Consider the following 68,305-nt stretch of genomic DNA (forward strand, 5'->3'; position numbering starts at 1 on the left):
GCTAATTTGGCTGTATGTGTCTGAATCACATAGCAGTTCTCAGAAAATGATGTACGAGGTCACATATAAGAGCACTCATCAAAATAGTAATGTAGTCTTGTCACACTCAGTTAGAGAAAATAACAAAAGCATCAAAAATATATCAGTATATACAATATAATTGCATGGATTCACTTTTTATGCAATTATTTGAGGTGTATGCATCATTTCATAATTTTCAATCTAGTGGTAAAATATAAAACAACGGCCAGTATTCAGTGCAGCTTTTTTTTAAACTATTTTTATGTAGCATGATGTCCAATGATGCACGTTTTAAGTCTAGATTTATGCAAAACTTGAATAAATTATGTGAAACCGACATTTAGATGTGTAGAAAATGTGTGTCTCTCTTTTTTTTTTTGTCGGAAAAATCTACACATACTGAGCATGTTGTGTGTTAGTTTATAACATGGAGCGTACCTTCCACAATCTGTGTTTCTATTCCCCTGGTTGATACCAGCAACTGGCCTCAAGGTGATAGGCCAAACACAGATAAACCTCCAACATGTTCATGGTTGTTTCAGAAAACGTCTCTTAGGTTTTACAAGTCTGAGAGAAGAAGTTGGGTGAGGCCACTGGGAGATATGTGGACTGTGTGCTAAGGTGTGTGTGTGTGTGTGTGTGTGCGCCTGTGTTTGTAAAGGAAAGGGTGCTGAGAGGTGCACAGCGCAGGGAGCTGGCTGATGGGCAAATGCTTGCTGCCTGCAGGTTCAATCTGCCTGCAAGTCAAGCATCAAACTTTCACGTACACACATCAATTATTCAGCGCCCCGCATTGTCAGAGCGTTAGCATGCCACAGTGGCAGACGACAAGACTATAGGTGAAGGAGGAGAGAGGTAGAGGGAAAGGACTGGAGATCTGAGAAAATGGAGGGATAAACCAAAGGGGACATGAGATTAGTCTGAAGACCAAAAAAAAAGATTTTATTATTTTGAAAGCCTGTTTTTTGTGTGTGGAAGAAGTACTGTTTGTATGATTGGATTAATTTATGGGCTTTGTTTAATACAAAATTCAACATTCTTCAAGAACATTTTATTGGTTAAAAAAAGCCAGAGTCATAACCACAGAAATCTTTGCAGAAATCTTAGCAAACTATAGTTCGAATCGATTTGTTTCATTTAAATCCAAATGAGTCAGTGATAAAATCAAAAAGAAAAAAAGCTGCTTACACTGATGACACAGCGATCTACTGATTTAAAGACTCACTCAGATGAAAATTGTCTTTTTGGTGTTTTAAAAGGGCTCTTGTGGCATTTATCTCATGATAGACGGTATATAAAACAAAATTAAGCTTCCTTCGAATTCCATTTCTGAAAATCTCTTTACTTAAATCATGTGAATCAGGAGCAGATGAAAAAATGTTATAGAAAAAGATTGTCGTTGTAACTTTGAAAATACACTGGGCAGGCCACAAGCTCCCTGCCTGCATGTTCTCCACTTGTAGATGACTAGATTCATGTGCGTCTTTGTTTTCCTCGTCCGAGCTGGCATCTGGTTCAGAACTGTACGGCTGGATGTCTCTCCTATATTGCGCTCCATTTTTGTTGCACTGGTAATGTTAGGTTGGGGGTAAAGACGGGCTGTTTCTGCTCTGAAGAAACTATGTCCAAGAAAACGGCACAGGTTTTTTTCAGTTTGGCCAAAAACGGCACAATCATAACTAAAAGACCACTGGGAACGCTTTTAAAATAAATAAGCATGGGAAGTGCACTTTCACAAATCTTGTTACAATGTTTGTTTAAGAGGATGAGATTTTTTTCTTCTGGTTTTGGCTTTAAATTCCATTGTTTGTTTTCTTTAGTAACATATTGATCCTTTCCTTAGTTCTTTTCCATACCAGGTTTCAGGAAACAACCAATTCGAAGCTGTTTAAGGCATTTTCATTTTTAGAGTATGTCAATTTTAGCTGATTTTTGTTAATAATTACCTTAGTTCTAAAATTGGACATTACTGTTTTCAAGAATTAGAATTTCTTTTATTTAAATATTTTTGCTGTTTGATCTCCGGCCACCAAACTCTTGGAAAATGGTTTATCATCCGTAAGCTAATATTCTCATTATCCTCTGATGGTCCTCATACTCAGAGCTGATGTGTGTTCCTCTTAAAATTAAGAAGTTCTCCATAAAGAAATAACTTTTATGAGACTTTCTTCTTCAACTGTCCCATCATGCCTGTTGTTTGTCATAAACAATCCTTTTGCAAACACCTTTTGGGGGTGGGTTAAGACATATCCGCTGACTGAGCCACAAATCTCAGATGCCACATTATTACATGTTTCATCATTTCCCAAACCATGATTCTCTATCACTTCCACCCTTGTTTTGACCTTTACATTTGGAAATATCGAGAAATGTTTTCTCTTGTAAATTTTACTTTACAAAGTATTCTAATTCAATATCACAGCAAATTGTTTGTAATTCCTGCTTTAATGAAGATGCATTTCAAAATTAAGATATTAAAACTCCCTTTAGTTGTTCGTATTGAGTGTTAGCAGTACAAGTGGCAGTAAATGAAAAAAAAAGAAAATTCAGGTAAAATCAGTTTTTTTCCTAGAAACTTAAAACGTTTCACACGAACGGCAGAAATTAGCTTTTTTGTGGCACCTAATTATGTGGCATTTAATGTGTGAAAGTAAGTGTCATGAACACAAAGAGTGGCAAGTTTTAGAAAAAAGCTTTGCTCAGGTTACATTTGTCATCCAGCCCGACTGGTGTTTGAGGTTGAGTCAGTCTAGCACTGGATTTTCTATATCATCACTCCTTTTGCATTTAAAAGTGGATTCATGTTCTCAGTTAAAATAACGTAAAAACTGTGTTTGATATAACCTATGACAATTTGTTATTGCAGCTCAATTCAAGCTTTATGACTTAAATGAGGGTACAACAAAGTTAAAATTCTCATGTGTGGCAGGGTGAACTTGGCATGTAGTGTAAGAGAAATACTTTGACTTGTCAACAATCCAACGCATTAGAGAAACACACACAAACAAGGTCTATGTCAAATTTACATAAGCATTTCAAGATATTTACTTCTTCACGCTATAGTAACCTACTGAGGATCTTAAAGCACAAGGGAATTTATCCAAGTCATCATTTTATATCAGTTTTACAAAGTTTTCAACTGAAATCTATGATTTTTCGCTGTTTTTACCAGCAGAAAATCTTCTGATCTTCAAGGCCTGTATTGTTATCACATCAGTCTCTGGTTTTTTTATTCTGAAAACATATTTTTTAAAGATCAGAAAATTTGTGTCAATATCAGTTATGTTTCACTTGAGTACTCACATGAATCGAAAAAATATATCATTTTAACTTTTGAACCTTACTTTACAAAATTCAGGACTAATTGCTCATGTTAAAAGAAAATATATTATTTATTTATTTTTTTTAACTTGTCCTGTCCAACAGCTGAGCAAGCAGATCAGAGCTGAGTGCCTCTTGTATTGGACAGATTTCATTGTTACAATTGGGGTTTATGGATCTTCAGGCAGACTGAGATTATACTTGTATAAACCCCATTTGTATTTGAGGCCAAGCTTTATTTATGAAAGTTATATTTGTATGCATTCCTTGTTGGACCGGACGGAAAAAAGAAACAAAAGAGGAGAGAAATTATATTAAAATTATATTAAAATTTCAAAACATTTTAAATGATAAGAACTTTATTTTTAAAATTTTGGGAGAAGTTATTTTAGTTTGAACAACAATGAAGTGCTTTCTAGACTGTTTTTTTTTTTTAAAGCACAGACCGATGGTTTAAACAGCTAGGTATTTGTGAGAAGAGGATGGCGTTTTGGCTAAAGATTATTGTTACTTTTCAAATTTTGCTCATGTAGGATTAAAAATTAAAAACCAGTAATATGTTTTAGTCACAAATACCACTCAAGCACTATGGAAAAAAGAAAAACCTTCCAATTCCTAAATTCCAAATTCCATCTGAATCCCTTTTTGTGAAATTTCTCAGATGTCAAAATAAAATTACTGGGGGGGAAAAAGTCTATGTTTAAACTAAATAAACGGAACCAATAAAAGATGACAAATAGTGGTTTCCAAAAGGTAACAATTATTTGAAACTTAGTTTTTGTTTTGTTTTTTAGTTACCTGTGGTCCAATAAGTGGTGCCGAGTAGCCTAAATCTTTGGTGGTGGGTGGAGTGAAAGTGTTGTTAAGGTAAAAATACAATTCCGCTTTCTTCAAGTCTGTAATCATAATGCCTTTATTTAAGACAGTTTTACAAATAAAATGGTAGATTACAGTTTGTATTAGTCAATAGAAATCTGAGTTTTAAAAAAATTGTATTTAAAAAGAAATGTACCTGCTCTCACTAAGACAGGCAGTAAGTGCAGAGACTGTAAACTCCTCTACACGCACCTCAAAAAATAAGAATGCATGACTGATTCGGACTCTCTGTGACATTTAGTAGAAAATGCAATCCAAATGCAGATGAGGGATATAATAAGATTTAAAGGGGCTTTACAAGACTGGAGTGGTCCAGAATGACTTTCCAGACTGCTGCAATTGATTGCTGCTGACCTCAATGTCAGTTTTTGTCACTTATCATCTGTAAAGGTTAAAACTGAGCAGAAGGAGGTAAGATCTTTTGTTCCGAAGAAAGTTCGCTCCTTATTTGAGCTCATTTTTATTTTTAATATTATTTTGAGTTTAAATGTTTTTAGGTCTAATGTGTCCAGAAATGCACTTTTTCAGCTGATGATGCTTGTAGACGTGTGCTCTCCAACAGTCAGGATTTCAGCATACAAATGCAGACAAATGCACAGGGCACTCGCACAAAAGCTTGATTTCCCACTTGTTTGTGAAGCAGCCATAGCGGAGCGCACAGAGACGACTGACAGCCCAGGCAAAGTGCTGATGCTAAGCAAACTTCTATAGGTATTCCCAAAAGTCAGGACAGGGGCTTGTGTGCTTTTAGGTGCTTGGAAATAAACTATTTTAATAAATGCCTGGCACTTTTTTAATTTTACCTTAAGAAATAAATTGATCTTATTTTGAAAATAATAAATCAAGTTTCTTCTTCCATGAAAATTGAACAGAAATCATTTGTGTTTAATAATAACTGCCGAGCTCTGGAAGCTTTGAAGAAGTGATGAATATTTGCAATGAAATATACATGAAGTTATAAAAAACTAAAATGTATTTGGAGGTTTATTAATCCGTTCTGCTAAAAACATTTTTTTGTAATTAAAATTGAGTGTTTGGTCTGTTAAAAAGCCAGTAAATCCATGTGCTTGACAGTCTGCTTTTAGCTTCGGTTCTGCAGCTCCAGGGTGTGTTGGTGACCTCTCATCCTTGGACTTCACCCATGACCCTGAACTTATGATTGTAAGGCCTTGCTTGGAGGTATGTTTCCCTAGACATCTGAATCCTTACAAGTTCTCTGAAGCTATCAGCGATGCAATATGCCGCCTTGCTCCGCAAAAGGTCATTATAAGGACTGTCTTGTACTTCTGACCTTGACTGGATGGTGGACACCAGATGTGCCTTCTAACCATTTCAAGTCCGAAAAACCACCAAAGTTCCTACCAAGGACTTAACTTGAATTGTGGCCACAAGTGGGAGCTACACTTGATGCTGAGTTCAAGTAAACAGACCATCAAGGCTCTAAAAGTTATTGAAATGTGAAACGATTTTAACCTGGATGATCTTAAAGCTAATGAGGAAGTGAAGAAATTAAACTAAAGGTAGCATACTCAACACTTCACTGACTCCTATCAGAATTGTATGAGCTCAGAATACTAACAGAAAAATATAAAGTATGCTATGTTAGTTCCATATTGCTGATTCTTGCATTCACATCCATACACTCTTGCCTCCTTCAGTTCCTCCGTTTTACATACTGACCCAACAGGCTGAGGGATCATGGTCATTAGAGCATCTCTGATATACCTTGTGTGCAGTGGGGCATGCATGTACTCACACGGTGTCTGCATGCAATCTTGATCTTGATTCCTCAAATAAGCAGACAGAGGATGTGAGAAACAGTGAAGCACAGAGGGTGAGGTCAATTGAGGAAAAGCTGAGGCAGAGATAATCTATATTTTATAGACCTCTCAATTAGTGTCAGCGGTCACGGGTGGGAGGTTGGGGGAGGCAGTCCCTCTGCTTTCTCCGCTCGTCTGCTCATGCTTGCCCTGTAGCATTGATGTCCTGTGTTTCCCTTCCCCTCCGCCTCTGTACACAATAGGATGGCTGATTAAGGTTCATCCCAGGGCTTCTTAAAACCCAATGAATTTTCAAACAACATTTTTTCTTCTGCTCCTGATTCACAACAATTTGAATAAAGACATACTCAGAAATGCCTTTTTAAGTTTCCTTTTCTTCAAACAGTGGGGCAAAAAAGTATGTGGTCAGTCACTAAATGTGCAAATTCTCCCACTTAAAAAGATGAGAGAGGCCTGTAATTTTCATCATAGGTATACCTCAACTGCGAGACGAGATGAGAAAAGAAAAGTCCAGAAAATCACATTTTCTGATTTTGAAAGAATTTATTTGTAAAATTTGGTGCAAGATAAGTATTTGGTCAACAACAAAGGTTCACCTAAATACTTTGTTACATTCCATTTGTTGGCAATGACAGCAATCAAACATTTTCTGTAAGTCTTCACAAGGTTTTTACAAACTGTTGGTGGTATTTTGGCTAATTCCTCCATGCAGGTCTCCTCTAGAGCAGTGCTGTTTTGGGGCTGTTGCTGGGCAACACGGACTTTCAACTAAATCCAAAGATTTTATATGGATTTGAGATCTGGAGACTGGCTAGGACCGGCTAGATCCTGAGACTGACCTGAAAATGCTTCTTACGAAGCCACTGCTTTGTTACCCAGGCAGTGTGTTTGGGATCACTGAAAGACCCAGCCACGTTTCATCTTTAATGCTCTTGCTAATGGAAGGTGGTTTTCACTTAAAATCTGACAATACATGGACCCATTTGTTCTTTCCTTAACACGGATCAGTCGTCTCTGTCCCTTTGTTGAAAAACAGCCCCAAAGCACCCCCCCCATGCTTTACAGTAGGAATGGTGTTCTTTGGATGCAACTCAGCATTCTTTCTCCTCCAAACACAATGGAGTTCTTACCAAAAAAAGTTCTATTTTGGTGTCATCTGACCATAGGACATTCTCCCAAACCTCTTCTGGATCATCCATATTCTCTCTAATAGACCTTAAACAGGTCTGCATACTGGCTTCAGCATGGGGACACGTCTGGCACTGCAGGATTTGAGTCCGTGGAAGACGCCGTCATTCAGACATAGCATTGGAAGAGAAACTCACTGAACGGGGAGAAGCTGAATTATTCCCAAACATGGAGACGTGATTACCGTTTTTTGTAGTTTTTTTTTTGTAGAGCTCTTCAAAATAAATAAACCTGATCTCTCAACATCATCTGTGTTTTCCATGCATTGCTAATGAGAGAACTACAGACACCTCTCCATGTAGCATTTAGGCTTAAAATATTAGCTGGCAGCTCCTTCCACACGCGGCGGTGAGCTTATAAACACATTTTTGGTCAGACCCCGAGCACAGAATTCGCCGCCCAGTGTAGGAGAGGCAGTGCATTTGCCGCGCAAATCGTGTGCCGTGTTAACGCAACTTTACAGAAGAAGTTACACTTTTCTGAGAGCCAGAAATCTTGCTTGTTTGTAGGTGACCAAATACTTATTTTCCAACATAATTTGCAAATGAATCCCTTCAAAATCAGACAATGTGATTTTACGGATTATTTTTTTCTCATTTTGTTTCTTGTAGTTGAGGCATACCTATGATGAAAATTTCAGGCCAGACTCGTCTTTTTAAGTGGGACAACTTGCACAATTGGTTGCTGACTAAATACTTTTTCGCCCCTGTATCTGTCCTCCGTCATGAGGAAAATGCCATAAGAACATGTTAAAAACACCATGGACATGATTTTCATTGGAGTGGTTCTTTAAATACCAGATTCTGTAGAGAATAACGTGACTTTGCCTCAAACCTTGAACAGAAAGCACAGACGACTGTAGTAGCATATGCTCAACTTTGACTTATTTAACCCTTAAAAAGGCAAGAGTGCAAGCCATCAAGGTTGAAATGTCAATTCTCTAGATTAAAAAAAAAGCTTTAATGGAAAAAAGCAAACTGAATGAACAATTTCAGTCATAATTTGTATTCAGGCTCAATGCAAAAACTTGTAGCTTTTTTTCTTGGGTTGTTCCACAAATGTTCTGGTCAACAGCTCTGTTACATGTGTACACACAAAGTAATTGTAAACATTTCACTGTCTTTTTCTTTTTCTGTCATGCGAGTTAAAAAATACAAATTTCTCTTTACACATTTAAAGTAATCAGCCCACAGAAAGAAGCTGAGAACATCCATAAAACTTAAACCTGCTTGCTGACAGGTAGAGGCCAAGTGGTTTCTGAAGGGACAGATAAGCCCAGAAGTGCAGAGCACCAAATAGGATTTCCTTCATGGCCACTTGATGCCAATGGAAGTCAAAGGTCAACTGAAAGGCCAACAGTTATTAGCTCTCCTGGGAATGTCACAATGCACATGGGACCTCATGCTCATCCGTGCATCTTCCCCCACCCCACTGTGACCTTGAAAAACTCCTTTGTTGTTTTATTTGTTGTTGTTCTCTTGTATTTTCAGTTCTGAGGTCTTCCTCAAACTTACAAAACAATTAGTATAAAAAAAGGCATAAAATTATTCTACCAGGGGAAGACGAATGTGTGCTCAGAGGTTCAACTTTGTGTGTGAGAGTGTGGGTGGATGGCAGGAACGTTTAGGTCAGAGTCCTCGCTCTTTTCTTGATGCAATATAAAGCTGGTAGAAATGGGCTCTTTGGGACATTCCTTAGGCTAGGATTACAATGGGTTGAGAATTAAGGAGGAAGGCAAAGGTGGAAGGGCTAAATGTGGCCAGAGGTGAGCAGAAGTTTGTGCTTAGCTGGAGCAGTAAACAAACTCTGTCTTGAAAATGGGACCAGTACATAGAATTTTTTAAATAAATTTAATTTAATTTTCAATTTATTTTTTTTCCTAAATTGGAGCTGCTTATGTCACATCCCATTGAAGCAGACCCTTGTTGTTTTTAATTGTTTATTTTTTCTAAGAATAATATACTAAATTATTTTTAATATTTTCAATGCAGAGCTGCTGAAACCTTTTCTGGTTATTTTAACCCATTATAGAATTTGTTGTTTGAAGTATTCATGTCAACAACAGAAATATTGTGTACATTAAATAGGTAACTAAAAGGCTTAGGCCATTTTTTCCCTTTATAATTTTGGCTAGTTTAGGATAACTGGCAAATTAAAAAGATGAGTATCCATGAGCGCTGTATCCTACAGAGACATATGGATTCATGTGTCACATTTCTCTGTCCAGCTTTTAGAAAGCTGACCACGTCATTCCAGTCATTTTAAAATATTAAGTAGCATTAAACAGTAGCAATTTTTAATTTGACATCTATATATTTTCTAATCTCCTGCAAGCTATTTAGTTTTTTTTTTTTAATTCTCAGTAATACAGTTATTGACTTTTAGAGATGAAGTAAGTAGAACGTTGTGTCTTTTTATTTATATGTTGGTCTATTATGAACTAAACTCATATTTCTCCTGTTTTGAATTTCGCTTTAATCACAAACAGAAATCAAAATATTCAAATACCCTCCGGAAGTTGTCAAAAATCACAGAGCAACAATTTTTCCTCCGTCTTAACTTTTGTAGAAAATTCTGAATATGATTCTCATTCAGGGCTTATAAAAAACCATCTTTCATTTTCAAATTGCAATTGCCTGTGGATCTTCCATTTTTCACATCATTTTTATTTGTTTGTTTTTGTCTGAAAGAATAACTTTTAGAGGTGGATTCATTTTCATAAATATTCAACTTGCTGACATCAGGATAGGACTGCAAGTTGCTAGAGCTGTCCTCTAACACTTCAAATCCTTAGTTCCTTTGAAATTCGAATAAATGCGTGTGTTCGGTGTTTGACTTTGTCACACACGAAAGAAAGAACATCAGCTGTAAAAGCAGAAGCTGATGGCTTAATAGCTTGTGCAATTGAAACTGATATGAGCGCAGGTCTGTTGCTTGTGGCAATGTCACACTGTAGGTCTACTTTCACTGATTTGGAGTGTGGAGAATTCCGAATGTAAATATGAGCTGCTGCAGCTGTGAGGCAGTGACAGTGCTGATCTGAGAGCAGTCTCTCAGGCCAACAGTGGAAAGCTGCAGCTCTGGGCTTTGGTGAGTAGTGAGAAATTAATTAAGAGTGAAACAGCAGCAGGAGGGATGATAGAAAGAGAAGAGGGGGGGCAGTGGGACCAAATAAGAGAATGAGCATCAGACAGTGAAAGTGAAAGAGAAGAGGCCTCCAGGATTAGGTCTCTTGGTAGATCAAGACTATTATTGCTATTATCATTGTCTAATTTGCCTCTCTTATTCTTTTGTGTAACTCGCTCTTTGTTCCATCTGTTGCTCCTTTTTTCCCCCAGACTTTTTTTCCTCATCTCCCACTCTTCTCCCAACTGTCCTCACCTACATCGCATCTCTCAATCTTTCTCCTCTTCTCTCTGTTGCAGCCTTCAGAGCGAGGACAGGCTGATAGCCAGCGGCTGCTGTAGAGGAGGGAGAGCAAGAAAGAGCCTAATGAGATGTCTATCGCCTCCATCTAGGCTGGACCTGCTCCTCTCGGCAAAGAACCACAACCACCACACTGCTTTGCACCATGAGCTGCATCCTGTTCGCCTGCCTACATGTAGCTGCTGCTCCGGGGACACCGAAAGGAAAGGCTGTTGGAAATTATATGACTAAAGGGTGTGCATGTGTCTACAGGAGGTGTGAAGATGGTATGTAAATGCAGTGGCATGCATTTTCCTAAGCAGCTGCCGCATTTTGTGTGATTTTGTCTCATTTGTGTTTATTGTGCACCTTTTCTGAGTCGCAATTTTTGTAATTCCAGTCTGTGGGGAGCTGGCTCTTGGGAAGGCAAAATTATGATAGATGCCCTCTCACACACCCTCCTCCACTGAGATTGCCTGTTAGACCTCTACGCCTCACAGACTGAGAAAAAAAAAATTATCCCTCCAAATCCACAATCACACACAGCATGCTTGCAGATGCCCCTCTTGTGTTTCCTGATGGACAGACCCATGGCGGAGCTCCACTGTAGGGGTCCCTGTCGGTGTGGGGAGACCTCTCCACCAGCAAAGTCACCAGACACACACAATTACACGTCTTTGTACCATTAAACTTCACTGAAGCCCACCAGCCTGGTTCAGTATTGCCCAGGAGAAAAGAATACCACAAATAAATCCATCAAGGTTGCATCTGTCTTTTTTGCTTTTGCAGCAAATATTTTTAAACTGTTATGATTTATGTTGTATTGATTTTTTTATCCAATTAATTAGTGCCAAAAACCATGACAAAAGAGAAATCGATTCTGAAAAAAAAAAAAATCATCCTTTGAAAATTATCCAACAGAGCCAAACTTGATTACACATCTTTGCCTTTTAATTTGTTGTTTGCATGGATGTATTTGGGTTCTATCCTTGATTATTTCAAAGTCTGAGCAAGACACCAAGATGTAAATGTTTATGGGTCACACCTGAGAGAAGACATGATGACTTTGTGATGACTTTGATCAGCTAACAAGATAGCTATCTCATAAATGTGTGCATCAAAATGATATGATAACAATGGTTTTATAGGATTAATCATGTGCTTAATGAAGGTTTTTCATTGTGAATTCCTACAGAAATCAAGCATCATTTCTTCATTTCAAATAACTAGGAATTTTTATATTTCGGCAGTTCCAACAAAAGTGAGTTGTCATTTCCTTGCATCTGAGGGGTTTTGGCTCATCGCTGGCAACTTGCTGTCCCACACAGCTAAATCTACTTCATTCAGTTTTATGTCTTTTGGGCTGTTTATTGCAAACCCTTTTCATACAGTCCTGAAGATCTCAATGATCAGCTCCAAAAGCAGTGCCTGTTGACGCCCTGTTGTCATTACCAGAAGAAATCATGGTTTATGTCTTCGCAGGTCAGTTTTTTAGAGACGTCATTTCTTCACATTACTAAACAGATCACAATAAATGCAAGCTGTTCAGGCATTAATAAAATACAAATTTCTTTTTTTCTTAAATGTATAATCTTGTTGTAATTGGTAGGTAAATAGACCTGCACCAGATGTTATTTGGTCTTGATATTTTCAGAATCAAGTGCTGCTTTCATGAACAAACATATACGGTAAATGTAATCATCTTTATTTCACCTCCAGGAGAGGTTTTTCTTTTTTTCTGCTGTGTAATAATCTTTTAGATGTCTATAAAAAAAAAGGTCTATTGGGGAGTCGGGAGGGGGCAGCTAGTAGCAGGTAGCATGGTACTATGAAGGCAATGGACTTCTGTCGTCTGTCAGCTTAGCTCCTGTGGGAGTGAGCTGTGAAAAGCAGGAGCTTATCTACTTTTTTTTTACATGCTTTTCATAATAAGAAGCTCTTGTGTAGCATCTCTTATGGTAACCTGGCCACTGAATGCATACACTCTGTTCATTAAAGTGCCACTTTGGAAAGGGCAGAGAAACGAAGGGGTAACGAGTATGAGAGAAAGACGCTGAAAGGAGGAAGAAGGTGAGGAAGACTGTGAGGGACAGACAGGGAGCTTGTTAGCAGCCATGCTGAAAGTCTGTTGCAGTTATTCAGCTGAGTGAGAGGCGCCGCCTTTAAAAAAAAAAAAAAAAAAAAAAAACAAGGAAAAAACTCTGCCTGTGCTTCTGTTTTATCCTTCCATCCTCCTTCCCGCTCCCTTTTTCTCTGAGGCCTGTTGGTTCCAGGTGACAGACTGACTCAGGGTCAAGCAAGACTGCACACTGGTAACTTATCTTAACATACACACTTACAGGCTGTCCCCTTTCCTGAGATACACACACACGCACGCACACGCACTTGCACACACACACACACAAAATGCTCACTCACTAGGCTTTGGACTGCAGGCCTCATTAACTGCACTACAGCTGCCCCTGTTTTAGAGACACTCCTCAGCACGCTGTCTCTCGGTCTATCCCTCACCCACAGCCACACACACACACACACACATTTCATCTCCCCTTACTTTTTGTCCTCTGTAAGCAAACACACATAGTCACAAGCAGACTTTGAGTTAGTTTGTGTTTTTATTTGCCAAGACTTCAATCTCTTAGCCTCACATGTATTTTTTTCATTCTGTCATACAGGTACCAACAGCTTTTTTAACAGTCTTGTTTTGCACTTTTTATGACATCTTGCAAAAATGAAATACGTTTAGAGCCAAAATGAAACAGGAAAGTAATCCCTCCAGTTTACAGTGTCAAATTTAAAAGAAAACCCAGAAAGAGGTAAAAAAAAAAAAAAGTTCTGAATCCTGTAGTTATTTGAGCAGATTTAGAGTACTCTAATATTTTTTAATCAATGAATGCAAATAAAGAGCTACGGTACTAGAATAAGGTACTTTTTTTTTTTTTTTTTTTTCTTTAACATATTGTTGTGGTAATTCTCTCATCATGAGGACATGTACAAAGAAAATTAAGCTTAAAATTTCTTTAGTGTTTCTTTATTTAAGTCATTGTGAAACGAGCAGATAAAAAAGGCTTTTGGAAAAAGCTTGTATTTGTGACAAACAAGTCACTGTGACAGGTCACAAGCTCCCTGTTCTGCTCCATTCCAATCCAGCCACCTGCAGACAAATATATCTCTTAACATCTAAATTTTCTTTATCCGAGCTGGCATCTGGCTCAAAACTGTACGGCTGAATAGCTCCAATATTTGTGTTGCACCAGTAATGTTAGGTTGGGTTGTGAGTGGCTACAAGCTAGTGGGAGAGAGTGTAAGAGATGATAGGGATGTTAGGGAGGGTTTACTCAACGCCAACAGTCCTCCCACAATTCAAGGGCGATTTTCCAGTGAACTACTGCTACTTTGCAGAAACTCTCAGAAAATGACTTTTGATTTGTTTTTTCTTAAGAAATAATTTAAAGACCACTAGGAAGGCTTTTACAATAGATGAAAAGATAATCTGAGAGGAACTTACGGCATTTGTCAGTGCATTTTAGTTTTATTATTACTCTTTGGTTTTTTAAATGATAAATGTTGTGAAGGATTTGCCATCCATCTGTTTTCGCACCAGAACCAAATAAACCGCAGTCTGTTACCTAGGTAAATAAATGACAACTCCATCCAAAGCATGTTTAATTAAGTGACCTTACACTAAAAACATCCAGGTAGCTAATGTGGCTTTACTCATCATGACTTTATATGAGCAGTGGGAAATGTTAGCAATCAGCTCCAGATGTCTTGTTTGACACATGCCTCTTTTTTAGGGTGAGGCATTAAAAAAAAAGGTTCCTTTCTAAGTAAAACATAGCAAAAAAATGCGTTTCTGTCTCCTCAAGTAGAAAGTAAAAGATAACTTGATGTTTCACTTTGGGTTTAATAGGAATTTTTCTAAAATCAGCACTGGGAAAAAATGGTGGGGGTTCAAGAAAAAAAACATCTTGGACCTAATACTTGTTTACAAGTTGAACCTTTGACAAGATGCCTGTAGACAGTATGTAGCAGAATTCTGGTGGATATTGATTTCATCTTCTGGTAGAACTGGGATTTTTCTCCTGTTCATGCCTACTTCATTAGACGGTCACGATGTATTTCCAGCTCAAAAAAAGAAAAAGAAAAAAGATTTACTTTGCAAAATGTGTGTAATGACATTTTTAGGCTATGCATTACTTCGGTTGTGTCTTTTTGTAGAGTCTGTTTTGAGTTTTACATTAATTCTCGTCTTTTTAAGTGACTTGTTTGGGGGGGGGGGGGGGATCATCAGATGCAGCAGTGGAAGTTATGAGTGTGTGTGTGTGTGTTGAACGTGTGTGTGTTTGTGTGTGGATGCCTGAGTGCCTGTATGCATGCTTGTCCCTCGGGATCTTGCACAGCCTCTGCAGAAACAGCTCTTATCTCCTGCAATCAAGTCTGGCGCTCCAAAGCTGCTACCATCAGCCAAAGACTCATTAATTACTCTTTAGTATCAAGCCGTAATTAGAGGCAGCAATCAGGCCCCTGCCCCGATACCCCTCACCAACACCCCCTACCCCCCATTAGCACTCCACGTTGCATTGTGTGCAAGAGAGAGCGAAGTTAGCTGTTGCCGAGAACAGCTCCCCACGTGTGAGATTAGGCCACATGTGGCTAGATATGGAGGGGGGGAGGGGGTGGTGGAGCAGGCTGGATGTGTTTTGGAGGGGGGAAAAAAGATAGGGAAGCAAAAAAAAAAACACAAGAGGGAGATGAGGTGATGTTGACGCTCAGGTGGAGCATTAATTTGCCATTAATTATGTCATCACCTCTGTTATCCCCCCCCTCCCTTCTTCTCCACGCCCCTGTTCCCTTCTTTGCACCCACTTCTCATCTCCCACTCCTGATGAGTGGATCATAACGGAGGGGAAGAGAAATATCTGATTAGATCTGCCTTGTCTGTCTGCGCTGGATAAAGGTGAAATGGGGTAAAGTGAGGGAAGAGGGGAGGAGGGGTTTGGAGTCATTAAGGACAGTGATTGGTTTAATAACACGCAAAGGAGAGGAACATCAAGGGGATTTCATCGCAGGTCATTTACTTTCTGTAATCAGGAAAACATCTGCAGCTTTGGACACCCAGGGGAAGGTGGCCATGTTATGTCCACTGTTTTATCATTAGGAAGGGGAAATAGGGAGACAAAAATGGGGGGCAGTGTTGAAGATAACATTTTTAAGGACATGATGACACCACAGGTTCTCTAAAAGTACAGCAGAAAAGTCATTCACCCTGAAGGCTGTGACCATTTCACAGAAAAATAAAATTTAATTTATGACATTAACAACTTAGTAGCCCTTCGGAGTTAAGGAACACTGTCTGGGTGCTTTTGTGCATGAATAAAAAAAAAGACAAAAAACATCTTAAAGAGAATTGTTTCCAAAACTTTTACAGTCACAACATTTGTTTAAAACGGCCTTTCAGAATGAAAACAAATGAGTTTCTTTTTTTGTCAGAAAACTTAATTTGGTGGAGACCAAGCTTGGCAGCAGAAACATAACATTTAAAAATAAACCTCAACTTGACAAAAACCCACAGAGAAACAAGACAGTGACAACCAGATGACCTAGAACAGAAGAGCTGACAAACCAGACCCTTAAAGACACCAAAGGTCATTAAGGGAAATTAAGACAGCTGTGGATGATTGGCAACCTGAACCTGGTGTGACTGACAGGATGGAAAACAACATACAGAACATGACCAAAACCAAGAACCCAACTGAAAAACCAAACTAAACAACTCAATCATCACAATTTCAATTGTATTACACTGCAAACTATTTGATCCTAGCAAACATTTCAATGTTTTCACAGGTTTTTGTCTCATTTGGAAACTAAAATCTAGAAATAAGAAAATGAACATTGAAATGGGTCAAAATCACTTTCCTCCATACTCTTGTCAAAAGAAAAACATGATTTAAGACTTTAAAAACCTCAAATTGCACTGTTACTTTTGGTTCAATTTCAGGGATGTTATTTCAAAGTTCAATAAAGGTTGACTAGTTCCTTGATTAATGTCTTGTACACAAAAATGTAGACTTACGTACTAAGATTAAGTGCTAGTTTTGGATTTTATGAAAACGTATCACGATGAACAAACTTGTACCTGTGTTGTCAATTTGTTCACAATTTCTTCTGAAGTTTTTTTGACACTGTAATCAAATTGAAATAAAATTAGGTTAATAATAACTCAAGAAATAAAAAGCATTTGTTTAGTACTAGTACTAGTATTATTGGACTGTATAACGTTCCATTTTAATTAATTATGTCAAACGGTTAGCTTTTTATCTTATTTCCCCCTATATGAATTGAAATCATGTTACGAGACTTCTTTTTAAGTAAAAATGTCTTGCTAATTTTACAACTTTCTTGTGATTTTCTTCATAATATTAGTGTTCAACACCTATTTTATACTAAGAGAACACATTTTGCTTCAGTCCCCAAACATACAAAGAAACAAGAACAAACATCTAACGGTGATAGAAAGCAATACCATCATTCTTTAATATTTACTCATTAACAAACCAACGATAAATTACTATGAACCTGAACAAGAAAAGACATTAGGCTAATAAGCATCTTAACAAGGAAAAACAGAAGGCACTCAATAAAAATTAACTGTAAAAGCATGATTTAAGTACAAATTAAATTCGACTAGGAACAAATGACAAAACACAGACAAGAAAAATGCTGTAATTTGTTTCAGAGTTATACAGATAATATGAGCTTAAATATATTACATTTCTGTTTGTGATTTGTATTACTACCAATTACTTATATGTTTAGATTGGATGATACTGCAGAGTTGTACTATTTGTTCAAATGTAATTTTTTTATAGTTTCTTAATATGTGATGTCAAGATTAAAATAAAATAATGAGATTTTCTGTATCTTAATAAATCCATATTTTACGAATGACAAAAAAATATGTATGCACAAAAACCTTTGTTCTATTGATTAGCTGGTTCAATCCAGTTGTAATGACTTCTATTACATCTAGACAAAATTTGCTTTCAGTTTTTTTTCTTTAATTTAATATATTTTATTTTTAAACACAAAGGTGCTTCACCATTCAAACCAGTGGATTAGCAATGCAGGGGTTCTTTAGGACATGCTCAGGACTAAGTAGCCTGTAGAGATTCACGGTCTTATTCAGGGACACTCAAAATAAAAATGCCTGCAATTTTCCAACATGAGCCTTTTGTTAAACCAAGGTTCTCAGTTATTGAGGCTGCAAATCCATTTTACTGTTCTATTCTGCTCATTTTCCTACCTTCTACTTGTAGAGCCTCATGTGCATTAGAGCTGGATTAAATCCAAACTGCTAGCTCTGTTATAAGCCACCAAGTAACTATTTTTATTCACTGAAATGTTATGAAGTGGATAATGATTTTTTTTTCATCAGCATATTCTAATTCAATAGATTCTTCTGTTTGTACTTAGGGATTCATGTTGAGAAGCACTTAAATAATCAGATTATGTCTCTCATCCTGGGTTTGTTTTTAAGAAATCTAAATTTGAAATTTGTGATTTCACTTATATCTATAACAGTTGTCTTAAACTATATTCAAATGGTAAATGGCTTATACTTATATAGCGCTCTTCTACCTTCTTCGAAGGCCCAAGGCGCTCACAGTCACCCATTCACACACACACATTCACACACTAATGACGGCTTTGCTGCGGAACACTGACGCCAACCTTCCACCAGAGGCAAGGTGGGGTTAATATCGGCATGCAAGACGGAAACTGAACCTGCAATCTTCCAATCAGAGGTTGACCACCCTACCATTGCACCATGGCTGCCCAGTGTAATGCGATCCAAGATCAGTGTTTGCGCAAGCTACCTCCAGACTGAAGACTGACAGGGAGGTTGAGTTATTGTTTACAAATGTTTGTTCTGTTTTGGGTGAGGAAGTGTAAAGACATCCGAAACAAGCGTTCATAAAGTTTATTAGTTAAAGAATTTTTTTATTATCTATTTGACAGCTGGAATCGATTATTTTAGAGACACAAGTTACCTTTTCTCCGGTTTTATTTAAGCTTTATAATTTCGTTCAGGAACAACTGCAATTTATTGAGCAAACACAAAGGTTTCCATCCGTCCATCATCTCTGTTATAGCACAATATTGTCCTGGTGCGGTGCAGTCCCACAGCTTTCAACAATGCTTTCAGCAGATAACTCTCAGAGGCCATTCTGACAACCTCCTCTATCACTGACCCTGCGCCTTGGATCGGTTCCAAGGAAGCATGTGAGATCAACTGATTTTTTTTTCCAAACAATATTCCAACAACCACAGTATACAAAACCTTTCAAACGTAAATCATTTCATTAGTAACTGATATATTCAAAGTTAAAATGTATTTCAATGCTTGAGAAAACAAAATAATTTTCTTGATGTTAAATTTTCTTCACTGATGCTCCACCCCTGTTTTCTCGCTGTGAACGGCTGTTATTCCATGAGGACTGTTCCTTCCAAAGCCACCAGTTGATCTTCTTTCAGGGAGGAAAACAGAGGCTGCAAAGCAGAAGCAGTTTAAAGCATTTGAGATGGAGTCTTTCCACCAATCTCCTTTAAAGTCCCACTGCTATCATTTTTTGATAAATCAAATAACCTGTAGTTTTTTAGGACATAGTTTCTGCAGAGCAGCAAGAGTTCGTTAGACATTGTAGATTTTCCAAACAGCTTTTTTTTTTTCGCTTGCTCCTGATTCACCACAATTTATTTTAAAAAATACTAAGACAAACGGTTTAAATCTTAATTTTATTTATTTTCGTGTTGGTGTTAAAAACACCAAAAACACAATTTTCATTAACGAGGGTCTTTAAAGAAACATTTCATCTGTGAAGTACAATGGTATGGAAACCCCACCTTGAGGCACACGGCTACAATAATGGCAAAAAATGAGTCCTATAATTGTTCTACTTCTGTTATGTTAAATTTAACACTTTTTGTAAATTGTTTCCTATTGTGTGTGTTATTACTCAAGAAAATAGCTTGATTTTACAGCTTTTTTCAAATCCAATATGAAATCAGTCTAACACAGCTAAGCAAGCTTTAGTCCTATTTCTGGTTCCTGTGGTGGCCACTCTAAGGTCTCACAAAATAAAAGTTCATTTTAGGAAAGTTGTCTAAAACCTCTGGGACAGCAAGATATGGTTACAGAGATAGAGACAGAGATAGTCTTCTTCAATGTGTGTCTCCATCCTCATGTTGCCTTTTTCACTTAGTGTTTTTAGATAGGCCACTTTTGAATGTATCATATTGATCTTAAAAAAGGTGTAATCTATTCAAATTTTTTTAATGCAACATCTTGGGCAAACTTCATAACTTTTATTGAAAAAATAATAAAGTTTAGGGCTCTGGCTTTTTCAGAAATAAAAATTCTGATTTTGGGGGAACTTAACTGCATTGTTGCAGCTCAGCTGGAAACTAGGAAATGCTGAATCCTCATAAGCACTCAAGGACACCTGCACCCTGGAGTCTTGTCTGGGTGGGTCTGTCTATAAGCAGTTAACAGTGTCCCCAGTCAGCCTTTAGCTGCAAGGGCAGTCTCTACAACTGTATCACGACACAGAGTAAGGAAAAACCCGCTCCCAGATGCTTGAGTGGATGAATAATGACACTGTAACACAGCTTCTCTCTGCCTGTCTGATAATGAGGAACAGAAGAGCAGAACCTCCCCGAGGCACCGCACCTGGACCAAACTGCCTTCCTGTCTGCCCCAACCGCCATGTCTCTCTGGAGATAGACAGAGAAGAGTTAGACTCTGGCCTCATGCCAGGATCACAGTCTCAGTTACACTCAATCACACTCAGTTTGGTCTCATTTCAAAATTATAAAGCATCTTATAAAGTCACTTAACCATGTCTGAGCACATCGCACGCCCTAACATAAGTGAAAAAATAACTTGTATAGCTGTAAATATAAGTTGCCTGGCCCTCGCCATCCACACCTTTGTTGTTCTCTTTCTCTCTTTTTCTCACTTTTTCCCTACAGAGCTGTTTTGCAAAGAGGAGTCAATTAAAACTGTACATCTAAGTGAGAAATATCTGTTTGAGTGTGTGCGCCTGTGTAGTTTCATAACTGGGCTGTGCACTTTTTTGTGTGAATGTGTGAATTTGTGGTATTTTCAAATGTGCGCGCACAAACATTTGGTATGGTGTCTGCCTTTGTGTATGTGTGTGTGAAAGAGAGAGAGAGGAGGCGAGGGCTCCCCTGGGGCCTGGCAGTATGGCGGTGCAGTACTGCACAGTACTCCTGTGAAAACGCCTCCAATGGGACCAGGACAGCTGTGGCCAACCTATACTGATTCTTGTGCCATAACAAGCCTGGTTACACACTTTCATGCACAAACACACACATCACTTCAATCTAGGCAAATGTGTCTGGCTCTGTGGCCTCATTTTGTCCCGCCAACAAGAATTCTTTTAAAATGCAAATATTTAAGTTTACTTTTTTTTTGCATTCTCCAAAACAGGCGATGCTTCCCTATTTGTGCGTCAGATACTATCCCTTTTATTCTCCTATGTTGCTCATGACGCGCATTCTCCTGCGACACGGTGACCCAATAAATATGACAGCAAGCTGAGGTTGTCACCTCTGCGCGAAAAGAGACATGTCTTAAAAACGAACAAAAGAAATGAATTAACAAGAAAAAAAACTACACTTGTTCATTGTGTCAAGCTTTGTACGCAAGCAGCTGAAGGAAACCTTACACGACAAACGCAAATAGCTCCTGAAAATCCACTTAAGACTTACAAGATTTGTATGGAAAAGGTCACTTTGCTGTGCTTTTCTTGATATAAAAACATTGTTTATGGAAGTACTTAATAAAAAGTAGCAAAGACAATTTTTTTTCTTTAAATCTGATTTATTTAACAGTCACCAGATGATGAGATACATTCTCTTAAAAAAAAGAAATAGACAACAAAACTGATATTCCTTTTGAGATTTTTAAAAACTATTGTACATTTTTATATATAGATTTTGTACAAAAGAAAAGTAAGTTAAACAGGCAAAAGAAGAATGACATCTTAGAAAGCGAAGAAAGAAAATAGGAAGGAACTGGAGTGGACTCAAACGACTATCACATTTAGGGAGGACAAATACCAGTTTCTTTTATAAATAAATATGAGAAAATTAGACATCATATATAGCTCTCTTTCCAGGGGATTGCTAAATGTCTGTAGCATAGAATTTAAGACAGTGGCTTTGTGTAGCTTTTAAAGTCCCAACATATTCCACGCTGAAATTAACAGGACTCAGCGCGGCTAAAGCCCCTGAAATAAAATTATTTACCTCAATGATGGGTCTGATAGTCTGTGCCATGCTTGACCTTTGGCTGCAAGAATAACCCCCACTCCACCCTTAACCGCCTTCATACGAATACGTTTTTTTTTTTTTGTGCAGTATAGATCCGAGAGTCTCCTTGAGGGAACTAGAGACTGGGGGGGGGGGTCCTCTTTTTTTTTTTTCTTTTATTCTTTTTTATTTTATCTCAAGGCCAGTGAAAATCAAGCAGCAGACTCCCCCACTCACAAACACAGAAACAACTGGGCAGAGCACAAATAAAAGACGTGCTCACTATTGGAGCTCAGGAAGGTCATACTGCACTATACCAGCATCGTTTCACCAATGAATGCAATCCTTACATTATGGATATTTCAGTTATGTCCTCATCGGTCCTTGTAACTTCAACAACACAACATCAACTACAAGACAACAGAATAAATACACTAAATGTGGATGCAGATGGCTTTGTGGTGAAACAACCTCTGGATGATGTGGACTCGTGCTGCTCAAACCTGCTGTTAGATGTCCCCTTTGCTGCTGTTGAAGTGCTTAAAGCTCAGGTTATAGCAAACAGAACACAGATAATGGAGATGATTTACAATATTACTTCCTGTTTTAGACACACATATTCAAGAAGCATGGAAACCTAAAAAAATGATCTTACTAACACAACAGACTTTTGTACTATCATTGTCTCCAGCTTTCTTTTGTTTTCCGTTTCTGAGGAGGCTTCGAACAGTGAGATTGGCTCTTCGCAGTGCAGGACAGCAGGCAGATTGACTTGGCATTAATCACCATTTTGTCTGACTGCTTTTTGGCGCAATGTGTTTGGAGAGGCAAGCAGTGGCCTGGACAAGCAGGGGTGATAGAAGAGAGGACAGCGTGTTGGATTCTCAATGATGACACATTGCTGCCGCATCACTTTGCAGATTAAAAGCAAGATGCTGAATTTCAATCAGGTCACATTGATGGCTTGGTGTGAAGAATGGTCGCTTTGTCTCCACTTATGGACAGGGGGAGAGAGCGACAAACCACCATGCAAAGCCCAGGTGAGACAAAGTGATACAACATTTTAATTCACCAAATTGCATGCCAGCCACTAATGATGGCATCCATTTAATGACTGATTATATTCTCCGACCAATATCAATGGGGTGTAAATAAAAAATTGCACCTATAAGAAAAGTCAAAGCACCAAGGACTTTGTGCAGAAAGCTGTAAATCATTGAGCAACTAAAAATAAATAATTTTAAACTATAAATATGTAAATAGATACTTTTTTGTCAGTTGGTAAACTGCTAAACTGGACTCTAGTTAATTAAAATGTATAAAATTGAGTTAATTGTAGATTATAGGTTGTACAAATTTGGAAAAACTGTATGAAATTAAATTTATGAAGCTTATGGATTTTTTTTTCTGGTTCTGTCAAATTTTGTAGCCACCTTACAAAACATGCCAAGCTCTGCCTGAGCTGCTCTGTGAAGGCATTGCACCGTGAGATGTGACCCACTTACAATAAAGTGCATTCAAAGTTCAGTTCTCATGGCAGATGAGAAGCAACGTTGGGCAAGCACAGCTGAGAGATTGTCATCACAGTACGACTGATATGAAAAAAACCTAATCTGACATGAACCATATCTCTCTATGAATGGGAGATTTAAATAAAATACAAATGCAAAGACAACAAAAGGACAAGGGACTGTTAGTCCTGTATTCTGTGTCAAGTCAGGAATGTTACACATGAACACAGTGCTTGATGGGTGGGGTAGTCAGTTAAAAAGATGTCTGATGTGTCACCTTTGACTTTAGCCAGGCACCCAGCTCTGGTTGCTATGGGCTTGTTGTGAACCAGATAGACTGCCCATTCCCATCCCCATGCCCACAGTCACACCCATTCCCATGCCCATGCCAATGCCAACTCCCTGGGCGAGGGAGCAGTCAAAATTAAAGTCCATCTCTTCTCCAGAGTCCATAATGTCATGGAGGAGTACAGACTCTACATCACAATCCAAGCTACCTTGGAACATGTCAATGTCCAGATCAGCTGGTAGTCTCTCGTGGTAAGGTTGATGATAGCTGTGGTAGTTTGTACCAACACTACCGTTTCCCATCCCCTGAGCATGGTGGTATAGTCCGTTAGTCATGCCCTGGTGTTGTGAGTCTGGGTAATGATTGTGACGAGGGTGTGGGGTTGTGGCCACATGGCAGGAGTCCTGGGGCATGCCAAGCATACCTGCAGGGTTCGGTGGAAGAGTAGTCGAAGCAGGGAGGTGGGCGTGCGATGGGGGACTGTACAGGTAGGGGGATTTGTGATTATAAGTCTGTAACTGATTGCTGTTTCCGCGTGGGGTCAGGGGTGCCACTTGGGGTGGGGTGTGGTTATGGCTCCGGCTGAGACTGTGACTATTGTGAGCGAGGCTGTGAGGTGAGTTGTGGCTGGTTACATTGTTGCAGTTATGATTAGGAGTATGGCTGTGAGTTCTGTTATGGCTGTGAGCTCCAGTGTGGCTGTGGTCATTATGATGGACAGGGTTGTGGCTATTATGGTTGGATCCTGTTCCATTTGTTGCTTGACCCATCATCGGATGCCCTTTCCTCTCCTGTCCCATCATCATGTCCTTGGAACAGTATTGTTGCCCAGCTGAACCACCTGTTAATAGACTTTGCAACGCATTTGTGCTGGAGTATGCTAGCATAGTTCCAGAGAAACTGGCTGGCTTGTTCTCCTGAATGGTCTGCATGGGTGAATGATGATGAAGCATACTCATGCCTGTCACACCATATCCTGCACCATAAGAGGCCTGCCCCTTCAATCCAGAGTTGTAGTGGTACACAGAGGTTTGGTGCTTATGCCTCCCAACAGCTGAATGCTGCTGGTGTTGCTGCTGTGAACGATGATGATGATATCCATCTTCCATCATTGGCTCATCCAAACTGATGGCACCTGTGAGATTAGCCAGCTGAGGCAGCTGCTCAAGAGGAGGACAATGATTCCCTGCTGCCATGGATGGAGACCGGGCACTGGTTGGTGAGGGGTAGAGATGAGGGGAGGTAGAACAGGACAGGCCTCCCTCTTCTGGTTCTTCTGGTTCTCCTTCAGCAAGAATAGGTGACAAACGCCCACTTAGAGTGGAAGCTGATGAGCTGGCCCTGGAATGTAGGTCTGTCCAAGCATCAAACTCTCCATCTGTTCCAGATGTGCCTCCAGCTCCTGAAAGGCTTTTCAGTGATGGGCTGCCATGGTCTGGGGAACTTTGGAGCCCCACAACAGAATTTCCTGCACCAACCCCAGGGCGACCTACTCTTTTGCCTCTGATGCGACCTTTGCTTTTTAGGTATTTAGTGCTGTTATCCATAGAGACTGCTCGTCTCCTTGGGGCCTTGCCCATCTTCCCTCCATCCGGGTTCAGCATCCACCATGAACTTTTTCCTGTTCCTTCATTCTGTACCCGGATAAAACGGGTGTGAAGGGAGAGGTTGTGCCGAATGGAGTTCTGCAGAAAGATAAAAGAGAGAAATGTGAGATACATCACAATAAATGGATAACAACACAGAAATATGTGTTTCTTTTTTAAATCTGAATTTCTGAAAAATAGGCATAGTTAATGTCTAAAACTCTACCAATTATTTACTTTTAAAGAAAGCAACAGAAAACCTTTCAGAATTTTTTGGTGTCAGTTTCAAGGTTCTTGGTAGGAACTGCTGGTGCAAATCACTCTCAAAACTGAGCTCTCATTCAATTGTCATAAAACAAGATCCAGTCAACTTGATGCAACCTGAATTGACCTAAGACATCACTCTTGAGAGATTCCCTTTCTGCATGTCAGTCCTCCCACTTTCTTTTCCATCTAACCACTGCTTCTCTCTTTAGCTGGCGGATGTAAGCCGCTGAGCTTGAGTGTACTGTATGTTTGAAGTTGGTGCCAGTCTGGCTTATTTCCAGCCTTGTCTCTTTCACTATTTTAGCCTGTATGATGGGGGTGGGGGTTGGTTGTATTGCAACACTGAGCCAGGAGCAAGGAAGGCTAATGGATGTATCCCACCCTCTGACATCTACCTTCACAGCCTATCTCCATCCCCCTCCCTTGCACTGTCTTTATCACATCCTCGTCCTCTTTTGTCACTGAGAGCTACATATTTCAACTTTTCTACTTATTCTCTTTTCTTGGTTTACACAATTCTTTGAGCAGAAGTCATTTTTCACCTCTGCGCTCAATCTCTCCCCCTCCTCTTATAAAGTGTGCCACCAATTACATTCCTATTATCCTGTATGCCTGAAGGTTCAGTCAATGGCTCAGTAATTCATAAGATCAAGAATTCTTTCTGTCATTATCATTTACATCTTGAAGGGTTGCTAAATGTTGCTGTTGCATTTCTGCTCTTTGTTGTGCATGCTGTTATTTGATGCTAACGCAGGAAAATATCAACTCAAAAGCGTCTCCTATGTTGTGGTAATATGTGGATTATTTGTATTCAGACAGAACTGCATGGCAGGGAAACAAATAAATCAAATTGCAGCAGGGAAAACACATAAATGGGAGGCGAGCTGAATTCAGGTGATCTGTGAATGCCTCCTTGGGTTATCTTGCTGTGACACCTCAGGCATTGGGTAACTATGGCAACCGGGTAAACGTGCAACAGCAGAACTATATCATATTGTGGTGAGAGTCAAGAGTCAGAGAGAGAAATGGAGGGAGAGTGGGGGATGGGGGAAAGGATGCAAGAGGAGGTGGCTGTTTGATGCTGCCGCTCCAACACTAAGCACCCTTTCATCTTGGCAGTGCAGGTCCGCAGGGGATGCCCACTCCCTGCTTCTGACGACTTCTCTACATGCCGCGCCAACTCCCTGTCTCACTGTGGCGGGATCATCCACCAATCACACCACTCCAAATCATCCCGCCACAAAATCCTGTGCATGACTGAATTAAAACATATGTAAGCTTTCACGGTGTTCCACCAGTGTCGGTTGTAAATGGGACATCTTTCAGAGAGATGAACCACTTTGCACTGCCACTCTGTGTGACCTGTTGGATTCAAATCTCGATTTATCCCCATCTATGAGGGAAGAGCAGTCCCACTGAACTTGGAGGGATTTGTCATCATCCCAAACCCTCTTTATCTGATGAATCCACCTGCTAGAGAGATTTGAGAGATTTCAGATGGTAGCCAGACATGGCATCATCTCCACCATCATCATCGCTGGCTGCTTGCGTTCTGACATGCAATTTTCAGCACATGTTTTTGTCATTCTGTTTGTGTGCATTCTGTTTGTGTGTGTGTGCTTTACAACCTAAGAATAGCTCAGGTTACAGGTGGTTCCACCGTGGGTGTGGTTATGTCAGCCTCCTGTACTCTGAGTCAGGGGCAATTTGGCCTGCCCATGCCCCTAACGCCCCCGAAACAGGCAGTCAGTGCTAATCCCCCTCCATCCCCAAGTAATCCCAGACAATCCTGGGCTAATCCCAAGTTGATTCAGGGGCACTCCCAGCTGGGTGTCTCACACAGAGCTATGCCAGGTCACCACAGACACAACGAGCAGCTTCGATATGATATGATCCTACAGCAAAGCAGCATCAGGAGACTGTGTAAAGGGGGGAAAAATGCGATATGGAACTTTCAAAGCTGAAGAGCTAAAGCACTCTTAAAGTGTGTTTAATACAATAGATAATGAGGCAGTGGGTTGACATTAACCATACTTTGACATCTCAAAAAAACTACCTTTATTCTGTGCTGTGTCCTTGAGAGTTAGCTTTACCACATTTCGCCCCTTTGGCTTGAACAGAATAAAATTGAAAACTTTATTATGTATTAAATATTCATAAAATGGAAATTCTCTTTCAGCCCCCTGGCTTGCAGAGGCAGACGGATGAGGCCCACTGAAACATACAATGACAGAGGAACACACACATCATGTGCTCGGGCCCGGGAAGCTACTTCCTATTCAAATAATACCCCTTTAATACAATGGGGCTGGGAGAGAAGGCTCTAAATAATGAATGGAACCTCAGCTCAGCCTATGCAGAAAGATCCAGTTTGGTTCCATAAAGAACCAATAGAGCAAAAGGTGGAGCTGTAACTCTGTTACCAGAGCGGTCAACCATCATCAGATTTCAATCGCAGCTAAGAAATTTTGATCAAAAAGCAAAAGAGGTCAAGGGGCAGTGATGGCTTAGTTTGTGATTTGTTCATCTCTCAATCTGAAGAGTAGTGGTTTGATGCCCAGTGATACCACGTGTAGAAAGGTTTTTAAGCAAAATACGAATGACCAAAGTGACCGAAATGAAGCCTGCATCCAGACGAGATGTTGCTTTTGTAATTAAGGTGTATTTACATAAGAAGTGCTTTAAAAGTGAAATGCTGTAAAATGCTATGTAGGATGTGATTAAGGTTAGAGAGGACCTACAAAGTTGTGGAAAATGTAAGGTTACTAGCTTACAGACCAGTCAAAGCCAATTAGCGTGAACAAGGCTTTCAAGGATGTAGCAGAATCAGCTTGGGTTCAGCTCCAATTAAGTCCTTAAAATCCTGATATCTGATTTAGATATTTAGACAATAGACACCACAGCACAGGATGGGATTCTTTGTCCTCAGATTAAAAGCTTAAGCTTTTTAAAAAACAAATCTGACATGCAGACACTTTTTCCACAACATACAGGTGGAATTAACTGTGGGTAGTGGCGAGGGTGGGGGGTTATAAACTTACTAAAGGAGAATTGTATTAAATCCAAGGAAACACATAAATGCATGAATTCAATCAGCCAGATGACAAATACTTGTTGAGGAGCTGAAACGGGATTCTAGTATTCACCCTAATAGGTTATTTTAGAGCCATTCATTTAGCTCTTGTATATCTCAGAACACTAGTCAACGGCTGTACTGTTCTCCTTCCATAGATGCAAACTCTGTTTACTTCAGGAACCAAAGAGGCTTCATCAAAGCTATGAATCAATGAAGTTTAAAGACTATTTGTTTTGGGGCTTTGTACACATCAAGGTCTGACTGAGCTACACAATCCACCAACATTAAAAGAAAAAGGTGAGTAGGGCCGCTCTATAAACCATGTCCTCAGTTCTCACAACAATGTGTAACCGCCAAAGGTTTATGTGCAAAGAGACCATGCCCACTTGCCCGCCTTGGCCTAATGCCCAACACACCCCTTCATTCACCCCTCCCAAAAGAGACTGAAACATAAAGAAGGCTGTTATTAGATGGGGGCAGGGTTGGCTGTACCTCAACCGGCAACTAGCGAGATACGATGACTGACTGGTGAGTTTTAGTAATGCTGGTGGGTACAGGATGAAAAGGGTGGGAATAAGAGGTACCACAAGGGGCCCCTCCAAACTAGACAAAAGAGTGCCCTGAAATGCCCCTTACTCACTCCCTCGCCTTTTTTTTTCTTCATAGGCCCCCCCGTCAGAATCCACTTAGGGTTTTCCCGCTCACACACAGAGGGGCGAGGAAACAGGTCAAATGGTCTGTAAGACCCAACTTGTGGCAAATGTGTTCTCATTCAAACAGAACTTAGTGAGAAACCAAGGCTGGTGAATAGGGTCTGAGAACCGGGAAAAAGAAACCACTCACCCGATTCAAACTACCTCAAGGGTAAAGCAGTGTGGTGCACTCGCCCAGCTAAGAACACAGCAGCTGTTCTTGTAGTGGCACCGGGTAAAGCCGTTTGCCACACTCGACTGGTATTACCAAACCATTTCATGCAGAATGGATCCATTATGTATTGTCAAAGGGTATCCCTCCATGGTGCACATTCATTTGATAAGCCCAAATCAACGGGGAGTAACAGAAGCACTAACTGTGTTTATTGTGATGCTGTTTTTGCCTGTGAAGAAGGCAGGAGGGATCAGGGGGAGGGGAGGTTTCAACACAGGCAGTTTTGTTCAGCGCAGGAATGAGTTTTGTCAGCTAAGCCTGTCTCCAGGCTATTGGAGGAAATTAGCGCCAGCTAAATATTCACTCCCTGTGATTGATGTTACAGCTTGTGTTGTCCCTTTGAAGGGAAATAAAGAATTTAGAGTCATGTGGATTAATAGGGACAGAGTTGGAGGAATTTTATTTGTCTGAGGGGAGACTTGAAGCATGGCGGAGGGGCCTGATGGAAGCATAGATACAGCATGATGACGCTCTGATGCTATAGTGTATCAGAGGGAAAAGACAACGCAAGAGAGAGTCTGACAACGAGTACAAGGAAAATTGGAAATTGTGCCTCTATGCGTGTGAGAGCAAGAAAGAGAGAGATGTAGTTTGCCTGAGAAGCCCAGAGCCAGTTGATTAAAATCCCTTTAGGAGGCTTCTTTAAGAGAGACAGATGGGCAGAGAGGGCTGTTTTGGAATGCAATCAAATTGAAAAAAGATTAAAAAGGAGTCTCTTTTATTAGGAGGTGAGAAACAGTTACTTCTCTGCCACATGCCATCATCGCCTCCACAGCAGTGGTCACGAATGCACTGGCATGCAAGGCACAAAGCAGCCCTTATTGAGAAGGAGGCAAACCTGGAGTTCTGTGTTTCAAACTTTCACAGTTGTGTTTCTTGTATTAGAAAAAGCGTGCTCTACAGGAAGGCTCCAAGTTTAAAATACTTTTTTCAAGTAAGATTTGATGTCTGGGGGTTTTCAAATAGGCATTTTTTTCAAAACTAATTTTCACATAAATTCAGGATCAAATTTTGGCAGGTAAAATTCAAAGGTAGGGTCTTGTGGCTGCAGTTGTGCTACAGTGGACTGAGTTTGCACAGCGGAGTGATTGGAGCACTGAGAAAGGTGCTCTAAATCCAACTCTATTATTCCACAACACTGCAGGAGTGCCATTTAGAAAAAGGCTTAAAATGGAAAGCAAGTGTGTACTAGTGTGTCTGGTAGCCTCAGATCAGGAAGTGGCTGTGGAGAGGGGCGTAATGAAGTTGGTGGGGGATTCCAGCCTGACTGTGCACTAATTGCAGCCAATGGCTGGCAACTCATCAGCTGTGCCCACCCTGGCGCCAAGGGAAGGGTTGGCATCGAAGGGGATAGTGTGGGATAGAAAAGGGCTGCTGCAGCTTTTGTCAGTAAAAATAGATGCTGACAGATTAGAAGAGCATCTGAGACCCTGACAGGGGATCGGAAAATCCGTGATGCCAGGGACAGCCAAGAGTTTCCGTTGACCACAAAGGGGACACGAAATGGGCATCACGTCTTCCTCCTACGCAAAAGACGGGAGAGCCTCAGTGTTGGTGTGGGCACATGAGTTAGCACGTGCCACAGTGCAGCATGGGTGTGGTTTTTCCACCGGGACCTGCAGAGTAGGCAGACCTCACAGCCTCCCGTAGAGGATTCACACAACAGGTGTTTGGCCCGGGCCACCTGTGGGGCCGGCCGCCTGTTCCTACTTCACACTTCGTCTAGGGAGCAAACTAACATTTTCCACTGGGCTTGCCATCCTTTTGTTAAAGCCCAACACGTTTCTGGAGAGGCTTTTATGGCTCTTTTTACAAGATCTGCAAGATATGCGTGCATGCAAGTCAATCTGAATTTATGGGTACATGTGTGTCAATATTTGTTTATCAGTCCATTTAATAGCCAACAGCCAAAGTGTGGATTTGATTATAGTGAGAGCTTCCTCTGCTATATAGAAAGAAATTGTCAGCTAACAATACAATCGATGCAGAACCATTTTTTTTCCTCACACTAAGGCTCAACATAATCTCATTCATAACAATGAGAATCTCATTTCCTACATTCTAAAGGTCAGTGCACACCTCCGATCACACTTTAATAAAAAATCATTCTCAGCGTTTAATTTAATTTTAGCAGAGCAGAAAACTCATAGGCAGCCATGCACATGGCATGCAAAATTCATCAGATTGTCCCTTTGATTGCTTCAATTTCTCAGTATAGAGAAGAATGACCACAATTACGAAGGAAAAATTACACAAATAAGGACCACAGGGACAAATCTGCGGAGGGCATGGAAATAAACAGCGAGACAGAGAAAAGACAAACAGGCTTGTTCTCTGTCAAGTAAAGCACAAAGTTTGGAGAAACTTTAGGGCTGACAATATTGGGGGCAAATACTAAATATGGTCTTCATACATCCTAATCTGCACACACTTCATCGATATAAACTGCATTCACTCCCCACATTTTTGGACAAATGCACACATCCCCCATGCAGAAATGTGTTGTCCCTTTAAAACCCATACATTGCTTACATATGCAAATGCTGCACAAAGCCTGGCACACCGGGCACATTCACTACTGCAATGCCAAGCTACCAGTTGCTAAGGAGACCTGTGGGAGAGGGAGGATTCCTTATTGTTGCCATAGCAGCCGGCTCATTCCCTGCCAACTCTCCCTCAGGGAGGAAAAAAAAAAGACAAGAGGTGGGGGGTGAAGTGGGTAGAGGTAGGGGGCAGCGGTTTAATAGGGCTATGAGGTGCAGGGGGAACTTCATTAGCCATCAGTGTGCAGTGCACCAACCAGTGCTCCCCATGAATTCCTGCCCACATGCTACACTTCAGTTTGAAGGCTTGCACTCACTCAAGTAAAGACCATGGACTCCACTTATTCATACACCTATGTGGAGAAGAAGAATGCATGAGAAGCAGCATGCTTAGAATGAAAAGCGGAGTTTATCTGCACAGGGAAGAGGCGTAGAGGGCAGAGGTGGGTGAAGCATAAAGAAGGGTCTTGAACGCGATGAGAAAAGTGGCTGGGATTGAAATCACAGAGGCTCTGGTAGTTAAAGGTGATATGGAGACAGTTCTCGGTGTCTCTGTCTCCCTTTGAGCATCTTTAAGGGACAGCCTCCAACTCCGCACACAAAGAGGCATTGTGCACTCGAACACACGGCAGATGCAGTAGGAGTTTGTGTCATGTACAGCAGTGTTTCTCCACTCAGTTCGCAGAAAACTGTTTCCAAGCATCTTCTACACACCTCTGGGAAAAGCTTTGTGTAAAGCAGCCCAATTAAAAAGTAAAAAAAAAACCAGAATGTTTGAAAATGCAGATGCTAACTTAAGAGATTGAGGTGCAGTATGTCACATTCAAGGTTATGAATTTGGACCTAAAAATCCAGTTTTTCACCACTTTTTTTTGATAACGTCGACATTTTGTGTTGAATAAAAATTGTGGAGATCTTTTAAAGATATTAAAGAATAATCCTTCGGAAGCCCTTTGTTCCATTATTTCTTTAAAATCCTTTATGTGAAAGCACAGGAAAAGTCCACTATGAAATAAGATGTCCAATTTGCCACATCTATGGCCTAACATTAACGTTTTCAGCTTCTTATTATTTATATATTGATGCAGTGAATTTTACTTTGATTTAAGTAATAAAAAAAAAAAACATCTCTTACAGAAATCCCCAGACTAGTGATTTATCAAAAGCTTGACACGGCTATACAACATTTTTATTACAAACTCAGATGTGGCAAAACTTGTTTTATATTAAGAGAAACTATGTTAAAAATTCTGCTATTATGAGACTGGTTCAATCAATTTACAAGGATGTTAAATTTGGCAGGAAAATGTCTAATATAAAAATGAACCCTTGACTTATCATTCCACAAACCTATGGAATGACCCGTTAGAAATCCAATTTCATATCTCTTTGCTTAATTTTTATTTTATTTTTGCTTGGTGACATTTTTTTTTGATTAAACTATTTATGATTACATTCTTATATTAAAAAATAAATCTGTGTTGGAGTGGTAAAGATTCTCCTTTAAAATAACATTTTGTTGCATTTATATTTCAAATAGTATTTGTGTTCCAAATAAAAATTTAAAAGCAATTTTTAGAAAAAAACAAACTTTTAGATGTTTTGTTTTTGTGTCAGTGTTGGCACCAGTTCCAAACAATTAGTTTCTGATTTTAAGGCCAACTCAGAAGAAGTATAACATGTTCCAGTTTCTCAAATGGCCACTGGGGGTAGGTTTCAGAAGGGAGGAATTCTTCATAGACTATGATATTAAAAAGTCAAGTTTTAAACAAACAAACAAAAAAAAAATTCTCTGAAAAGTGAGCTGAAACTCGTCAAAATTTTGTTATAACCAGTCCAGTTTAAAGATGTCTCTTTCGGAACACAGAAAGCCATTTATTCACGGGTCATGGGGGTTGCTGGAGCCTATCACAGGTACTTCAGGGTACACTCTTGACAGTCTGCGTAAGGAAGATTTTAAAGTAACTTATTAAAAAATATGAATCGTGTTTTTTGGACTGTGGAAGCAATGAAGAAAACCTACACATCCATGGGAGGACCATACATACTCCACACCTAAAAAACCCAGCTGGGATTTGTAACAAGGCCTTCTTGATGTAAAGCGACAGTGCTAACCACACCACTCTGCAGCCCAAACACAAAAATCACAACTCAGAATTGTTGCATGGGAACAAAAAATTGTGAACTTTGTATGGATCCGAGCTCATGTGCCCCTGACCACAGTAAGAAAATGTGAGTGAAATCAGGAAAAAGTGACTCTACAGCATGGTCCAGGCGATTTCTGTTTTCAGGAGCAGCATTTCCATACAATGACCAACTAGCCCGATAACCAACGACTGCCTGAAATCCTTATGTTTTAAGTGCCAATGTGCAGTACAGTAGAGGGAGGGTATTAGACTTGGAGCAAATGAACTTTGTTTAGACATACATTGAAAAGTAGCTCTCGCTTCTCATCACAACTTCTAAACCCCCAAACTTCGGCTTTGTCTGTGTGGTGCAAGACTGTGAGGATATGTAAAAGAGGGTGCTAAGAAACAGGCATTCCTGTAAAAATGGAACGAATGGGTAAGATGGGGCCACAAGGAGACAGAATTTATCACTCCTCCTTTCTCCCTCCATTTACTGAAACAAAAAGAGCCCAATTAAGTCAGTTTGAGTTAGGGTCTTCTGTGTGTGTATGAGTGTGTGAGCAAAATGTGCACCCAGTCCACAAGCGCATTTGCAATAAAGGGAAATAGGGGGGCAACGTCCTGTAAGTTGCGAGACTGTCTGAGGGAGGCTGATGGGAAGGGTGTGTGGATGCGTGTGTGCGTGGGAAGGGGGGGTACGACTTGCTCCCGTTCCAGCCTAAGAGGGCCAAACTTGCTCTCAGCTCCTCGGCAGGAGACGCTGAAATATTAATCGCCACGCTCCTGCCACAGACTGGAGAACACAATCGCTTCAAACTCCCACCCTAATGAGTGTGTTCATGAAAGGCTAATGTGCACAGATGGGGGGCTGATGACTGGATAGATCACAACGGGGAGGGTGGTGGGGAGGAGGAGGGAGGAAGGGAAGGTGGAGGGAAGGGAAATTTTGTCAGTACCCGCTGGTGATGGTGGTGAAGGGGGGATAGGGAGGCTTGCCATGACCTTTTAAGAGGCTCCTGAAAACTTAATTAAGGCGAGCCCGGTGCTACTCTTTCCTCCTTTTTACTTCCACACACATACAGGCTTTGGAGTTGTGCTCACATACCTGCACACACAATATGCAGATTTTTTTTGTTGTTCCCTCCACAGATACACTTCATGCTAGGTAGACACTTCTACAGATGAAAAACTCAAGTCTTGAAGACTTTTTTTAACAGTTGCCTGGTCTTATTGACATACTCATCTTAAAAATGATAGAAAACATGAGTTGTCATTAAAACTGCAGAAGCAGATATGTTTTTTTCACTCCCCTCTACTGAAACACTGGATGGAGCGAGTCCACAGAGCATAGAGACACAAGTGGAGCAGATGTTTTCCTGAAAAATCAACTCCAAGAAAAGTCAGAGGTACCGTCACAGATGGACTTAAACGAATCTAGCAAAAACAAGAGCAGTGTAAAAGACTGAAGTGCCCGTCGTGAGACAGGTTAGCTTTACCCTACTGATGATGTGTTGTTGCAATAGTAATCTCTGCAATGGTAATGGAAATGCTCAATCTGACCTTGTGACGCGCTGTTGATGCAATTCTTATGGCTGCGCTTGACTTTTTTTTTTTTTTCCCTGCTGATCCTCTCGACCCTGGCACATCTCCATCTACGTCACTTTAAGGTTCTTTTTAAATAGCAACATCTGAAACTTCTCCAAACCATGAGACTCATCTCAGCATTGTCTTCATCACATAGAGGCCACCTACGGATTAAGAACGTCCTGCGTAGACGCACATGCAAACGCGCTCTTGTGAATCAACATGCGTACTCTCACTGCATCTAATTAGAGGAGTGAGATGCCATGACCTAATTCCAAACCCTCCATAGTACATCATGGCATCTGTTTGGATTAGGGCCTTATATCAGAAGCTGTGCAAGAAGTATAGAATTTGAGAAGAACTGATTGTGAATCTTACAAGGAGAGGTCACATGTAAACAAAAATGCTTAAGCATGCAAAAAGCACAATGGAGTCTTATATGGAAATTTATTAGGTGTCAAACTGAGCAAGTAAATCAAAAGATCCATATGGGGTATGTCTGCCACAGATTTAATTTGATTCTGGTAAGAAGAAATTTGTGAATTGTTGCAAGTTTTATTTTTGGAAGCTCATTTTAGTGAGCAGCATTTTTTAATTGTGACAAAACTGAGTTCTGCAAACCTTTAAATGCCTTTCAAATTATCATTTTAAATTTTGGAGAGTGACTGGTATATGCTGAGTCCTTAACGACACTTTTGACTTGACCACTTTATGGCTGCTGAAGATGTTGGTCATTGATGCAGAGGAATAAAGGGCTGTCAATCTGTTTGGATTACACTTTAAATTTTGGGGGTTTTCCTTAATGTTTTTGGTTTTATAAAAATGTTAACAGTTTTTTTTTATTTATACACATTTATAATGCAAAAACAAGTCAAAGTCCAGAGAATTAGGTTGAGGAAATAAAATGTAATGTCTATTTCAAAATAAAAGTATAGTCGTAAGAATGAAGTTTACAGATTAAAATGGAATCACTGAATTTTCCTAAATCCATCCAGCATTAGTGAAGTGGTTTATAATTTTTCTAAAAAAAATGCTCGTGTACCAGTGGGATTGCAGTTCACAAAAGCTTTTAGTGATAAACATCACAATAGAGTCATCCACATTCCTGCTGGCTGAAAATCCAGTGGACTGTCAGTTTATTTCAGCAGTTTTAGTTTCGCATTTCAACTCCATTCTCGATTATTTATTACAATATTGAAAGTATTGTAATAAATTAATATAAAATATTTCCCACCTTTTAGAATTTTTTCTTATTTTTACAGAACCAAATATTCAGTCAGAACACACTTTATCATTTTTTTAATTTTGATCTACACGTACACCCTAGGGGTTGAACGTGCGTTCCAGGACGTGCTAATTGTGGGTTCTTGAATGTGCGTTTTGCCCATGGTGTTCACACCGGACAAGCAGGGAGGGGCTTCTTCTTCTTTCAATTGCATGTCCAGCAGTAAAAGAGTCTTGGTATACGAAATGTTAAAGCAGTGCAAATCTGGCTTCAGGCTTTTCCTCACACAGCTCTTTTCCGATCCATGACAAACTTGGTGTCATAGAATTCCGGCCAGGCGCAAACCACAATTATTAATTTCTCCTCCTAGATCCACATTCACCACCTTAAAGAGCCGCCATCCATACGTTACTACCAAATCCGAGTACCCAATTGGTCGACCTGGTTTACTTTTAACCCGTGAATAATGGCTGCGCGTTTCGTGACGAATGAGCGTAAGAGAACACATTTTTGTGGGTTTACGTAGACTTTTCATCGGAAGTGGCCGCTTGAACGCACGTTGCAGAGGGCGATGCGAATTTAGCTTCATGCGTTTTAATCATTAATAAACGTGTGTTAATCTGATGGGGAAACTTCATGAATACAGGTTGAACCGCCGGGAAGCTAAAAGAGCCTAAATGAATGCTGGGACCAGCTAATCAATAGATCCGTGATGACGCCCTTGAAGCCTTTGATCTACATAAACCTATGGACAGATGCGGCTGGATGGAGGTGTATTTTGGATAGGAGCTGACCACTGCTTGGAGGGGTTCTATTAGTGCATATGGAGTCAGTCATGGTCACATACACACAAATGCACATCTGTCAGCAGCTTTGCATGAGCTGAGACATGCAAGTGAAGAGGTGCTACTCCTCTATATGTTCTGTGTGTATGTCACAGCACTCCTGGAAGAGGGATGCAGCATTTCCGCCTGAATGCGGTTGTCAGTGGGCATCACTCAGCCCTGCAGTGTGGCAGGACGCGGGGATCATTAGTGGAGACGGAGGAGGTGAGAGAGGGAGCAGAATGGAGGAGAGTAAAGCAAAAAAAAAAAGGGGGGAAGAGGGGCAGTGACTGTGTGAGGCAGGCGGTGTGTCTTAATATCCATCTTGAGAGCATTACACACACGGCAATGCACTTTCCACTCAGTCACGCAATCACCTCACCGCAGAGACCCCTACACGTTACCTTCCTCTGTCATTTTCTCCCTCTGTCACTCTCTCCTCCTTTCCCTCCATCTCTGACAGACCCCTCTGTGCATCTCTCAAACCGTGCCCTCACTTCAATATGGTGTGATGCAGCTTCCTTTTTCTCCAGATCCAGATTTATCCATCGTTCCCTCGCTCCAGCTTTCCATCTCGGCACTCTGCTCCACACGTTAACCCACTCTGCATCACACAGCCAATCGTCTCCATGCCCCGAGGATCACCGATAGTTGACCTGCTCTTAACCGCAGAAAGGTGAAACAACTGTTTTACACATGGGGGACATACGCTTTTCTCACTTCTTCTCCACCTTTCTCTCACTATTCATCTTAACTCTTCACCCCCCACTGCTACACACACCAGACGATCAGTGCTTCAACCACCGGCTGATTCCATTTTTATGAGACTTTTACGTCATGCCACCTTTTCTGTATGTTTTGTGTGCCACTATATTATTTCTTGTCTTACATTTAAGTAAACAACCCTCCTGATCATTCCTCCAGGTGTTTGACCTGCCCACCAGCTCTTCAAGTCGACAAGAACCATGACTCTGACATTTAGAGGGAAAAAAAGAGCCAACCTTAGTAGATTAGTTTTGTTAGCACAAGTGCAGACTCACCCACCACTTGCTTTATTCTGAAAGATGCAGGTCTCGGGGTCCATCTATTTGCATTACTGTCATAGCTTTTCTCGCACCCATATTAGGTCGATTTGGTGAAGCGTTGATCCTAGTTCATCCTAGTTTGATCCTAACATGAGCAAGTTTGGCGTTTGACGCCAGTTTTGAACACATAAGCACCCCAACTCTACTGATGACAAGCAAACAGCGATGTGAGGCTGAGAAAGGTAATGTGGCATTATGCCACCTCAACTGGAAGACTGGGGAGTTTTAAGGATGTGGAGTCAGAAACTGGAATAGAGTGGTGTGGGTGGGAATGAAAGTAATGTAATGGAGGTTCGTGTGGGACAAATTTTTGTATGTTTGTTTTGTTTTAACACCGCAGCTTGTGCTTGCAGCCATTTTTTATTGCTCACCTGATGCTGACACACCACAAGAACCAGAGATTGGTGACTTGAACCCAAGTTGTACTCAGATTTCCCAAACTTGACTTGTTAACCCTTGTGCTATCCTAGGCACTTTAACATTGGGAGTTGGGTCATCTAGACCCCACTAGACAGTGCGCTGAGCCTTTTTTCTTCAATGATTTGTGATCTTCACTGGTGTCCATGGATTACATGAAATCTTTCCACCTTTATCCACCTTTGTCATGGTAGGGAGAACACGTCAATGCAAGGGTGGGGTCATAGGATAGCATAAGGGTTAAACTCAGCCTCAAGAGCAGAAGACTTGGCCTGACACTTTGAGATTTGGGAATTGTAAAAAAAAATTTTAGTTGTTGGTTTTTACCTTTTAGCTTTAGAACACCGCTGTTAGGTAAAAAAATAAAGATTTATTAACAATGCTACAGCACTGAAGGTTCAAACACAAAAAATGTTTGTAAGTGCGCCCACACCAAAAGGCTTTTGAGCTTTTTAAAAGCGTTCCCAGTGGTCTTTTATTTATGATTATTCCACTTTTAGCCAAAATCAAAAAAATCTGTGTCGTTTTCTAGGACATAGTTTTTGCAGAGAGGCAGTGGTTCAATGAAAATTCTGAGAGCTCTTTGTTTGCATGTTTTCTAGCTAGCTAACAGCCCCTTACACCTCAAACCTAACATTAGCGGTGCAACAAAAATGGCAAGCAATATTGGAGCTATCCAGCTATACAGTTTTGAGCCAGATGTCAGCTCGTACCAAGAAAACAAAGACGTACATGGATCAAGTTGTCTACAAGTGTATGCATCAGAATGGAGCGGAGCAGGTATCTCGTGGCCCGCCCAGCAAGTTTTCTATGTCACAATTATGCTCTTTTTCCAAAGAGGACAACATTTTTTCATCTGCTCCTGATTCACATGATCTGAATAAAGAAATACTCAAAAAATGTAATTTTAAGCTTAATTTTCTTAATATATGTCCTTCATCGTCAGAAAAAAGCCACACGAACATATTAAAACACCAAAACATGATTTTAATTGGAGTGGGTTTTTAAATACAGTCATTTGATAACAATTGGTGATATTAAAAAGTTTGTTTTGATAAAAAGTAATAGGACTTGTCTTGACTTTGACTTAAATGCAGAGCATGTACTCTTGAATTAGTAAAAAGGGACTTGTGAGCATCTCTGACAAGAACACAATTTTCTTTAAACTCACAGCTATCCAGCATGCTTCCTCTTTTGAGTTAAATCCTTTCCGTGATTTTGCATTTTTCTTTAACCAACTTATTACATGTTTGACATTTCAAATGAACAGGGACAGCTCGTAGCTACAAACCTTTATCCTGTCACACAGATGCAGCTTTGACCCCCTCTGCTGCCCTCCTGGCACCTCCCTGCCACACGTCTGGACGTCGGCTCGGCTGTTCTCCGACCGCTTGTAAGGATTTGAGAAAAGATGCTGCTTATCTGACTGGAAAGGCAAAGGGGGCAAATTACCGTTGCACAACTGCCTACAAACCGTTGTGTGTCATGTGATTAGCCTTATGTAAGAGATTGCGCGCATCTGTGCGAGTGTGTTTCTGCAATACCCCCCCCCCCCCCATCCTCCCTGCCCCTGGCCCACGCCATTTACCCATTTTGCACTAATTGAGAGATCTTTTTTCAGAAGCTGTTATTGCACTCATTTAATTATTTATTTTGACGGGAAGCAATCCGGTGGCTAGTGAAGAGATTGTGTGTGCGTGCGCGAGTCTGTGTGGACCAGAAGAAAAAGGGATGCGAAGCAAGATTTGGTCAGCGTATAGCTTTTTTGACTAAATGTGTTTTAAAGGGTACAGCGACTGTAGGCCAACTGTACTCTGTGGGGCTTTGCATGCATGAACAGGAGGTACAAATCTTTCTCCATGTGTGTCTATATACTGTACGTGTGCACGTGTGTTGCATCTCAGAGTGCATAGCTTTTTGAGTGCAATGGGACTGCACTAATGGATACACACTTGAGCTGAAGTGTGCAGAGTGTAGCTGAAGTGCAGCCAAGTCTGGATCCTAGTTCTGCTTAGAAGCTCCACAATCTACTCCATAGTGTTCCAACTCTTCGTTTTTTAAACTTTTTCAAAACCTATATTTATCAGTTTAATATTTGCATCCATTCTTTTCTGGCTGCATGAGCTTCCCCTGTCTCCCTTTCAAATTAAGAGTCCCGGAGCACCAACTGTGGATTACAATTTTTGTCTTTGCCCCCGCTTCCCCCATATTGTGCAGTGAAGAAAACAAAATAAAAGAAGACGACATGTTCCCACCAGTAGTCCTGACCTTTATCAAGTGCCGGCGCTTGAGGCGGGGGGAATGAGACATTAGAAAAATGACTGGACATTATTAACCCCTGCTTCCTGACACACACTCTTTGCTATAACAGCTGGTCTGACGTCGGTTCTGATTCCTTATTCCTTAGAAGGCTTTTCTCTGACAGCAAAGGTTAAGCCAATGCTAGCTGATCAAACTGTCGATAAAAATTTCATATGCTGGGACACATCACATGAAAAAGAGAAAAAGAGCTACAAGTCCACCCTGACCTGCCAGCTCAGATTGTTTAACTGGGATTGATCCGTCGATGCCAGCATTTCTGTGTGTGCCACTTCCTGCTGAGAATTGATGTTTCATTGTAAAGCAGCGGCGGAAGCTCTTCAAATGATCAACTTCTGAGGAAAAAAAAGCTGGACCTGCGAGGTAGAAACCGAGCGTCGGTGCTGACAGTTGTAACCACTTTGAATAGGACTTCACCTCTTCGTCATTTTTTCTTTTGACCCGTTTTTCACATGCACATGACTGACACATGTGCGTGCGTGGCTTTCCTTCTTCTCAAGTCAATCAATGAGCAGAGACAATTCCCCGAGTGACATTTACAGAGAAGAAAGAGATCCATTTATCACTTTAGTTTTGGGATAATAAAAGAATGACTGAATGAGCCAATACGGATGTGTGCGTGTGTGTCATGGGTGTGTGAGAGAGAGCACAAGAGAACAGGCAAAAAGAGGGAAAAAGATGAAAAGGGGATTTCAAAAGCACATGAAAAGAGCAGGAGAAATAAGTGAGGGTAGAGGGAAATGAGTGATAAAAAGGCTACTTTGTGGGGAGGACTCTGTGTGTGAAATAGAACAAGTGAGGAGAGAAGGGACGCCTGTGAGTGACTGACAGTGAAAAGGAGAACACGAAAAGAAGGGTACAGGGGGAAAGCGCCTAGAGTACGAGAAGAAAAGGGAGACAGACAGGGAAGGGGATAGAAAGACGCTCTTGGCACAGAGAGAAAACCAAGGAGAAAGAGGAGACGGGGAGAAAAAAAAAAGAGGGTCGAAGATAGAAACGTAAAGGAGACAGTCGAGAGACAGAGCAAGGCAGACGGATTGGGTTCATTCAGGGCTATGAGCAGACTTTGCATTCAGACCTCACACGGTCAGCATACTAAACACAGTACCCTGTGTCCTGACCCAGATTTGTGCCGTTGACATACTATTCCAAATAGGGAAAAATTTCACCCTCCCTCATGATTGTAACATACCTCAAAACCCAAACCTTCCCCCTCGCCCCAGCTGGTCTCACAGTCACCTCATAACCTCACCCAAATCCTGCACCGCCCCACACATATGCTGGCTCTCCCACACAGATTTGCTCCCGCATGGGTTGTTTCACACATAAAAGCCCACTAAACCATGAATTTTTTTTTCACCCGAAAGTTTTGGCGTCTGAAGGGTCCGTGCTACCTGAGGTGACCTCTACAGCTCTATCCAGAAGACTTCCAGCCTCAACATATCAGCCATCCATTAGCATAACAAGCATTTTTCCTGAACATATCTCTTGCTGCATCTCCTCTCCAACGCCCTCCTTTTTTTTCCTTTTTTTTTTTTTCCTGTCCACCTGCTTCAATCAGTCAGCATTAACTACATTTCCCTTTCGGAGGCAACTCCCTCCATCACTCGCCGAGCGCAGGTAAACTGATCATTGGCCCTCACGCAATCCTTTGACCCGTGACAAAAGCTTGATAGACAGTCCCGGAGAAGCGAAGGACCCGGCACACGGCTGCCAGGAAGGGGTGAAGAGATGAAGCGCAGAGAAATACGCTTCTTACGTCGCTGTACATCATCCCTTTCTCTTGAGCAGACGGGGCAATATGCACGCACATAAACACTCGTGTGCATGCACAAAGCCATCAATCCCTTGCGTGCAGGAAGAGATATCAGATGGGGAGAAAAATTGAATTAGGAAATATGGGCACCGTGATTTGTGGGAAGCCAGTTTTGATGCTGGGAGAAATATAGTGCTAGGAGCACACTTCATGTTAAAGAGCAAAGCAAAAAAAAAAGGAAAGAGGGCTTTACTTTAGGTTACAATGGCTTGATCTGAAATATTCATATACATGTATGACAAGATCAGCACCATTATGTTGATCTCTCTGCAGGGCTTCAGTGAATGGACTGAATGAAAACCCATCAGTCAGTTTAAATTATGAAGACAAGATACATTAAATAAGCCTGTAGATGGGCATAAAGAGGGGTATTATTGTAGCCTGATATCAATCACATTCTACAGCGTCATCAGTATGATAATATGCTACAGGCTATTTCAAGGATAAATCCACCATTATAATATGTCACAAAGACTGTAATGAAAGGAAAACATATTATGGTTTGTGTAGTGCACTTGAAAAGCTGTTACTGCCCGTGTTTTAGATTAATCTGTAAGGAGACACATGATGCTTCTGTTAAATAATGAAGTAACATGTGATTTTTTTATCTTTTACTTTATCTGTTTTTTACTAATGGAAAATGTTGGAAAAATATTTTTGATGGATATAAAATTCTTTCAAAACTTTCAAACTTTAATAGCCAGAAAAATGAAAACATAAGACATCTGCTGGCTATTGGAAATATCTTAAGCAAATATTAAATCACAAATAAAAATTGACACATTTGTAATATGTCGCACTATTAAGGAGCATGCTAATATGGAGCAGGCTAGCCAAGGGCTGTTATCGGGGTAACTAAAAGACAGAGCTGACAGAGCAAAGCAGAGCAGGTCCTGTGGTGGAGGAGAAAGACAGAGAGAGTCAACCCAGCATGACTACCGCCTGCCTGAGTGGAGCAGCCTGCCTGCAATTAAGGTGGAATCAGGGAGAAATCTGCGCTGCCTTGATAATGAGTCTCGTCTGAATTATTAACGAGAGCTGGTCCCCCGGGACCCTGGCTCCCACTGAGCCCATCAGCCCAGCAGCCCCCCACCCACCCAAAAAAAAAAAAAAAAAAGGAAAATACATACCCACATGGACGCACAGACACGCTCATGGAAAGAGAGCCACACACACAAAACAGCCCTATACACTTAAATGTGCAACAAGCATGCAGGCACAGAGTCCAAATTTTGAAACATTGCGAAGGATAAAAGCATTTTATTCACGTCGAGGGTTATTTAGAAAAATTAACAAAGGGCAAACTTTCCGAGGACAAGGCAATGTCACTTAGTTTTCTCCTGTTTTTGAACAATTTTGAACATTAAATGATTCCAAACATCCCACACATAAAACTAACCCCATAACCTGTGATTCATTTTCACTTTGTCTACTCCACTAAGTCAAGTTTATTCAACATAAAGGGCTTTTCATATGAGAGCCACTTATGTTAAAATGAGATATTTAATGTGAAAAGCATTCCTAGTCATGCATGTAAAGTGCTTAATTTTAAGAAGTTTATTATGTCTGTTATATTGCTGATCTATGACTCCTCTGTTTTTTGTAATCTTCTTCGGAAAAGATGCAAAACCGGTTGACGACAAAGGGCTTTTTATCAATGAGTTCACACGTCCAAGGATGCTGGGTTCACCCCTATATGCCTGAAGGACAATTGAGCCGAAAATGAGTGACACTGGCGTTGATTTAATTAAAATGAGGGTATAAATGCGTTTGCATGCACAGGTCCTCCATCAGCCCCAGCATGACACAGCTTTTCTCTGTTCTTTTTGCCCGTTTCCTCACTGATTCCATGAAAATAAAGAGATGTGCTAATCACACACTAGTGGTGGAGCTCTCAAGTCCTCCCCCTCCCAAAATAAATCCCCACGGCATCAAGCTAAACAAAGTTTCAGTAAGAGCTGCAAACCACGATTGGTTCCTGTAGCTGTGAACAGATTCAAACAGAAATCTGCAAGAGCTTACCAAACAGAGCTAAAGATCCTATATGTGCCAACCCTTGCGTTGCACATTCTTTCAAAAACAAATCCGAGGGCAAACATGACCACTGCGAGCTTTTTGGGCAAAATATGTTCACCCCACCTAGAAAACAATGTCCCTCCTTGGTGGTTTGAGGAGGCCCTATTTCTAAATTTGCTGCAAAATATTTGTCTTGGTCAAAGACTAAAGTAGAGACCATCACCCTGAATAGCTGAATAGTACGAAATAATGTACCATGTACGGGCAAACATAAAAAGGTTGTAATTATGTCACCACGCAGAAATGTGGAAATTCAGAGTCAGTTTGTGAGAACCACTTCTGCAACTGAAGTTCACTTTAAAACCAAATGAGCTCATCCTCTTTGGAACTCTTGAGTCTTACTGTTGAAAGGATATTTTCTGAGCAAAGTTGAGCCTCTTCGGTCGTTATCCTGTGATCTTTCAGATAATGTAAGTTTCCATAAGAGGAGGTGCGCTGCTTGAGGCTGTCTGGATAACTGGTAAACCCAAAATCCTGACGCCACACCTCCCTTGAGAAAGACTGAGCACATCACTGGACTGAAAACCACATAGACAGAAAGAATGTATAGAATGTCCAACAGAACGACAGCGCATGACAGGAAAGCAAAAGGATAAAAGAAGAGATCAGTCTGGGTTGAGAAGTGTCTGGCAGATAAAAGAAACCAAAGTAAAAATCAAAGGCGAAATTAAATTGTTCTTCACATCACTGTCTGCTGATTGCAGACTCTCAAAATTTGAATGTGTGCCCATGCTTTGGCAATTTGCATGAACATTAATCATTTTAGTGAGAAATGAACTGCCATGACTGCCTGAAGGCTGCGCAGAGAACGGCAGTAAGAGCGAGGCTCCTGGCATTACTCGCTCAGTTCAAGCTAAATGTGCTCCCCGAACCCAAACTGGCTCCAGGTGAAGCAGCCAGGGGAAGATGTGAGGAATTTGTAACCCTACACCATAAATCTGTCCAGCACACAGTGTATTCTCTCATTTTATTTGAGCATAAGCGAGTGTGTCATACTCCCAAATTAATCTGCTCCCCCCTGAGCCAAGACAGAGGATAAAGTATGAATCAGCTGTAGTCTAGGGTGGTTTCTAGTCTCCCCAGAGTCCCCCACCATCATCAAGTGGCATAAGTGTAATTTACAACTCCACACTCTGAAAGTTTGGAGCCTCTTCACGTTATAGTAAGTCTCTGTCAAACTGCTGTCTTACATTTTTCCATTAACATTCCTCAGATTTATCAAGTGTCTTTGCAGCAGCTGCCAAAGCCCATACATAATGACAGGATTACAGGAGTCAGGCTATCTCTTTACCAATAAATCAATTAGATGAAGAGACTTGATCGAGTCCTGTTACAAATACTGCCTGATGAGATGGACGTACTTTTAAGTCCCACTCGGATCATCTTTTTATCTATCTTAAAAGCATTCCCAGTGCTCTTTTAATTATGATCATGCTGGACATAGTTTCTGCTGAGCGGCATGAGTTCATTAGAAAGTTATGGGCGGAACTGTTGGCGCAGAGTAAGCCCACCTCCTTCCCATCACCCATCTGTTATGCCTGCTCTCCCGCTCGGCCTCTATCTCCTGACACTCAACCCAACCTAACATTAGCAGTGCAACAAAAATGGCGAACAATATCAGAACAATCCAGTTTTGAGACAGGTGCCAGCTCGGATGAGGAAAACAAAGACGCACATGAAACCAGTCGTCTACAAGTGAATGCATTGGAATGGAGAGGAGCTGTAGTGACTTGCCGTGGTAACTTGTACGTCACATTTACAAGCTTTTTCAAACTGCCTTTTTTTCGTCTGCTTCTGTTACACAGCGATTTGATTAAAAAAATACCCAGGAATCCGAGTTTAAGGGAAATTTCCCATTAGCAACTTGTAAAATGCCACAAGAACATGTTAAAAACGCCAAAAACATAATTTTCATCGGAGTGATTGGGTCTTTAACAATAAAAATACAAATTTTTCACAAAGATTGTTTTCCTATTTTCCAAGATTTCCCTTTTAAAAGACAATCTGTCTTCCCTCGAAACTCCCCATCCTTCAGCTGTTTTTGTTTGGAGCATTTCTGGACAAGCCGATTTCTGTCAATACAGGAAGCCCAGTGACCCTTTGCCCGACTGGCCCTGAAGAAACCCCTGCCTAAAGTCTCTTTATATATAACACTCAAGTCACTTTGGATTAAAGCGTCTGAGTGAGTGTTTGGCAGACTTGCCGCCCCGCTGCACAATCTACGACCATTTGACTGGCCCACGAGATGAAAAAAAAAAAAGTCTGGTGCTGTGAGGACACAGAGGGTAAACTATGCATATGAATTAAGCCGAAACAGCTTTATGTCAGTTGCTTATTAGTTCAGCTGCACTCACATTGTATAATGTGCTGACATCCTAGACGTATTTATCATACATTTCTATCTTAATAGGGTTAATACTTAGAGAGCGTTTCTGTGCAATGGATTTTCTGCATCCCATAAGTACTCGTGCTGGGATATACAATAAAGCAACTCACAGTATAACAATGGCATCATCTAACCCCCTTGAAGTTAATGAACTTCTAGGCGCCCACAGGGCAATTCCACCACCAAGTGGTACCCCACCATTAGAGGCATTATGAAGTCAAGAGCGAGACTACATATACCATTCACTGCAGTGACATGCTGTCAGACCAATAAGAGGGCCCAAACACAGACGCCTATACAAGTAGACAGCCCCTCCCCCTGCAGTAGCCCCCACAAAGACACACTGTGCACTACCAACCTTGATGCTTTGTTGCAATTGACATGTGCTTCTCCTACGCATAAATTCAGAATGCATCTAAATGCAAACAGGGATACTTGCCCCCAGATATAATTAGCCTTGAAAATATCCAACTCTGTTACATACAGAGGGATTTCCAGCCAGTTTCTAACTTCAGCTCAAACATTTCTAAGATTGGGTCAGCCTAGATACAGATTGTTAGGAAATTAATGCAGTTGAAGTTACCACTAATCTACAGGGTGACAAGGACAAGCATCCCTGTGGAAAGTGTAGCAGGGTTCATGAGAACACATTTCTACGTATCCTCTCTCCAGTAATGAGCTGATTAAGGCCCTGTGACCTCAGAATCTTGCAGCCTTCCTAGAAGTCAGAAGCCATTAGGTATTTATAGGAGCTTAATGCTACTGTCTAGCTGCACTGCCTGACTAGTATCCATCATCGAGCCGGCATCCCATCCTTTCCAACGGGAGTCAAGCAAGCACAATCTGCTTTTGAAGATATTCATTTCCAAGAACCTCTGTACTAATCTTTGCTCCAGACAAATGGTCTGGAAAGGTTTCTTTCCCTTTAATCCATCATTTCCTATCCCAACAGTCAGGCCATCCAAGAAAACAGCAGAAATGCACACTCTTAATTAAAGCTATAGCACTGAGTTCAAGTTCTCTTTAAGGTTGGGTATGAAAAGAAATCTAACAACCATAACTGCATTTCATTTTGAAGAATAGTGAAGCCAAAAAACAGTTTTAGATTTTCTTGTTTTGTTAGAATTTCAAATTGCATTCATTAAACGTCCCTATTAGTTTGATTTAATTACCCAGTTTAGTATAAAACAAACTCATAACCAAACATGTGTAGAAAGAAAATGTGACTAATAGAAGAATATTTATCCAAATAATGTCAAATCAGAAAATAAATTGAACTTGTGAATCAAAAATGGAATTCAGTGAAAAAATGAGCTTTCTCATTTTTTAGGAGTTTCACTTGTTCGAGGGTGTGCAGCAACACTGATGGTTTTTCTAGCACATGTATGTCTGCTGTGGACTGAGCCTATTTTCCACGTTTGGTTGCTTCCTGTGAACATGGAACACATGCAACTCTGTTTGTTTACATTACCGCAATGTCTCGAACCAAAAATCAGGTCAGGGCTGTTACTGACATTAAGGATGCCTGCTTTAAAAGTCTTACCTAATCCCCCGTCATTACTTAGAATGGGCCTCATGTCTCGCCTGAGGCCTGAAATAGCCAGGGACCTCAGACGCCCCATAAACCCCTCTAATTTTCAGTTTCATAAATAGCCGACTAGGACTTTTGGTCTTTAAGTAAAGATGTCTTGTGGTTGGGAGTCGCTGGTGCAAGTGCAGAGCTAATGAAACAATGTGTACCTGGAGACACACCTTAGCAGTCAGCTCAGTTTAATAGGACAGGTTGCTTAGGTGCCATGTGATTAACTCCGAGGCTAAAAGAAGAGACAACAGGTGACAGAGTTTATGTTTCGCAACTGCAGCAACAGGTTTAGACAAAGACCTAGAGAAACAACTATTTTTTTTTATCTTAAATGAAACCCATCAGATTAGGTTTGATTAATTATGCTGGAAGAAATGTGAGCCGTTTGTACCGTGAGCTTCACAGATCTTTGCTGTTAAAACAGCGAGATATCAGTTTTACAGGAACGCCATTGTGCTGGAAGACAGGTAAAGCTGGAAAAGAATCTCTGCAGATCCAGTGCAGAAGTTAGAGCCCAAACTATTGCATTCAAATCACACATCTTACCTTCTTTGTGATGCATAAATAAATAAATGACAGTTAAGGTTAAAACCCAGTCTTAGTAAAGTTACACCATCAGGACAAGCAATGTTGCCCTGCTGATCCCACTGCCCTCAGATGGCTATAATGAATAGAAACAAGATGAGGCTGGGAGCAAGGGCTGATAACATGGGCTGATGTCCAGGAGGTTAGGCTTTCAGCCAGACAGACAGCAGTAGTGGACTTGTGGTCATATGTGAACAGGGCAGTGAATACTTTACACTGTGGAAAGCTGACCTGCTCTCCCACAAGTGTCACCCCATTGATTCTCCTCAAACAGATAATGAGAAATGTGTAGTGCCCTCTCCATAAATCTGAAACACTGAATTGGGATGGAAATAACTAAACACAAGGAACTGAGGGGAATTCATGGACTATTTGTTGGGCTTTGTGCTGCTTGGATGAAGAAGGGCAGAACTAAAAGGGTTTTGGGTACACTTTCTGTCATCATTGACATAACAGGATTGACAGCTGTAATGAACGGAGACGCCATTCATGCCCAGCTGAGCTGAACCCCCTGGTAACATGTAAGGGCACACGTGGGGAAGGAATTATTTTGACTTTGTTAATAGCCATATGATATTAAAGGGATTAAGGCGTCAGAGCTCCCCACTCTGGCTTGTAGGGTTCAGTTTCTTACCTTCCAGCCAGCTGAACTGTTGCTGTCACCCTTATCCTTGAAATAGGGCACATAACGGACCATCCAGTCATATATCTGTGACAGCGTCAGCCTTTTTTCTGGAGTGCTCTCAATGGCGCGCGTAATGAGATCCGCGTAGGATTGGTTCCCCCACGCGTTCCGCCGCGAGGATTTGGCTTTGCGCAAGGATCCGGTCACGTCGAGCGCCGCGCCAGCCAGGCATGGGTGCGTCCCGCCTGTGGGTGCCGGTGCGCCGGCTGGATGCTTCAGTTCTCCGGGCGTTCCGCCAACGAGCCCGGCTCTGCACGCCGGCACGTCTTCCGGTTCCACCTTGATGTTGGCCAGCTGAAGTCCTCCGCTCACCTCGTGTCCAGTGGGGAAATCCTCCAGGCAAGGCAGCGGCCAGGTGCAGGAGCGAGGCCGGCTTTGCGGCTCAAAATCCGAGTCAACCTGATGAGCGTCTAATTCTTCGTCCTCCATCATCAACATTTAGTCGGAAATGGAATAAATCAAAAGGAAAGGCAAGAAGAGAAACTGCCTTCGTCTCCTCTTGTCGTAAAAAAATCCTTGAAATATGCCTTTTTAAGTCAGAATCTGTGCCGTTTCAAGGGAGTAAAACAATCATCATGAATCCAAGAAAATCACTGCCTTGCATGAAGAGATAGAAGTAATAAAAGTAATAACAAATTCTTGTCCATTTTTGACTACAGGTGAATTTCATAAAAAATAAAATCCGGTTTAATTAACAGTCCATATCACCTTTACGCACTAAATCTCAAACGTGTCTGAGTCAGTCATAGGAGGGGGGGGGGGGGTTCTATCCACTTGCAGCAACAGATGATATTTCAGATAAGGAGCCAAGCAGCCGTCGATAAATCCTCCACAGGACTACAAGAAGAATGAAGCAAAGAAGAAAGGAAAATCTGTAGAGCTGTGCAAAGAGCATCCACTGAGGCGATAATGCGTGATTACCGTGAATTATTAAATCTTCCAGTCTGCCTGGATTAGGCTGGCAGCGACACATTCAAGTCCATTCAGCCTGAACAGCACCCAACTGTCTGCAATTATCACGGAGAGGCGTGCGCTTGTGACGAATCGATCATTTCCCTGTCTGGATAGAAAAAATGATTAGAAAAAGAAAGAAAAAAAACGGCGTTCAAATGTCGTATCCAGTTGTCAGAAGGATTTTTTTTAAGTGTGCGTGTTCTCACGCGTCCTGTTGGTCCCTCCTGTCACCTCCTCGCCTTTCTCACTCTCTCAGATGCCGCACATGCTGTCATTTGCCTACAACTCGCTCTTTTCGATGGGAGCCGAGGATGACGCGCCGGCGCTGTATAGTAGAGATGCTGCCAATTGGAGCGCGCGCACGAAATCAATACTCTCCGAACATGATTACAACGAAATCCCGGACTGTCTCCCTCCCTCTCCCCCTCTCTCTCCCTATTTATACGTGCGTCTCTCTACCTCTCCCCCTCTTTTTTGCGCCGTCTATACGAACAAAGGTGTCATATAAACCCCCCAAATCTTAATCAGAACTCGGTGTTTTTGTGTTTTTATTATGCAAAGCGGAGCACATGCAGGTTCTTTGTGTGCCAAGCTTCACGTGATATGACGCTAATAAATAAATAAATAAGATCCCGCACCATCTCCAAACGCAAAAAAGGCGCGTAACAATTTGTCCCGCGTGTACTGCGCGTGCAAACTGCCCTCCAGGGAGAAGTTCCGGCACCCAGACAGTTTCACCTCCTCTTATTATTTGCGGGTAATACCTTAGTGAGTGTAATTTACTGTACCGATTAGACAGATTTAGATCAGATTAGATCAACGGAGATTAGGTAAACCAAGATTTTAATCTGAGAGGAGTGGGTTGAAGTGGGGCTTTTCGGAGGATAGAGGACGCGTAATCATCCCTGCTCTTCCACAAAGTAGTGAGAGAGAAAGGGAGGTGGGGGGTGGGTGAAAAAAAGACTAGCATATCATCTGAAATCGTGTTTGTTGCAGCCGGTAGACTCCTTGTGCATTCATGGGTTTGAGTTTGTGGTCAAACGCTTGTGCGTAAATCTGCTGCTGCATGGGTCTGTTCAGGAAAGAGGGGGAGATTCCGACCTTTTACGAAAATCTGACAGGTGGGCGGGCAGAATGTCACATTGGATTTTGCCCAATTGCTTGTGTATTTCCAGTGCGAGCCTTTTTTGGACCTTTTAATGTAAAATGTGTACACTCACCCTTATCTAATATTTTCAACAATTAAATATTTTATATTTTTAAAAGATTTTCTTAAGTTGGTCTGAAATCTGCAAAACATTCCCCTGAACATTGTGTTGTTTTTATAACAAGTTCTTGTGGAATTTTTGTAATTATGGAGGACATGTAAAAAAATTAAGCTTAAAATAGCATTTCTGAGTATTTCTGTATTCAAATCATTGTGAATCAGGAGCAGAACGAAAAATGCCATTTATGAAAAAAAAAAACTGCAATCAGAAAGCCACAAGCTGCTCCACTCCATTCTGGTGCATCCAGACAAATCGATCCATGTACATCTTGGTTTCCTCGTCTGAGTTGGCATCTGGCTCAAACCTGTACGGATGGATAGCTCCAATGTTGCTTGCCATTTTTGTTGCATCACTGATATTAAGTTGGGGCTGGTATGGGCTGTAAGCTAGTGGAAGAGCATGTAAACAAAAGTATGATTGGAAATGAGGGTAGGTTTACTCCGTGCCAACAGTCCAGCCTGCACTCAGAGATGAATTTCTAATGAACAAATGTCCCTGAGCAGAAACTATGTCCTACAAAATGACTTCTTTTTTTTCTTTTTTTTTTGGCTGAAAACAGCACAATCCTCATTAAAAGACCACTGGTAACACTTTTAAAATAGATCTAAAATAGATCATTGAAGTGGGACTTAAAGTATTCCAACAATTTTCTCGGTTTGACTTGTGAGTTCCCATCATAATATTCAACAGCTGAATAATGAGTTGCTCCTCACCACCCTCAAGCAAGCGCAAAAGGCACTTCCTGAGAATGCAAGGAGGTAAACGGGCAGAGAACAGCACCCTTTCCACGCATACAAGTGTGCATGCCTGAAAGCTTTCAAATTGCATAAGACCACCACGCTGCAAACTCCGACATGAACCATGTTGAGAAACTCCTCCAAAACCATACAGTTTTAGGGAGGATGCGTCATCCTGTGTGTCACAGAAGAATTTCATGCTGTGTCCCACCCAAATCACAAGATTAAAATGCAAACTAGCTATTAGTTTACTTATTTAAATACAACTAAATAATATTGTTCATTATAGACATGATTACGGGGAAATCATTTGCTATATTTCAATCACAGCCACCCTAGATTAAAAATCAAAACAAGCCCGGAGGCAGATACGCCTTTTCCAGCTTCTAGACTTTTACACAAGGTTTTGCTTGAGATGCCTCACAAGCAACACTTATGAAAGCCATAATTTTGGTGACACTTCAGATTACACAATGCGCCTTGATTACACAGGAAGTGAAAGAAAACCAAATGACTATCAAGCAGGCAAACAGGCAGACCCAGAGTCTCACAGCAGGACTGAATGTCAAGAGAAACAAAACTGCTGGGATTGGAGAGGAACCAGACAGAGGGGAGGAAGGGTGAGGCGCTCGGTCCCCTCTGGGCTGACTCTGACGTTGTCCCCCATACCAGACATTCCACAGGCAGCGTAGCTGGCTTCAAGCTCTGAGTGGCTGACCCTGGAACAGCATGTTGTGCATAGCAATGATCATCTCTGTGAGCCACAAGGGAGGCAGATCACCACATGAACAAGTCACAGCTTTGCATTTCGTCAAGTTGGAGGGTGTCAAATTGTGTTGGAATCTTGTTCAAAGAACAGGGGCTTTTTTTTTGTAAGGCCCATCCTGATTCCTTTGGTCACAAACTTAATATTCTTTCAAATGTGTCTCTGTGAGCCATTGTCTTCTAAAGTATCCTGAGAAACCACAAGGACACCCTTGGGAAAGGATGTCTGCCTGCAAAAGCTCCTCCCCTCCCAGCGCACAACCCACGCTGTCTAACAAGACCAAGGGTTCCCAATTACACAGGAAGAAGGCTCAATTCTTCGCTTTCGCAACAATGGACTCTGGAGGTGAAGCTTGATTTCAGCCCCTCTGTGGCATTGGCCCAAAGAAATCTGACTTAAAGACTTCCTCCCTGGAGCAACTGCCAACTTTCTACGGCATCTTGGCATCTGCAACTATGAACATTATGTTCAGAAGCAAGGAGAAGATGGGTGCCAAGAGTTTTAATTAAGACTGTTTTGTAAAATGGGAAATATAGGCATGTGCAGGTAATGACTTCCATTCCCATTCGAAGGTCTAACACAATATGATTAACGCTATCTGCCTTAGCCAATTAATTAAAGCAACAGCTAAAAATGCAGAGCAACCAAATGGCCCAGAGAGGGAAACCAATGTGCAACGTCTCTCATTCCCACAACGGAAGCAGGATTAACTGTAGAAAAAAAGATGTCAAAACACATGGTGGCTCTAATATTTCTGTACAAATTCTGTACGACAAAACAATAAAAACATGCATGTACAGTAATGCCATCTACTCTGCAACATAATGATGCAAACAAATGCTGTCAACGTATTCAATACATAAAGGTGGTTTTCTTGAAATTTATTCTCACTTTTCAAGAGCGAAATATCAAATCTGATCAGCTAAAAGAACAACAAATGATGGGAAACTAAGATGAAAATAAAGAGCTGGTATGACAAAAATATATTTTTGGTGGACCAACTTGCATATGGTCTTCTGCAAAGAGTTAAATCCTTTACTTATGTGGCTGGCAACATCCACAAAACCATGTAGGCCTGATGCCAAGATGCTGATTATCCTAGCTATGCTTCTGCTCTCTAGGCAACGTGGAGGTGTAGAGGGACTCACAAAAGAGCACTGTGCTAAACACAAGTTTAAGTGGAAGAAAGCCAGTAGACTGTAGTGTATCCATGCTGGACATATCAAGCCTTAGGCAAGGAGGCATCTCCCTCTTTAATATATAATTCACTCAGAGCTGAAAAACTATGCTCCAGTCCTTGGAGCCAGTAGTCTGTTTGTGGTTGTTGGAACATCAATAGATAATTTACTCTGACGCTAACTTTTGTCTGCCATCTTTGTCAGATATTCAACTAAATGATGCTCAGACTAAAATGGTCACTATAAGTTAAAGTTTTTTTTTTTTTTTTTTTTAAAAAGGGGGATTAGGGTACTGGAGGTTCAAAAGTGCGGCTTTCTTTCAGTGTGCTCTAAACGCATGTGGAAGCAATGCCACCTCACCTTTCCACCTCAGTGAGCTTGTCCTCATCAGCCTTGAAATGCAGGTAGGTCAACATGCAGAGACAGGCATCAGCCCCGGAGCTGTCCGCTCAGACATGCACATGGTCACTCTACATCTCAACTCCAGCAAATGCATCTTCCTGCAAGGGTATTATTAGAAACAATCTTGTCTTTTTGCCAACATTATTATCATAACTGACAGGATGTGCATTAGTTACTTCCGCCTCTGCAGTAGCTTGGCCATGTTGACACACTAATATACAACCCCCTTTTTCCAATTTCAACATGAGCAATGAAGGACCTAAGGCAACCATAGTGCTTTCACTTGTAATAGTCCCAGCTCAAGTTCCCATGAAAAAAAGAAAGGATACTAATGGGTTAACAGTAGAAATGAAAGGGGAAGAGAGGGAAAATCAATGCTTTTGTGGAAAGGAAGAAAGAAAGGCTTTCACAGGTCTATGTATCATTAAGCAATTGAGAAAGCTAATTAGAGTGGGGTAAACGATGTGCAGATCGCACAGCTAATTATTTCCATGGCAACCAGAGCTCCTGTAGATGATGAGAGGTAGCGTTCACTTTGCTCCAATTAAGACCATCCTTGTGGAAAGAGAGACCCCTGGTGGACATTTATTATATAAAAAAATGAAATTGAAGATTTAAAAAAAAATTTTTAAAGCAATAACATAAGCCATCTGAGGCATTGCAAAATGTTTGTCAACTTAAAATATATTTAAGTATTTTCCAGCTATTTGTTACTATAATATTTTCTTTATAGTAGGCACAAAAAGTAAAAAATAAATTAAAAAAATACTCTGACAGGTCAGATTAACCACAACTGTAACAGTTTAAGCAAAGTAAATCTGTATTTCATCACATTAAAAAGCATTTAAATGGAAAGGAAAACAATAACAAAAACATTTTTTTCCATTAATGCTTAATGTCTCTGCTTGCTTGGGTCAATCTTCTCCAGATGAATCAGAGGTTTGAGCTGCTCGGCAAAGCTGCGCATGTCTTCTGACACGGTGTCCTGTCCGGCCGGAGCCAAAATGCTCAGTTCCACTAAATACGACAGCGACATTCGCTCTGTATTTTCCGTGTTCCCTGGTACTAGGATGCGTGAAACCTTGCTAACCACAACTTTCATTGCTCCTTTGCGAAATATGTGACCACTGGCCACAAACTCATGGTCCATGCGAAAGCCCATCTCATTGAGGAACTCCGGAAGGCTTTGAGAGGCAGCTACATCGACACAGTTGCGAACCAGAGCATGGCGGCTCTTGTCTCCCACTTCTGGCTGGCCTAGATACCGCAGGTGCCATGGAGAAGTAGGGTGGGAGAGGGAGCGTCTGGCACGCAGAATGAAGGGGTTGCCTTGCTGGCCTTTCAAAAGGTAAACCAGCTCGTGGTCGGTGAAAGTCTCTGGTTCCATGTTGTCACAGAGACCACGCAGGCGATGCAGGAGGCTTTCCAGAGCCTGATCCAAAACACTGCCTGAAAAAAACGAGAAAATAGAATATCCTTTAAAGACTCATATAGTAAGTTCTTTACTCCCACTATAATTATTTCCTGCTGTGATACAACTTTTTAAAAATGAATATTAAACATATAATCCTCCATCATGAAATTAAAAAATGTTCAATGTTAAAATTAGTGTTCGTTTTAGATCTCTTTTTTTTACAAACACAGTTTCAATAAACACTTCAGATGTGATGAAAACATGAATAACAGGTTTCATGAATAAAAAAATTTAAAAAAAGCTTTCCTGACTTGAGGATTATTTTTCCATAAATCTTTATGCATCTATATAATCTTAAATACTTCAGTTTACTAAATACAAATGTGTCCAGTAAAGTGCAGCACAAACAGGACAGGAAAACCTTAGAAATATATATTATTTTCAAGACAGAAAGTAACTGAGCACTCTTTCCACACTCTTGACAGTGTGGTTTGCTCTTTAATGCTACACCAACACTCATGATGGAAAAATAATTAGCTCAACTTAATAGTTTTTTTTTAAAGACTAATATTAATGGATAGAAGTTGGTTTTAGCAACAGAATGAAGATGTAAACATTATTTTTCAAATAATTTAGCCAGTGAACTTCATACTGGCTTCTAATATATGTATTCTGGAAAAATACACCGTTTTATCTGTAAATATATCAAGCCTCTATATCTCTGGTTGAACCTTCTATATCTGAATCGTCTCACCTTGTAACAGATATTCCATCATGTTGATGGCACCGCCGGTGACGGGCATAACTGTGACAGGAGGAGCTTCCATCTTCTTCCTGATTTAAAGTAATAGTGAATGATGGCATTGTCATTCACTTAGCAAAAAGTACTACACTTGAAGTTTATTTCATTGAGGACACGTGAGAATAAGTACAAGTGTACGATAGACCATGTGTATATTGTGAAAGAAGTATTAACTGACTGAAAACTTCTTCAGACTAAATTGGAACATTTTATGTTTTGAATTTAGCAATACTAGATTGTGTTTAAAAGTTTACTTCAAGTATATCGTCCCACTAGCCAATTATACATGTAGTAAACTAAATAGGCTACTTTTTGCAAAGTGTTGTTGGACTACTCTATTTCATTTGCAGTTGTTTGATGATACATGTGAGTGACATTACCAATGAATGAATGAGTAAACAGAAAACAGTTGTTAGCTAAATTAGCGAACAAATACAACTACCAATAGCAGGCTTATGCTAACTAGCAAAAGCAGTAGACGTTTCTCACTACAGAGTAAGATGGTTTACCTGAGCAGAATAAAGAGTTCGGCGCAGCGTTAGAACTGACTAAAGTTAAGATATTTTTGCTGTTTGTGGTTGGTTTCCACGGTGGGCCCCCTGTTTCACCGGTTAGCTAATATCCACACGGCTGCTAGTACCAGTTAACAGTTAGCCTACATGGAATTACCAACTCACGATTTGAGCTGTTACTGTCATCAACAAAGTAATTTAAGGCATTCGTACTTAACTTAAAAAATAAAAAAAGTGTTAATGAAATATATATTGTAACCCGTTCTAAAAACAACCAAAATTTGATGCTAATCAGAAAACAAAGGCGCCCAAGTTCTTCCTTGGCTTTTGTTTTTAAAAGGCGCTTTCAATCCAGTTTAAAGCTCGTTACTGCCACCTACTGAAACCCCGGAATATAACCATTCATGGAAGCAACTTTCTGTGTTAGCTTTTTCCGCGCAAACAGGTATTTAGGCAAATGATAAAACAATAAGTACACGTTGAATACACTTATTGAACTTAAATTTTAGCAATGTAGAAAAAGGATCAATTACAGTAACCCAAACAGGGGTTACTTTAAAAATACAATCCATAAATAACATTTTTTTAAAAATCAACTTCAAGTCATTTGATTTACAAAAACACTCACAAACCAAAACGTGCTCTAAAAATTGAAACTATTATCAGTGCAGATAAGTAACTAAATGTATTTGAAAACCTTGCACATATTTAAAAATAATAAAAATATATATGTAGATTTCATACCGAAAATGTTGTAATAGTAATTGCTGGCACATAAAAAAATAAAAGCCTAGCTCTGTGGGCCTTTTTTTTAAAACTCAGATGCTGTCTTCACAACAATTACAATATTTTTACAATTAGTTTTTGTTAAATATTTTCTTTTTAAAACATTGAATAAAACATTTAAAATTCAGACATGCTGCTATAGTTTTTGGCTGATTGAGGTTCACAAACTTTTTTAAGATTTGTGCTTAACCTTTTAAAGTAAATGACAAACATTCCATCAGATGCATATTTTACACATAAAATAATAAAGATATAAAAACTGTGTTTTGACGGATTCCGAAGCCTTTAAAGAAAAAATATTTAACAAAATTTGTGTCAGAAAAAATAATGGTTCAGAATAATTTAAAGGAACTTGTTTTCTGTTTTCAAAGCACTTGCTGACAGTATCAGGTACAGACACAAAGCAATGCTATATTTCATAAAGATAATTAGCAAGCAGTTATTCATTTTCTGACACAATGGAAAAAACCCTTCTAAGGGTTTCCATTTTGGACCTTGTAGGGTGAAGTTTACTTCAACTCACAAAACAGAATCCATGTTAAGGCAACTTCAGAACTGCTAAAATATCGCAACAATTACCTGCTCAACCTATCCAAACTGCTTTTTGTGAATTTTATTTCACTGTAAATGGTTTCATTGTGGGCTAATTCACGGCCATTGGTCTTTGCAGGGGTTCTAAAGGCAATTAAGGAATAAACAATGGAGGGTTCTTCTTCCACCTGCAAATAAAGAAATAATGATTAGTGGAAAATGATTAGTAAATGATTAGTCACTTTATGATTTGTGGAAAATGTAAAGGATTATTACTCACACTTGTCCGTCTTCTGAAAACACAGCAAGTGCAAAGCAAAGGAAATGCTAGAGGGTGAACATAGAAAAGGTGTGATGGAGCTGTTAAAACCTCAGGCTCATTAAAACTCTGAAAGTAAAAACCTCAGAATTTGCACCCCAAAGAAAGCAAAAGAAAGAGTTTCTGCTTGGAGAAAAATAACGAACAAAGTAAACGCACGAGTTTCTGATCTTATTTCCAATTACGAAGTGTGTTTTGGATTTAGGCCCCCTCTGCAACTGAGTTTGACCCCCCTGTAATATGAGTCTAGAAAAGTCATGCATTTTTGTGTGTAAAATTAGCGAATAAAAATGGGGCACACAAAAGGATGTCGTCAAATTGTGTTTGTGTGTGTGTGTGGGGAGGGGCTAGGAAATTTTTAGCAAACAGGTCCTGTGGCGCCCTTCAGACCACTTAGTGCCCATGAAATAGCCCTCAGTCTCAAAAAGGTTGGTGACCCCTGCTGTACAGGTACCAAAAACAAAATGTACTTTAAAGAGTTAATCAAAAGCTCCAAGTTAAATGGTTGACTTGCACGGAATTACCTGCTTGTCCAGAACGATGTAGAAATGTAGAAAGGGCGGCCGTGGTGCAGCGGTAGGGCGGTCGACCCATGATCGTAATATTGCAGGTTCGATTCCCGCCTTGCACGCCCATGAGTCGAAGTGTCCTTGGGCAAGACACTGAACCCCACCTTGCCTCTGGGGGTAGGCGGGCGCCTGTGTTTGGCAGCGGAGCCGCCACCAGTGTGTGAATGTGTGTGTGAATGTGCGTGTGACTGGGTGAATGGGTCTGTGACTGTAAAGCGCTTTGTCCTTGTAGGAAGAAAGGCGCTATATAAGTATACGCCATTTACCAAATCCTGGACTGTGCCCTTCTTTGTACCAATTGCAAGCAGATAGGGTTGAGTGGAGCTGTCGATGTCATCAACAGGTTCTTGAACGCTTGTTCCACTCTGAAGATGAAAAAGATCAAACAATAACAATTCCAAGGAGCTGCATTTCAAGGATAAAAATTGAACTTAAAGGGGAATAATTGTCAAAAAAAGAAGGAAATGATCAAAGTTGACCACAATAAAAGTGAAAACGACACAATAACAAAAAAGATCTTTTTATGAAAAATGCCAGAGCCGGGTATCGAACCCGCAAGCTTCTGCACCAAAGAAAGAAGCAAAGAAAAGTTCAAAGATTTGAAAGACCAAAAGTCATAACAGGAAAAAGCTGAAAGATTTGAACATTTTAATAGTTGAATAGTTGAAATGTTCAAAGCTGAAAGATGTGAACATTTTAATAGTTGAATGGTTAAAATAGCGGAAAAATTGTAGGAGTTAAGTACCAAAAAACGTCGGAAGATACTAGAATAAAGAAAGAGAAACAGGAAAACAATGGGTTGAATAAATTAATGCATTCAACCAATTAACTTTATTTAATTATGCTTAAATATTATGATCAGGAAAAACAAGCGCATTTTCCTCAAACTACCCAAGCAAATTTCTGATCACCCCACCTGTCTCAGAAGGGAGTGAGGAAAGAAAGCACACGACAATATACTAATTAACTTTAATACCAACCTTCTTGAAGACAAGATGTTTCTCAGCTTGAGATGCGGAAACCTTGCCTGGCCTTTTGCTCCCCTGGCTGTTGGAGAAATCAGGTGAAGCAGGAGAATGACTGAAGATAAATCACTGTCCCATCCTGTACAAATATAAAAAGTTGATTACGTAATGGCAGACCTGTACATTTCAACAGCAGTCTTTAGGCAATCTTTAAGTTAAAAACAGCTGGTTGAAGTGCTACAAAAAAAACAGTTGTCATAATACATTGGAGAGAAAAAAAAATCAAAATGAAACACAATAGGTATAAATATATGTAGTCTATAGTAATCAGCCATATAAGATGATACACATGAAAACCAGACCAGAGAGCTCAATGAAAATCCATTAGAAAAAAAAACTGTCAATTCAAAACACTGTACACTCATCAGTCTCACAGCAATCTGTTGTTGATTAGAGACAGTGTTAAAGTTTTCTAGGGGTCCATAACAAAAACTCACACTGTGACCTCCTCCACCTCTCTGTTGTTGTCAGCAACAACTCTGACGCAGTCGATTGACAGCAAAAATGTGTCCGGCCCAATACCTTGGTCCAGCTTTCTAAATAATCAGTGCCTAAAAATGCGTCAACCTTTTCAATTTACTTAAGTTTTTTTATCAAGAGTGTAGCACGAAACTCAATTTTGTAATTTTATAATAGAACATACTGTAACTACCCAGCTGGTACATTACTGTAGCGGTGAAACGAGAGCCGAGCTGTTAATTAAGTGGCTGCGTTGGAAAGCCATCCATGCCCCATACACCACAACATTCAATACAGTCTCTAAAAGCAAGTCGCAAAGAGAGAGACAATTTGCACAATGTTCTTTCCAGCTTCAAAACCTATTTATTTTGAACATATTCTTAAACAGGTAAACAGCATGGTAGTCACTTCGGCTCACAACCCTCTCACTCATGGTTTTCACCCAAGATTCCCCACTTCCCATGAGTCTTAGGGGCTGAAGGTGGGACCAAGCCCCCCAGATCGCCACAATACTGATTCGTTTTTGTATGCAACATAAACACCAGACTTGCTTTGCACATCAAGGGCTTCAGGTTTCAATGTTAATTCAATGTACAGATACGATTCAAGTCCTTGCAGCAGGGACGTGACGTTTTGAGTATGGCGTTTCATCTCTGCCATAAAGTGCAAAGGGCTTAAAGACAACTGAGCGGGCGTATTCAGGAACTGAGTGAGCGAACCTTAGAAGAACCGCACAGGCGCAATTCTAACCGAGCAACCCCGCATTTTAAAACTTCACGCCTGCAATCCTAACCGAGCGGGGATCTTGCGCGGTCAATTCCCCTTTGCGCGCTCAACTGGATTTGCGCGCAGTGTTAAGGGGGCGTTTTTGTCACTTTGGGGGCATTAACCTTTCTGGTTGATCTGATTGGCCAAAATTTGCTGGTCAAATTCGGCGAGCCAGCGGGGCGGGACTTTCATATTCTATACCATGGGAAATATCAAGATTTTACACTGCATGTTTTTAACCCCACGGAGTAATTTTTACTCTGCGCATTTTAACTCAGAGCATTACAACCCACACTTGGAAAATGGGGGTGGGGCCTTAAACTCGCTGTTGTTGTAATAACTCTGAGAGAGTCTGATCAGTTTGACTACGAAGATATGACACTGGAGAATTTGCAGTTGTTGACACATAACTGTTGGTAACTGTTGAATGTTCATCTGCCTTGAACATCTGACTTGCATTGCAGGTTAATTTCCCAGATCCATCCACATGCATCAATAGCCGCGGTTACATGGGCAGAATATCTTGATCGGATCAATGGTCGGGTTAAAATTCACCCGTGCACATGGGATCAGAAAACCTTTTTCCGATTAGAACAAACATTCCCATGGCTCACACTTTCGGTCGGAATGAATCATTTGGGCATGCGCAGTAGTGTTGAAAACTCCCGGATGAGGAAATAGGTCCCGTTCTAAACAAACAGCTGCCACAGACATTTATTTTATGCAGCAGCTCGGTAATATACGAGACGATCTTCCAAATGTGCTTTTATTAATGTCATGAATAGTATGAAGTGCCTGTTAGCTCATCGTTTTATTTAATCCGTGTGATCAGTGCTGGAAGAAGGGTTAGGACAGGCTATAAACACAGGCTAACAACATTAGCCTGATTGACACAAAATCCTGGACCATGAAACCCTGCAATCTGCATCTTGGCTGCACGTAAATGTCTGGGAATAACATCAGTCTTTATTTTGTCGGGACACAACTGGAAACACAAATCCACGTGATTGTTTGAACAGTTTCTAAGGACTGAGCGACATTTCTTTCTGCTTCCTCAAACTCGCTGCGTGAGCTGGCGGCTCTCCTGAGTCCTGCAGCCGCTAACCCAGAGCGGCGGGACGGCTCGCAGTCTGAATTCTCCCACACATAACAAAACAAAAAAAACACACACGTAACAAGCATCCTCCTCCCCTCAAACACAAAGTTATTAACCCAGCTGTTCTGCTCACTCGGGTGCCAGTGGATCGAGTGAGCGTCGGGGAGTCACGAAGCGCTCCTTCCCCGCATCTCCCTCGTGAGGGGTGAAAGAGAGGGGAGAGCCAGCAGGGCGAGAGCGGAGCGGCGCTTTTCACGGGGCGACCGCGGATCAGCTGGTCGGTCCCGTATGCGCTCCAAAGCTTTCTCTCAGCGAAACACCGTCTATGCATGACGTAACCCAGAGCAGTAGTGACACACGATCGGAATGACCGTTTCTATGCAACACGATCGGATAAACGATCGGTATAACCCACCTATCTCGATCGGAAAGAAATTTTGATCCAAACGAGTCTGACCGGGGCAGAGTATTCCGAATGTCGCGTTTACATGACTTATTTTCTTTCCGATCAGGCGTTCATTTCGATTACTTTCGCCTATGTAAACGCGGCTAATGTCCCTGTTATGTTCATCATCTGACTCCAAGCATGACTTTTTTTATTGAATTCCTCATCACACACCACAGCACACGACACAGGAGAACCTTTATCAGGGATCACTGCTGGAAAAACATATAATAATAATACTAATAACAAATTAGATACCATAAATTGAAGCACTTTGATGTAAATGTGTGTAAATGATGACCAGCTTCTCACCTGTTATTACGCATAAGTTGACAGTAAGCACTTTTTGACTTGGACCCCCACACCGACTCACCAAGCACGTATATTTCCCAGCATCTGTAATATTTACATTTGGAATATATATGGACTTGTTGGAAGTCACAGTGACGGAATATGGGCCCTGTGCTGTTACAGAAATAGAATAGAATAGAATAAAATAGCATAGAATAGAACAGAACAGAATGTTTTATTCTTCACCAGGGTAAACACTCGTAATGATTACAATTGTTGAAATCTATTATATTTTCTGAAGCTCTAATAGAGAGGGTTAGTGCAGTTTTGTGTCTCTTTTTTAAATTTTTTTCCTCTTTTGCTTTTTGTCATTTTTGTTTTTTTACAGCTCTTTCAGTTTATTTAATTTTAAAAAAAGAAGATTTTGCAAAAGTACCTTCATTTCGACTGGTATCTGTTATTTGATGGAGATTTTGTACAATTTCTGCATAAAACAAATAAAGTTTGGAAGAAAAAGAAACCCTGCTTTTCCTGAAAGAAGTTGCATGACTTGCTTCAAAAACCCATTCAAAAGAAGAAAAGTTGCCTGAGCATTCTTGCTTAAAGCTGGTGCCTGCGAGGATGTAAACCGTCCTCTGACTTTCATCTAAAATTTCTGAAAGAAAGAAACAAAAGGAGAGTTTAAGGAACAGACTTTGCAAATCTGCAAAAAAACAAAATCTGATGAAAATGTGATGAAAACCTTTTTTCACGCTGATGATGTTTGACTCTTTCCTGCTGTGGTTACTTTGATGGCAGATTTCACACCAATACATGCCCTGATCATCATCAGTGAAAGAACTGATGACTAAGTTGGCATTTTTTAAATTAGGTGTTTTGGTATAAAAATTATCAAAACGTGTTACTCCTTTTTTGTCTTTAGACGACAACATAATTGGATCATTGTATGACTCCTTTTAGTAAAACCATTTGAACGAGTCCAAGTCGCGGTTGCTGCAGGGTATGACAGCTTGACATCCCAGCCAGAAGCGAAAATGATATTTGACTGATTTAAAAAAAAGAAAAGTTTTTGTTATTGACATTCACACCACATTACACAACTATAAAAAAGGTAATATAAAGTTAGCATCATCTAGGTTCCATGATTCACTCACCGTTTCCTTGTGTTATGCAAATATTCCAAAGTATAAGAATGAAAATAAAGTCTTTCTGATTCTAGAATAGAATAGAATAGAATGGCTTTATTGTCATTGTGCATAGTATAATGAGATTTAAGCATCACCATCAGTGCAAGAACAGTAAGGAAGGGAAAAGTAGTAAAGATAACATTGTAATATAATAAAATCAAACAAGCAAACAAACAGTATATACAAGTGAGCAATATAAGCTGTAAACTGTATTGGAGAGTGCCGAGATAATAGTGCAAAAATTGCGTATGAAAAAAACTGTGCGTAGACATGTCAAAGTGCAGAGGTGGCAATGAGGTAGATAGATGACACTGTGGACAGACTGTGGACAGAGTAAACAGGAATGTTTTTTTTTTATCTGTGCATTTGGGAATTGAGGATTGTTATTGCCTTTGGAAAGAAGCTGTTTTTTAGTCAGTTCGTTTTGCTTCTGATGCCTCTGTAGCGCCTCCCGGAGGGCATCAGGTTGAACAGGTCTGAGCCGGGGTGTGAACTGTCCTTAATGATGTTCTGAGCCCTAGTGAGACAGCGCGCGGAGTAGATGTCCGTCAGGGCACCCAATGATTTTCTCAGCTGTCTCTACGACTCTCTGCAGTCTCTTTTTATCCGCGGCCGTGCAGCTGCCGAACCAAACAGTTATGCAGTATGTGAGCAGGCTCTGGATGGATGACTGGTAGAAGGTCAGCAGCAGGTTGGTTTTAATTTTGTTCTTCCTGAGGACCCTCAGGGAGTGCAGACGCTGCTGAGCCTTCTTGATGATGGCGGTGGTGTTGGCTGTCCAGGAAAGGTCTGCAGAGATGATGATGCCGAGGAACTTGAAGGTGTGGACCCTCTCCACATGCTCCCCATTAATAAGGAGGGGGTCTGGGTCCGCGCCATGTTTCCTGAAGTCAAATATGATCTCCCTGGTTTTGTTGGTGTTCAGGGTGAGGTAGTTCTCTGAGGACCAGCTTGTCAACTTCAGGACCTCCTCTCTGTAGGCAGACTCCTCCCCCCTGGGAATGAGTCCGACCCGATTCTGAGCTTTGACTGACCTCATGTCTTCAAAAAAACAAAAACCCTGTTCACTGAAACTGAAGCAGTTCCATATACGGTTTTACCAGCAGTTTCCTAAAGACTTCAGTTGAGAGGCTCTTCAAAGCACTAAAGGTTTTTAACTGAAAGTGACAACTGCATGCTCAAGCTGATTTAAAGGAAGTGGTCCAGAGACGAAGAAATTTAGCAAAGCCTTCCCCTACACTTTTTTTTAACGTCTAGCCTACATGATTTTACATTCTGCAACTGGTTTCCTCACTAAAACAAATGTGTGAAAGTTTTTTTTAATACCATAGCTTTTCATATTCTGTGTGTTTGACAGTATTTGATTTGCTCAATTGATTTAAATAAAGAATAATTGCAATGGTTCTACATTTCTACACTATATGCTACTGTGTAGAAATGAAGAATTTGATTAAATTAATTTGTTAGCTGAAAATACAGAGGCAAAACCAGTTCTGGAAACTTTGATGAAACTTGTGGAACCTTAATAGTATTTGAGTCAACTATGAAGCGTTTGTGTTGTGGTTTCTGAGAGGTTTCTATGAAGTTAAAAATTTCTATCTTTCCGCACCAATATTGACACGCGCACACACCTGCACACACTCACACTCTCTCTCTCTTTCCAGGCGCGTGAATCTTCGGTTGAATTGAGCTCGCGCTGTTGTCTTGGGCTGAATTGTCCTCCGGGATCCAGCAGGTATGTTCGCTGCGGGGCTGACAGAAGCCCTCTTCGGCTTTCAGCTAACCTGGCTTCATATTCATGTCGCGTTCGGCGCGCTCTGCCTCATCGTCATCGTCCACAAGTTGACTCTGTTGACGGCCACGAGAAAAAGTCTGCTGCGAGACGTTGAAGCTTTTCCAGGACCACCGGGGAACTGGCTGTTCGGACATGTCTTACAAGTGAGCGCAGA

General features: G+C 40.7%; 3 protein-coding genes across 5 annotated transcripts in view; 1 reads left to right on the forward strand and 2 right to left on the reverse strand.

The window, feature by feature from the left end:
- Nucleotides 1-22,016: 22,016 nt before the first annotated feature.
- On the reverse strand, nt 22,017-52,274 carry LOC101169064 (forkhead box protein O6). 3 transcript variants are annotated; one of them, XM_023964250.1, is made up of 4 exons: nt 52,008-52,274; nt 50,797-51,907; nt 40,690-40,824; nt 22,017-25,420 (listed from the first exon to the last, which is right to left on the reverse strand). In XM_023964250.1, the coding sequence occupies exons 2-4, from the start codon at nt 51,283-51,285 to the stop codon at nt 23,732-23,734; spliced, it is 2,313 nt and encodes a 770-aa protein (XP_023820018.1). In that variant the 5' UTR covers nt 51,286-51,907; nt 52,008-52,274; the 3' UTR covers nt 22,017-23,731. The 3 variants fall into 3 exon arrangements, with proteins under 3 accessions (XP_023820018.1, XP_011483920.1, XP_004078331.2); XM_011485618.3 differs by having other exon boundaries at nt 50,797-51,684; nt 51,769-52,274; XM_004078283.4 differs by lacking the exon at nt 40,690-40,824 and having other exon boundaries at nt 50,797-52,268.
- A 4,661-nt stretch (nt 52,275-56,935) lies between these two features.
- Nucleotides 56,936-59,234, reverse strand: med18 (mediator complex subunit 18). Its single transcript, XM_004078269.4, has 3 exons — nt 58,878-59,234; nt 58,321-58,400; nt 56,936-57,601 (listed from the first exon to the last, which is right to left on the reverse strand). The coding sequence occupies exons 2-3, from the start codon at nt 58,391-58,393 to the stop codon at nt 57,045-57,047; spliced, it is 630 nt and encodes a 209-aa protein (XP_004078317.1). The 5' UTR covers nt 58,394-58,400; nt 58,878-59,234; the 3' UTR covers nt 56,936-57,044.
- Nucleotides 59,235-67,997: 8,763 nt separating this feature from the next.
- Nucleotides 67,998-68,305, forward strand: part of LOC101169314 (cytochrome P450 4B1-like) — a 3,749-nt gene continuing 3,441 nt past the window's right edge. Inside the window, exon 1 of the mRNA XM_011485621.3 lies at nt 67,998-68,294. Coding sequence (XP_011483923.1) covers nt 68,094-68,294 — 201 coding nt within the window. The 5' untranslated portion in view covers nt 67,998-68,093. The remainder of the gene's footprint in view (nt 68,295-68,305) is intronic.

The sequence above is a fragment of the Oryzias latipes genome, chromosome 16 (genome assembly GCF_002234675.1).
Source record: "Oryzias latipes chromosome 16, ASM223467v1".
In the NCBI taxonomy this organism is placed as follows: Eukaryota; Metazoa; Chordata; class Actinopteri; order Beloniformes; family Adrianichthyidae; genus Oryzias; species Oryzias latipes.

Coding starts and splice junctions, on each gene's coding strand:
- LOC101169064 (XM_023964250.1), bottom strand. CDS start 51,285: ATGTTGATGATGGAGGACGAAGAATTAGACGCTCATCAGGTTGACTCG. Junction 40,825..50,796: donor ACAGTTCAGCTGGCTGGAAG/GTAAGAAACTGA, acceptor TTGCCTTTCCAG/TCAGATAAGCAGCATCTTTT. Junction 25,421..40,689: donor ATCTGTGTGACAGGATAAAG/GTTTGTAGCTAC, acceptor ATCTTTCTGCAG/AACTCCATTCGGCACAACCT.
- med18 (XM_004078269.4), bottom strand. CDS start 58,393: ATGGAAGCTCCTCCTGTCACAGTTATGCCCGTCACCGGCGGTGCCATC. Junction 57,602..58,320: donor GATGGAATATCTGTTACAAG/GTGAGACGATTC, acceptor CGTTTTTTTCAG/GCAGTGTTTTGGATCAGGCT.